General features: G+C 47.8%; 1 protein-coding gene, 2 long non-coding RNA genes and 1 pseudogene across 6 annotated transcripts; 1 reads left to right on the forward strand and 3 right to left on the reverse strand.

The window, feature by feature from the left end:
• The first annotated feature begins 16,357 nt into the window (after positions 1–16,357).
• PEX1 (peroxisome 1) lies at positions 16,358–26,201 on the forward strand. Of its 4 annotated transcripts, XM_048688009.2 has the most exons (18): positions 16,359–16,630; positions 17,160–17,333; positions 17,585–17,684; positions 19,183–19,629; positions 19,801–20,439; positions 20,561–20,652; positions 20,794–20,867; positions 20,968–21,190; positions 21,345–21,438; positions 21,516–21,670; positions 21,960–22,187; positions 22,921–23,121; positions 23,665–23,790; positions 23,913–23,974; positions 24,203–24,320; positions 25,025–25,309; positions 25,453–25,535; positions 25,637–26,201. In XM_048688009.2, exons 1-17 carry the CDS (start codon positions 16,415–16,417, stop codon positions 25,489–25,491), a joined length of 3,273 nt encoding a protein of 1,090 aa, XP_048543966.1. In that variant the 5' UTR covers positions 16,359–16,414; the 3' UTR covers positions 25,492–25,535; positions 25,637–26,201. The 4 variants fall into 4 exon arrangements, with proteins under 4 accessions (XP_087394227.1, XP_048543966.1, XP_048543965.1 ...); XM_048688008.2 differs by having other exon boundaries at positions 25,453–26,201; XM_048688010.2 differs by having other exon boundaries at positions 22,963–23,121; positions 25,453–26,201.
• Positions 26,202–32,306: 6,105 nt separating this feature from the next.
• On the reverse strand, positions 32,307–33,191 carry LOC147959407 (uncharacterized; annotated as a pseudogene).
• A 994-nt stretch (positions 33,192–34,185) lies between these two features.
• LOC125524590 (uncharacterized) lies at positions 34,186–35,569 on the reverse strand. Its single transcript, XR_007290850.2, has 2 exons — positions 35,225–35,569; positions 34,186–34,818 (listed from the first exon to the last, which is right to left on the reverse strand). It is a non-coding gene; the product is annotated as an uncharacterized LOC125524590 (long non-coding RNA).
• Positions 35,570–39,954: 4,385 nt separating this feature from the next.
• LOC147959408 (uncharacterized) lies at positions 39,955–51,554 on the reverse strand. The gene is made up of 2 exons (XR_015610524.1): positions 50,624–51,554; positions 39,955–49,837 (listed from the first exon to the last, which is right to left on the reverse strand). It is a non-coding gene; the product is annotated as an uncharacterized LOC147959408 (long non-coding RNA).
• Positions 51,555–71,705: the final 20,151 nt, after the last annotated feature.

Genomic DNA, 71,705 nt, shown 5'->3' on the forward strand with positions numbered 1-71,705 from the left:
GTGCAGTAGCCAGTGGCTTCGCCCATGATATTTTTGGTGCTGAGGCAGGCTTTGAAGCTTTAGGCTGCTTCAGTTTCTTTGGCTTCGGCGGTGCAGGCGCTTCATCAGATTCAGCGTCATCTGCAGGTTCATCCACAGCTGTCCCTTGAACCATGATATGAGTGATAAGACCTTCTAGGTTGTAGAAGGGCCCAACAAGATTGGGTTCAGCTTCGCGGGTGCCATCGGCACAGGGAGCAGAAGGGCCAGGGTTGAAGTCTAGTCCCAATGACTTCTTGTTTTGCTTAGACGAATTATTGGCAAACTGGAAGTTGCCTTTGAACAGATTGTCGTCACGACACCATAGCAATGACGATGGGTGTGCATCCGCAGGCTGTGGTCCACGGACCATGCAGGGATAGAAGCCTTGTTCAATGGCTTCATCTCTGGACCTAGGTTGAAGATTTCTGTATAGGATGTCTCGCCATGGTCGTTTGATGGCATTTTTCTCAACATATTCCTGGGTCACAAACCTGTACTTGAACCATTGTTCTGCCCAATATCTTTGAATCCATTGGATTCGGGTCTTGCGCTGATTGTAATCCTCTTCAGGATATGTCTTGTAAAGCTCTGAGAGGTCATCAGGCAAATCTTTTGACGTTCCCCCACGACGCTGTCTGCCACCCTTCCTTACTGATTTCTCTGCAGCCATGAACTTCAAACTGAATGGCTTCACTATGTTCAAAGGCTTCAAAGGCTTTCGCTTGCTGGACAAACATGAACTGGCTTCGGGAGAGTTAATGTGATGCTGTAAGAATTCTGCAAACGAATGCAGACTATGAGAACCAAGGGATTCTCCCACGGACATGTACCTGTGACAGCATTAGAGATGCGAGGGAAGGGGAAGAGATCATATGCATTCTCAAAAGATTTTGAAGATAAATCAGTTTAGGAGACATTGACCTCATCGTGCGAAGACATTCACTTATATGTTGAGAGTTGGTTCCAGATTTGTACGAATCCGCGAATAAGTACAAGTGAGGAATCTAACTAGATATGAAGCTTAAGTGAATATACTAGGCAGTATGAGATGCAGACAGGATAGATCTAACATTGTATAGGCAGAAACTTATTTTGGCAAACAGGATGAGTCTTTGAGGATCAAAAAGATGGTAAAAATAGAGTTATATTTACCACGCAAAGAACTGCTAGATGGGAAGAGTAGGAGACTGAGCAGTTCAATCCACCGTGCCCTATCTTGGCGACGGAGAACACCTACGGCGGCAGCGGAGAAGACGATGTCCGCGGCCGGCGTGAGGACGGCGTCAGAGAAGTCGCGGCAGCTAAGCACTTCGTCGCCAGCGTCGTCGAGAGCTAGCGGGGGCGCTAGGGTTTGACGAGGTGGAGAGGTGGAAGAAGGTTTTCTTGACCGCAGGGGACATGTATTTATAAGGAAGTGTGCGGCACAGCACAATTACGCAGGTGCCCCTGGCGGTTCACATCTGAGGAACACGTGGCAAACATGCAACATACTTGGAGTTGTCCCACGTTCCCACGCACACCGGGATTGTCGGGTGGTCGTTCCCACTTCTCCGGGTTTCAGGTGAAGGAATTAGCATTGAAAACAGACTTAATGTTTGTCTCTTTATCTTCTGCTGACAAGGACGCAGAGAGGATATTCGACAGTTTCAATAGAATGCATATGATTTGGAGAGATAGAGTTTGAGATAGAAAGCATAGAGAGGTTAGGGTCCAATCACATTCACTTAGTACAAAAGTTTCAACAAGAAGACATAGCTATAAGTGAATGTTGTAGAGGACAGAACACTAGTATATATATATATGTGAGAAAGACAATCAAACCAACATAGTGAAGATAATCATGAAGACAAGTTGAGAATGAAGACAAACAAAATGTGAAGACATAGCAGATGTAACGCATGGGTGAAACACTTCAAACAGAAGAATTTGGTGGTGGCGTTACCCACCGTATAGGAAGTATTAGACCCAGACACGATGCACAATTATCGTGGCGCTCCGAAGTCAAATTCCACATTGATGTATTCACACTTAGAATGTATGTCTTCATTGATTGAAGATATATTTTACTTCGTGTGTTGCACATCTAAGTCATCAATATGCATAAGTGTTAGGATGTGTGCCTGATCACAGGACATTTGAGGATTCCAAGATATTTAGCTCACACCGTAACTTGCAAAACATCTTCTCATCCAAGGGCTTGGTGAAGATATCTGCCAATTGCTCTTCAGTGTTGACGTGTATGATATCAATGTCTTCCTTCACAACATGATCTCTGAGAAAGTGATGACGAATTTCAATGTGCTTTGTCTTCGAGTGCTGAACTGGGTTGTTGGCAATCTTAATGGCACTTTCGTTGTCGCAATAGAGTGGCACTTGCTTCAGATGAATGCCATAGTCTTTGAGTGTTTGCTTCATCCATAGAAGCTGAGCACAACAAGATCCAGCAGCAATGTATTCAGATTCAGCAGTGGAGAGAGATACACAGTTCTGCTTCTTTGAAGACCAACATACAAGTGATCGTCCTAGAAAATGACATGTGCTTGAAGTAGACTTGCGATCCACCTTGTCACCAGCATAATCAGCATCCGAGAATCCAACCAGATCAAACTCTGAGCCCTTTGGATACCATAATCCTAATGTTGGGGTGTGAGCCAAATATCGAAGAATTCGCTTCACAGCTAAGTGATGCGATTCCTTTGGTGCCGCTTGGAATCGAGCACACATGCAAACACTAAGCATAATATCTGGCCTAGATGCACATAGATAAAGTAAAGAACCAATCATGGAGCGGTATACCTTTTGATCGAACTCTTTACCATTGTCGTCGGGACCCAGCTGATGTTTGGCTGGCATTGGAGTCGTGAAGCCTTTGCAGTCTTGCATCCCAAATTTCTTCAGGCAATCTTTGAGATACTTCTCTTGAGATATGAAGATGCCGTTGCGTTGCTGACGTATTTGAAGACCAAGGAAGAACTTTAGCTCACCCATCATGGACATCTGATATTGCTCTTGCATCATATATCCAAACTCGTTAGTGTATTTCTGATTGGTGCAGCCGAAGATAATGTCATCCACATATATTTGGCACACAAACAGTTCACCATCATATGTCTTTGTGAAGAGAGTGGGGTCGAGGGAACCAGGTTTGAAGCCTTTGCTTTTCAGGAAGTATTTGAGTGTGTCATACCAAGCCCGAGGGGCTTGTTTGAGGCCGTACAGTGCCTTGTTGAGCTTGTACACCATGTCAGGATGTTTTGGATCTTCAAAGCCAGGCGGTTGTGCAACATACACTTCTTCTTCAATCTTGCCATTGAGAAGGGCGCTCTTCACATCCATTTGATACAGAAGAATGTTATGATGATTTGCATAGGCCAGCAGTATGCGTATGGCTTCAAGTCTAGCCACAGGAGCAAATGTTTCATCGAAGTCAATCCCTTCAACTTGAGTGTACCCTTGAGCAACGAGACGAGCTTTGTTTCTGACAACTTGACCATGCTCATCTTGCTTGTTGCGATATATCCATTTGGTGCCTATTATATTGTGCTTGCGAGGATCAGGATGCTTAACCAGTTCCCATACATTATTCAGCTCAAACTGTTGAAGCTCTTCTTGCATAGCTTGAATCCATTCAGGTTCCAAGAAGGCTTCTTCAACTTTCTTGGGTTCAGATATTGAGACAAATGCGAAGTGCCCACAGAAATTTGCTAGCTGTGTTGCCCTTGAACGAGTGAGTGGACCTGGTGCATTAATGCTATCAATTATTCTCTCAATCTGTACTTCATTTGCAACACGAGAATGTACAGGACGAAGATTTTGCTCTTGCTGATCATTGTCATTGTTAGAGGGATTGCCTTCAGGCTGAGCATTGTCTTCAGGTTGATCAGGTGCGGAGATATAAGTTCCTCTTCAGGCTGAGCTTCAGACGGTATGATTTCTTCAGTTCCCATAAGTTTGATTGATTCACTGGATGGAACTTCATCTAGCACATTTGGCAGGTCCTCTCTTTGTGAGCCGTTTGTCTCATCAAACCGCACATCCACTGTTTCTACCACTTTATAGTGAAAAAGGTTGAAGACTCTATAGGAGTGCGAATCCTTTCCATATCCAAGCATAAAACCCTCATGTGCTTTTGGTGCAAATTTTGAAGTGTGATGTGGGTCCTTGATCCAGCACCTGGCGCCAAATACTCTGAAGTAACTGACATTTGGCTTCTTGCCAGTAAGGAGCTCATAGGATGTCTTGTTCAAAAGCTTGTGAAGATAAACACGGTTGATGATATGGCATGCAGTATCAATGGATTCCGGCCAAAATTTTCTTGGAGTCTTGTATTCATCAAGCATCGTCCGGGCCATCTCAATAAGTGTTCTGTTCTTGCGTTCGACGACGCCATTCTGCTATGGCGTGTACGGAGCTGAGAATTCATGTGTGATGCCTAATGTATCAAGATATGTATCTAGGCCAGTGTTCTTGAATTCAGTGCCATTGTCACCTTTGATGTGCTTTATCTTGGCGCCATAGTTGTTCATTGCTTGATTGGCGAAGCGTCTGAAGACATCCTGCACTTCAGTCTTGTAGAGGATTATATGCACCCAAGTATATCTTGAATAATCATCAACAATGACAAAGCCATAGAGACAAGCAGTAGTAGTAAGAGTTGAGTAATGAGTGGGACTGAAAAGATCCATGTGGAGCAGTTCGAAGGGTTGAGTTGTTGTCATGATTGTCTTCGAGGGATGCTTGGCCCTCGTCATCTTTCCTGCTTCACAGGCACCACATAAGTGATCCTTCTTGAACTTGATGCCCTTGATGCCTATGACATGCTTCTTCCTTGCAAGAGTGTGGAGGTTCCTCATGCCAACATGCCCTAGCCTCCGATGCCAGAGTCAGCATTCAGAAGCTTTTGCTAGAAGACATACGACAAGTTGTGGTCCTGCTGAGAAATCTACCACGTACAAATCATCTTTCCGATACCCTTCAAACACTAGAGACTTGTCAGATTCCATTAGAACAAGGCAATGATATTTTCCAAATACCACAATCATGTTTAAATCGCAAAGCATTGAGACAGACATTAAGTTGAAACCAAGGGATTCAACAAGCATGACTTTATCCATGTGTTGATCCTTTGAGATTGCAACTCTACCTAGACCCAATACCTTGCTTTTACCAGTGTCAGCAAATGTGATGTGACTTTTGTCAGATGGACGTAAGGTTGAGTCCATGAGAAGGCTTCGCTTGCCAGTCATGTGATTGGTACACCCACTATCAATAATCCATTCTGAAGCTACTGGTGTCGTACCCTACGTTGCAGTTAGGGGGATAGGCTTCACGAAGAGAATTGTGAAGCATAAACATTTGACGAGCAAGTGGATTATGAAAGCTTAGATCACGGTTAGGATTGATAGGGTAAGTAGCAAGTGACTGAGAAACAAAATACATAATAAGACCATTTGGGCATTTGATCTTGCGCCCTACAAGATGTTTAAGGTCCCCAGCAATAGCGTCAAACGATTTTGGTTTTCGGCTGGAGACCTTTCCCTGCAAAAGAGAGTTAAGCTTTCTTAGCCACCCACATCTTCAAGGGTGGCTTCGAAGCAATGAGTCTAAGTGCATCATCTGAGAACTTTGGCTTTGGAGCCCTAGCAAAGAGTCTTGCAGGTGGACAATAGTACTCATAAGAATAAGCAGAATAGTTCTTGGTCTTATGAACATGGCGGTTTGATGAAACACGCTCATATTCACAGGCGTGAGTATGGTTTCCCTGCAAAACATTTACGTTAGTGCGACTCAGGTGAGTCCTCTGTCTGTATGAAGCCTTTGGACTGTATGAAGCCTGTGGTCTGGGGTTTGTCTTCTTCACCTGTGGTGTCATGATGACATTCACAGGAAGATTCTCCAAACACCTTTTCGGCACCCAGATCTTCTTCATAGGCGGTCCATTCCTGTAGTTAGTACCAATATACCTGGCAAACACTTCACCATTCTGATTCTTAAACAGTTTATAGTTTGCATCAAAGGATTCATTAATAACAATGGGATTAGCACAAGTGAAGCCAGATAGGGTGGATGGATCCGCTGAAGGTTCCTTTGCAGCAACCCATGTGGTTTTAGGGTACTGCTCAGGTTTCCAGTAAGAGCCATCAGCATTCATTTTCCTTTTGAACCCAACACCCTCTTTCCTAGGGTTTTGGTTCAAGATCTGCCTTTTGAGGACATCACATAGTGTCTGATGCCCTTTGAGACTTTTGTACATCCCTGTTTCAAGCAGTGTCTTCAACCTAGCATTCTCATCAGCAATAGCAGTGGTATCCTCAGCAGAGGGGTTAGTTACCACATCAACAGTTGAAGATATAGTAATAGTAGCAGAGTAGAACATTCAGCAACAGAAGTAGCGTTATCACGCTCAATGCATTTAAGACATGGTGGTTCAAATCCTTCCTGAGCTGAATTGATCTGTTCGGCGCGAAGTGACTTGTTTTCCTTTTGAAGATCTTCATGAGCCGCTCTCAATTTCTCAAGATCTTGCTTCCTTTGAAGATAATCATAGGAAAGCCTTTCATGAGTTGTTGAGAGTGTTTCATGGCGACTTTCAAGTTCCTCATACTTAATGTGAAGATTTTTTATGTCTTCAATTAAGGACTGAGATCGAGTCATTTCAGCGTCTAACAGATCATCGCTTTTGTCTAACAGTTTTTGAATGTGTTCCATAGCTTTCTGTTGTTCAGTTGCAATTTTAGCAAGGGTTTTGTAGCTGGGTTTGGAACCACAATCAGAGTCATCGTCACTAGATGTTTGATAGTGAGTAGTGTGTGTGTTTACCTTGGCACCGCGTGCCATGAAGCAGTAGGAAGGAGCGGAGTAGTCCTTGTCATTTGCATCGGTGTCGGTGATGAAGTCATTGTCTTTAGTGTTGAAGATGGACTTGGCAACGTATGCTGTAGCCAGACTCGCAACGCCAGAATCGGACTCCTCCTCAGACTCCACCTCCGCCTCCTCATAAGCGGACTCCTCCTCAGAATCCATTTCCTTGCCAACAAACGCACGTGCCTTGCCAGATGAGCTCTTCTTGTGTGATGAAGACTTTGAGGAAGACTTGGAAGAAGACTTTGAGTATTTCTTCTTCTTGTCGTCAGAGTCATACTCCTTGCTCTTCTTCTTCTTCTTCTTGTTCTCATTGTCCCACTGTGGACACTCAGAGATGTAGTGGCCAGGTTTCTTGCACTTGTGACATGTTCTCTTCTTGTAGTCATGAGCAGAAGCTTCATCATTCCTTGAGCTTGATCGTGAAGACTTTCTGAAGCCTTTCTTCTTGGTGAATTTTTGGAACTTCTTCACAAGCATAGCAAGCTCCTTTCCAATGTCTTTAGGATCATCAGAACTGCTGTCAGATTCTTCTTCAGATGAGGAGACAGCTTTTGCCTTCAAGGCACGAGTTCGCCCATAGTTGGGACCGTAGATGTCTCTTTTCTCAGAAAGCTGAAACTCGTGTGTGTTGAGCCTCTCAAGTATGTCAGATGGATCGAGTGTCTTGAAATCAGGACGTTCTTGAATCATCAGGGCTAGGGTGTCAAACGAACTGTCAAGTGATCTCAGGAGTGTCTTGACGACTTCATGCTTGGTGATCTCAGTAGCGCCGAGGGCTTGAAGCTCATTTGTGATGTCAGTGAGTCGATCAAACGTGAGCTGGACATTCTCATTGTCATTTCTCTTGAAGCGGTTGAAGAGGTTGTGAAGGACACCGATTCTTTGATCTCTCTGGGTTGAGACGCCTTCGTTGACCTTGGAGAGCCAGTCCCATACTAGCTTAGATGTTTCCAAAGCACTCACGCGGCCATACTGTCCTTTGGTCAGATGACCACAGATGATATTCTTGGCAGTAGAGTCCAGTTGAATGAACTTCTTGACATCAGCAGCAGTGACACCTTCTCCAGCCTTGGGAACGCCGTTCTTGACGACATACCATAGGTCGACATCAATGGCTTCAAGATGCATGCACATCTTATTCTTCCAGTAGGGATATTCAGTTCCATCGAAGACGGGGCACGCAGCAGAGACTTTAATTATCCCTACAGTCGACATAGCTAAAACTCCAGGTGGTTAAACCGAATCACACAGAACAAGGGAGTACCTTGCTCTGATACCAATTGAAAGTGCTAGTGATCGACTAGAGGGGGGGGTGAATAGGCGATTTTTATGAAAGTCTTCAAAACATGGAAGTTTCGACGACAACCGATAGAAATAAACCTATTACCATGCAGCGGAAGGTAGACTACACTAGGCAAACCATAGTCAAGTATTCAATAAAGTGAAAGTGCAATGACAAATAGCAGCTAGGCAGTAAGGATCAGGTAAGAAGATATTGTGAAGCCAATCAGAACAAGCAGTCACTCAGTGAAGACAGAAGATAATGCAATCATACAATGACTTCACAAGGACCAACAGTAAATAGAGGGAAGGGAAGGATGAAACCAGTGACTCTTCGAAGACAATGATTTGTTGGACCAGTTTCAGTTGCTGTGACAACTGTACGTCTGGTTAGGGAGGCTAAGATTCAACTCAGAAGACCTCATCTTCACCTTATTCCCCTTGAGCTAAGGACACCCAGTCCTCGCCCAATCACTCTGGTAAGTCTTCAAGGTAGACTTCCAAACCTTCACGGACTTCGTTCACCGGCGATCCACAATGACTCTTGGATGCTCAGAACGCGACGCCTAACCGGCTGGAGGATTCACAGTCCTCAAGTGTAATAAGTCTTCAGATCACACAGACAGGAAAACTTAAGTGATGCCTAACACTCTTTGGCTCTGGGTGGTTAGGGCTTTATCCTCGCAAGGAATTCTCTCTCAAAGGCTTCGAGGTGGGTTGCTCTCAAACGACAAAAGCCGTACTCTAACTCTGAGCAGCCAACCGTTTATGGTTGTAGGGGGTGGGCTATTTATAGCCACTAGGCAACCCGACCTGATTTGTCCGAAATGACCCTGGGTCACTAAGGAACTGACACGTGTTCCAACGGTCAGATTTCAAACACACACGGCAACTTTACTTGGGCTACAAGCAAAGCTGACTTATCCAACTCTGGACAAGATTTGCTCTCATAGTCTTCACTCGAAGACATAGGATTTTGGTTAAGCATCACTTTAGTCATTCTGACTGGTTCTCTTGGACCCCACTTAACAGTACGGTGGTTCCTATGACTCAACAAAGAAAAACATAGAACAACGAAACTACTAAGTCTTCGCGCTCCATAGTCTTCACGCGATGTATTCTCTCGTCATAGTCTTCAATGTGAATGTCTTCACATACCACCTTTGACTTCAATGTCTTCATACATTTTTAGGGGTCATCTCTGGTAGGAAAACCGAATCAATGAGGGACTTCTACCTGTGTTATCCTGCAATTCTCACAAACACATTAGTCCCTCAACTAGGTTTGTCGTCAATACTCCAAAACCAACTAGGGGTGGCACTAGATGCACTTACATTGCAAGAGGGGTTAATCATAAGTGGGATGCTTGTCCAAGGAAGGGCAGTACCCAAGCACCGGTCCACCCACATATCAAATTATCAAAGTACCGAACGCGAATCATATCAACGTGATGAAAACTAGTTTGACGATAATTTCCATGTGTCCTCGGGAGCGTTTTCCTTCATATAAGAGTTTGTCCAGGCTTGTCCTTTGCTACAAAAAGGATTGGGCCATCTTGCTGCACCTTATTTACTTTTATTACTTGTTACCCGTTACAAATTACCTTATCGCAAAACTATCTGTTACCGATAATTTCAGTGCTTGCAGAGAATACCTTACTGAAAACTGCTTATCATTTCCTTCTGCTCCTCGTTGGGTTCGACACTCTTACTTATCGAAAGGACTAAGATAGATCCCCTATACTTGTGGGTCATCACGTTCCTCTTCATCCATGAACTTGGGGACTTGTCCGTCTTCACATGCATCTTTGGGAGGGCCTTCTTGGTACCTGATCATGCACAACATTCCGGACTTAGGTTGTAACCATGTCTCGAGTGGATCATATGGGATATCACTAAGGAAGGAAGTCACCTCGATCTCGAGAGCTCTAGCTCGTGCTCGTGTCATTGGTCCTCTTGGCACTTGATGAGACGATGGTAGGTCCATGGGGATGACCATAGGATGCTCTGCATCGGTTGATGTCTTTAGTTCTCTGCTTCAGGGCATCGTGACGAAGTTGTCATTCTTCCTTCACGATCTCCATCGTACTTACAAAAAAGATAAGGGGGGAAACTCGAGAAGGACGGAGCTCAACACATGTTAGGTACCTGGGGGCTATCTCCGTGAACAAGGCATAAAGTCATCTCTCGAGTTGAGATTCAAGAAAGTCATCGAGAGCAAAATAGGTACAATAAGAAGTTTCAATCGGATAGATAATTGTTCGATGTCTGAAACACAGTGTGAGAGGGGTCCAGAGCAACGAGAATAAGTATTGCGTCTGATAACATAATAGATCACTTGGAAGGTGGCCCGTGAATTACATACGAAGTCAAGCGCGAGGAATAACTTTGGCAATAGGGGTGTACAGGAGAGTCGAGTTTCGATCATGTGGAACTGTGGGTTATGGGCCCACCATGCTTGGAAGTGTCGGATAAAAAACTATGCTCAAAGGTACCAGTTCTTGTTGGGATGGACCCAAAGGAAACAAACCTTGGTGGTATCAGAGTGAAAAAAAGACGGTTCTGAACAGACAAAAGAACATGGTTCTCTTAGTAGGCTCACTCATTCTTCATAGGGTCGATATTGCCGAACAAAAAATAATCATAATTATCGAGGATAGGAAAAACGGGGGATTGAGTGGCAGAAGTCAAAAACCCAGGGATTTTAGTTGTGGATCTTCACTTGGAATTCAATCCTAGTTATTTTGCTTGTGCCCCTCTTTGATAAGATGATTGCCCTTAAAGTCGGTGTCAATCTTGGAAACCAAAGTCCTACATGCTATGAGCTCGAAGAAGACAACCACTTAGTAATAGAGAAACTAAGGATCACCAATGATGTTTCCACTCATCAATGAGGACCATTTTCCTTAAATGGACCTGAAAACATTAGTCGTCTTATTTTCCTTGCCGTCAATAACCAAAACCCAATAGGGCATAAGGTGCCCTTTCATGTGTCTCTACTTCCGGCGATGCTGCTCTTGCAGACGAACTTATGGAAGACAAAGATTTTCCAACCAAATGTGAGGGTCTTGATATCAATGATATTATCACCACCTCCCTGGCAAAGTTGGTAGGTTTCCTTGGAAAATATTCGGGCTCCCCTTTGCCTTTTAGGCACATGCACAAGTGGACTTTCAGAGACTCTAAGGATGAAGGTGAACGATTCCGACACATCGTGAGAGGGTAGTTCCCGTCGAATAAGCCATCATGGCATCTACAACTTACCACATGTCAACCATTCCCTATATCGATGTGGCCATGAAATATGCTTGGCAAAATAAATTGAGGGTTCATTTGAAATGGCACAGCAAGGAGTCTGTCAAATGTTGAGACCATGCCCCACCTTAGCAAAGACCGCGTTTTTTCTCAGGAGGTGTGAAAAACATTAAATATTGGGTTGGACATCCCACTACCATAGTTTGATGTATCAACTAAGAAAATAAATCAAAGTTGGTAGGCTTTCCTTGTGACTCCATCAAACGCCAAGGTTAGGATGCGAGCCATCACCTTGTCTAGTTAAGTGGTGGATAAACACATCACTAGGTTGCAGAAAAAGTAAGGGTAGATATTCGCCTGTGTGCATGTGCATCATATCTTGCGCGGGAAATTGATACGTCGCTTTTTACACGTGCATATACTAGACCATGATGGCGCGCATTGCCGCACCCGTCGATTTTTACAATAGATCAATAGGAATTTCCATAGATGTTAAATTTGCATAAATTAACCCAAAATTGGTAAGATGACAGAGGGAGAAAATTAACTGGTTTGCGGTGTAGTGCGAAAAGGAAGACCGGGCACACATTTCCACACCCATCTATCTTCATGGATGGATGCAAGTTTGTTCAAAGTCCTATGTACATTCATGATTTAGATCAGAGATTGAAAAAAATGTTTCACAAAAAGTATGATACACCTCTGCCAATCGAAAGGGTTTAACAACAATTCCACCACATCCCAAGACAAAGTTGTCATAAGTATTAGTTTTCTTAATCAATTGATAAGATATCGTCCGATTGTGGAGGGGAAAACTACTGCACTGGAAGAAATTATAGAAATTACAATGTGCAAGAATTTGAACAAACCATCTTCAACAAAGATGTTTGGATTTTGAACTTTTACTCCCGTTGAGGCGTTGATGTAGAAACAACCATGAAACTACAAAATTGTAAATTAGATTTCAGGATTGTGGCGTTGACGCAGAAAAAACCATGAAGACGCAAAATTGCAAATTAGATTTCTAGATACAGTGGATTGACTCTCAAAAATACGATGTTGATCATTGGACTTTCTAAAAGGTGCCAACTGCCAATGATAAGTTCTCAGAAAAACGCACCAATGATGATTTCTTTTGTATGTGCGCGTCTCTAGCTATCTTCCTTTTGCTGCTAGTGAATTCACGTAAGTTTCATTACTCATTACGTCCTCATCAATTTTGTGTTGGTTGGATATAGTTATATAATCTTTGCATGATGGAAGAGTAATGAAGAAAGAGCGAATTTGTTGTCTGCTAGAAAAAAGAGAAATACACAGCAAGTCATCATCACCCTAAATATGCAAAGAAAATATCAATGAAGTAGGCACTGAACTGCACATGCTACACTTGTTCCCAATATCAAGGAAAAGTAAATATGAAACCGAGACTAAGAGTTTCATCATCTGAAAAATGTAATTTTGCCACTTGGTGGCATCTTTCCTATCTCTAGAAAATAAAACTGCTAATGTGTTCATATACCAATCTGATTGGCACGTTGAATGTATTAGTTTTCCTCTTTGGAGCTGCTTACATATCCTAAAATTTTCAACCACAGGTGCAGTCAGGCCAGCAAATTCTCAAAAAACTAAAAGATGATCGGCAGCTGATGGAAGACACTGTACCATCAGCCAGATGAATGTCACTGCAACTGAACATTGCCTCAAGGTTCCTGCCAATTTTGTTATTGAAAAGTGTTTCATTAACCTTTGACATGGTTATGCTTCAAACTGGATACATGTGAAACATTAGCAATGCTTCAGTTCACATGGATATGCTCGGCTGCGAGGATATGTGAACTACAACGACGACGGGTCACAGAAAGCAGGACATGGATTGTCTAGTCTGCATTGCTGCTATGTGTGGCCATCAGGGGCGATTGAACAGACGGGCGATGGTGGTTGAGGGTAGCTAGACAGCGAATAATGTCGCCGGCGATCGCTAGAGAGAAGCAGAAGTTGCCGACCCACCGACCACCGCCACCCGCACTCCTCCTATCTCCATCTTGCATCCCCCGCTGCCAAAGATATTCGCTGCGCCATGCATCTCACCTCGCCCACCGTGGAGTGGTTGCCATCACCTCTCCTCAGCTCCGTCAAGCAATGTCGTATGCCACTATCGCTAGAGCAAATTCCCCACGCCGCCGCCGCCGCCGCAGGAGAATCCCCTCTACTGCCCACGCCGCCGTAGGCGTCATCGCTACCGTGCGATTGCTTCTGTGATGGGCTAATGACGCTGTCCCAGACACAACTGTTACCCACACAAACAAAGCCCAGTCAACGTCAGCTCTCCTAGGTCAGTCTTCGGAGCAGCGGCCCAAGAGACGATGGGCCTGCTGCAGCAATGACCGTGTGCTGAGACGCGAAGGAAAGATCTGCACCGCTTCTTAAATGATCCAACGGCTTACGTAGGAAAATGAACGTGGTGCCTCATAGCTCGCTACGTTATACTATTTCTCAATATTGTAAATGAAAATCTACTTGTCTTAATTGATTTTTTTTCTGCCGGTTTCTCGAGAAATAATATTATTTTGGCACCCTGTTGAAATTCATGTGTTCCAAATAGACCTGGGAATGGTTTGGACTCAAACTTCAGTTTTGGATCAGTTTTCCTATTGAACTCTTTTGGTTTGGATAAAACGGGCTGAGTTCCTAATGTAAGTTGGTTTGATTTGGGTTTTTCTAATTATTGGTTTGGTTTGGTTCGGTCTGGTCACAGACCAAACAATCCCAAACTATTTCAACCATGGACTGAGAACCAAATCGGCCACTAGCTTCTCCTCCTCACGGTTCGCACGTAATGGCAACGTCTTCTCGTCGTTACAGCTCAGACCGCGGATACGGCGGCGTGGTGGAACCCAAACCACCAGCCATGGGCTCGCGTGGTGCACCAGGAATATCAGAGAGGCGGGCTGAGGGCTGTGTGTAGACCACGTACCGGCTTAGAGAATATACAATCGTATATAACAAATATGAACCTTTAAACATCCGCGGACAGTGATCGGATGCTCTTCAAATTAGCACAAACGCATCCAGGTATCTCATACTAATTTCTTAAATCCACAAAAACATGGAAACACTACAACCTACTCCATCATCAGTCCAACATGGTTGACGAGTCCGAGCATCCCATATCCATTTCATATTTGGGCTGGATATGAGGAGTGTCGGTCAGCCCGGGCATACAAACGAAATCCTACGTACGATACAAATCACACTAGTTTATGCTTCGTTATCAGAGATGTCCACGACCTCCATGCCGGGCACTGGGTAGATGGGCTCCGGCTCTTCCTCCTCATTCATAAAGGCAAGCATCTCGTCGACGTCCGCTTCCTGCTCTGTCTGGATACGACAGTTGGCCTCCGCCTCCATCTCTGACAGAAATGAATCAACGATGGCCTGCTGCTTCGCCTACAGATCTGCGTCACTCGCGTCTGTCACGTCCCTCAGGTTTTATGGACCGGTCAGTGACCGGGTTGTCCGCCCGGGCATTTAAGGGGTTTAAGAGTAACTCCAATGGGGCGACTCATTTCGTCCGTCGCCGTCCGTTTGGGTCGGCGCGGACAAAAGAGGAGGCCCAACGCGCCGACTCAAACCCAAATCGAGTCCGCTTCACGTCCGCGCCGACGCATTTGCAGCCCAAATTTGTGCCCCAAATTCGTCGGCGCGGACGCGAAATGGACGCCACGCGCGCCTTCTGGGTGTCCGCCGCGTCCCCACCTGGCGGTCGTCCAACTACCCGCTGCCTACCTGGTCAGCTTAATTTATGACCTCGGGCCCACTCGTCAGCGACGGCGGTCGTCCTTCTTTAAGCCGACCGTGCGGCGGGGCCGTCCTCATCCGCTTCCAGCCAGCTCCCGTCTCCATCTAGCCACACTCGCTCCCCCGTCGCCGGCAAACCCTAGCCATCCCAGCCACCCCAGATGGGGCTCTTCTCTGGCGCCGGCAGCAGCAAGGCCAAGGAGGAGGCGCGCCAGGCCGCGGCAGCACAGCCCGCGCCCGCGGATCCCGCTCCAGCACAGCCCGCGCCGGCACAGCCCGCGCCCGACATGAACGCCCTCTGGAACACGACGTTCCCCTGGGCCGGCCCGGCGCCGACGCTCATCGACCTCACGGACCCCGAGGACCACGACGACGACGCCTAGGGCAGCGCGGCGCCTCGTAGTTTAGGTTGTTTTTATTTTTTCTTAAATACAAATGTGGGCGCGTGGACTCTCACCGGCCTTCGTGGCCGGCTTTAATGTTTACTTAATGTTGTTTTCATTTTAAATATGCATCCAATCTTTTTTTTCTAGCGCCGTCAAAACGGGGCGGGCCAGCGTTGGATGCACGCGTCGACCCAAACGTAGAAGCAGACATTCATATCCGTCTGGCCGACCCAAACGGACAAAATTGCCGTCCGTTTGGGTCAGCCCGTTGAAGTTGCTCTAAGGCTTCCGGTTACGCATTTGTGAGCATGGTGAATCCATTTGTTGCAGGTATGGTGCATCCGTTTGTGAGTGCGTGGCTAGCTTTATAGAATCCACATGCAAGCATGGATGTTTCGTTGGTCGCGCATTTTAAGGACGACAGCAATGGAAATTAGTAGGCATGCAGCAGCAGCTAACCACCCGCCCGACGCCTCTCTTATGGCAGTAATTAGACACTGGACACGCCCATGGTTTGAAACTTCGGGTACAAACTGTATATAGAGAATGGTCTGGATGGGTTTGGATTGAAAATATGTACAGTTTGGATTGGTTTGGATTGCACCCCTTGCTGTTTGGTCTAATCTGGTTTGGTTGCTGGACGTATACACGTATGGATTGGGCTGGGTTTAGTCTGGATTACAAACTATTCCCAGGTTTAGTTCCAAACTACTGTAGTTCCCTCCTCGGAAATAATAAAAGAACGGTTGACTTTTGTTTGACCATCCAAACAGAAGAAGAGTCCAGGTCCAAAAGAGGGCAAGGCGAGCCATGGTGAGTGGTGGTGGGATGGAGGTGGAGGTGCGCGTCGTGGGCGGTGCCCGGAGCTGCTTCGTCGCGCTCCCGCTCCACCTCATCGAGGCCCTCTCCCGCACTTCCGCCTCAGGCGACCTCCCGCCCGTCCTCGCGCTCGACCTCCGCGCGGCCGCCGGCGCACGGTGGTCCCTAGCCTGGTCCGGCGCCGCGTCCCGATCCCGCGCCATCGAGGCGAGTGACTCCTTCATCCCTAGTATGAATGGATAGCCATGGCATCTGGTTGGTTAGTTAGAGCCTCTAGGAGTCGGAATTTACTGCTACGTTTCACTGAACTGATGCTTGCTTCAGAGGTTTTGGGGATCAAATTTATTGAGATTCCGTTAAGTCGTTTCAATTTCCTTAATATTGTAAATTCTGTTCCTCGTGGATCAGAGGCCTCCGTCTTAGTATGTCAGTATACTATAAGAACAAGAAAAGTCATGAAAACAAGATCCCTGCGTGGAGAAAATTATGGAATTTTACTTAATTGTTTGATGGGTCGCTGTTGGGGTTGCATGGAATCAGAATCATCGAGATTTTTCTACTTGTTGTCAATCCAATCCAGTACTTGTTGTAAAATCGCGATCCCTTGTGCATAATTGTAGCGATCATCTATGATTTGCCCTTGATTGGTTTACCTTAAACACGTTTCTATACAATATATAAAAGAAAAAATGCTCCAGATATTTGCAGTATGACATCAAATGGTAGAGCCTTGCAGGTTGCACAGGAGTTGGCAGAGTGCATTTCATTGCCTGATGGAACGATAGCTCAACTCAGTGTAGCTCGCTCTCTGACCAGAGCTGACTCGGTCAGTATAGAGCCCTTTAGTGAGGATGATTGGGAGATACTAGAGAGCCGTGCTGATTTGGCTGAAGAAACGATTTTGCAGCAGGTATTATATGTCCTCTTTAGTAGTTGGTTTGTTTGCTGTGCTTGCTGATTTCATCTGCCATTAAAACCTAGTGATGTTATAAGTTCTGCAGCAAATTATTTCTCTTCATCACATGCTATACCAACTGTTAATTCAGGTCTTACAATAAATTAAATCATCTGTACAATGCACTTCAGTGTTTCTGTATTACTTATTTACAAATCCATTTTCAGATCTAATCCGTAAAATTTCAATGTTGTTCTTCAAACTAGGTCGGTATTGTTTATGAGGGCATGAAATTTCCGCTGTGGTTGGATGGCCATAATATTGTAAAGTTTGTTGTGGTTTCATCTAGTCCCAAGAAGTCAGTTGGTATGCTCCCCCCCCCCCCCCCCCCCTTCCGTTCACTTGCACGATACTGTTACATCCTTTGGACGTATGCGGCTTTCAATGCCCATCTAAAATCATATGTTGTAATTTCATCTTCCTATTTTTTTCTATATTAAGTCATATAATGTACATCTTTAGGGAGGCTTGTGTGCACTTGGTAAGAAAGTAGTCACTTCTTATAAATTACTTTATACTGAAAGGATATTTTTTTCATGAATTTTCTTGTATCAAGTGTGTTCTTGAAGAAAGCAAATTGAGCATGTCAGTATCTTCTGTCCATCCCCAAGTATGTTAATGGTTTGTGTGGTTTCATGTTATCTGGAACCAAGCATTAGCCCAAAACTTAAATTGCACAAAATCTTATTGCAGTATTTTGATGCTCCTTAGAGCATCTACAATGCTAGATGCTTGTATAGATGCTTATAGAGAAAAAAAAAATCATAAATTAAAATAGCATCTAAGCACTCCAGCTTTCATGTTGGATGCTTATTACATGTGCTAACTAAACAACCTAGGTGCTTGGTGCGGGAGGAAAAAGGACCAAGCAACTGATGCATAGTTTTGTGCCGGTGCACGATCTGACACCGGGATTTAACTGGGCAACTACTAATCTGGCAGGAATCTGAACCTGGGGCCCGGGCCAAGTCTCCCCTGTTGGGCATGGCCTTAAAAGGTTTGCAAACTAGTAGTGTCAAGATTATGTATACGTCAGTGAAATATCAAAATATTCCAATTATCATCTCATCTCTTATAAACAAAATGTATTATGCTAGTTCATTAAAAACGAAATGACTCTTTTGCGGCCGCGCGTGCCAACACTCGAACCAATACAGGCCATTGTCAGCTTTCCAACAAGTAGTAGCATGTGCAGGATCCACTTCCTTTTGCATGGGAGCAGCCTACACCAAGTACTACATACGCAAGCGCTCCGCGCATGCCGCGGTAAACGTGTAGGTTATTATGGTAAGCAGGCCCACCTAATCTACATTAACACCCCCCCCCCCCCCCCCCCCCCCGCCCGCGTGAATTTCAGGGGGTGGGCATTCTAAATTAATCCTTCAACTAATCCTAAGGCAATCAAGAATGCACTGCACACTTTCCATTTTGGGAGAAGGTGTCCTGTCGGAAACCGAGTATGTGGACGCTCGCGCGCGAGGTAGCAATGCCCTCATTCAAATGGTATCAGAATAAGCAGGCTATGATGTATAATTTCTGAGCACTCTTATTGTGTTCAAATTTAGTCTCTATAACTAGGTAAACTATTGCAATTATCTTTTTTCTACAGACAACGCTTTGTAGCTTCTCTAGTGCACTAGTACTGCACATGACTGTAGCTAATGTAATATCCTCTCAAGAGATCCTATATATAGTTCTAGCCTCTAGGGCATCATATGGCTTGAAGTTTCTTTGCTGCACTGCACTGTATACTGTAATTACTGCTACTCCTTATTTCAAGTTATCTATTGTGCCCATTTTTCAGTTCAACTTGTGCCGGGAACTGAAGTTGCCGTGGCACCCAAAAAACGTAAAGAGAAATTTCAAGACGTGCAAAAGCAAGGTTCATTGAAGGAACAGGTCGAAACAAAGGCACTCTTGCGTGTTCAAGCAGCAGATAGAAAGTATGCACATAAATTTAAATCTAAGGGCATCGAGCTGGGGGTGGTTCTGAGCTATGCTGTGCTGATACATCCAGATACAGCTGCAAGGACTTCATTTGGTAATCTGCAGTTGGTCACTATTTCATCTAAATCATTGTCTAAGGGGCTTACTGAACAAGGCAAAGAAGCTGCACAAAAGAAGGGTGTTTCAGTACCCAAAAGGACCCGAGAAGTAGTTGTCTATGTCTTATTCTCAGACTCTGTTGCTAAAGGACATGTTATGCTTCCCTACTCTATTCGTCACTTTATAAGTGCAGACACACATTCATGTGAGTTCACAGACCAGATTTTTCTTCCGTATACCAAGAGTTATCCAGTTTTAATCTATGAATTATGGTTACAAATTGAAGCATTTTTCAATAGCCATTTTGCCAGTCTATTATTGCATCTTCTCTGCTGCTTACTTTGCAATTATCTGAAATGGTGTTTGTCTGTTCCAGGGGTTTATGTGACGAAATACACTGCTAATGTCAAGAAGGATGAGCCTATAATGAAAATGTGTCCTTTACATTTCAGTATGCACGAAAAATATGTGCATGATAACAGCGATTTAGGCGGTCATGAAAAGGACACTTGGAGGAACACCAGTATTCCTTCAGAAAATAGCAATTTCTTTCAGAAAGCTCCTAACAATGAGCATCTTCTGAGTGCAGATGCTGATAGTATTTCTGAATCCATGTCAGAACAGAAGGCACTTATTAAGCATTGGCTTATTGGGCAACTTAAAGAAATGGCCTTTCATGCTGAAAATTCTGAGATAATTTCAGTAGTTTTACCAGCCAAAGTTTTGATCCATTTTGAAGTGGTAGATGGGAAACTAAGAAAAGGAGATGATTTTCTCTACCTGTTAACAACTACTTTTGAAAACCCTGGTTACAACAATTCACAAGGCAATGTTGAGATTACTTGGAAAGCCCCAACTGATGATTTAGAAAACTTGGAATTGAATTTCGGGAGGTTGGAGCTGGGTGAAGCTTTATCATTTGATTCTGTAGTGGACGATGGCTTCGACAATGATTTTAAGCTGACTCGATCTTCGTTAGGTTGGATGGAGAATGCAATGTCGGATGTGACAAAAAGTATATTCTTTCTCCACTGAACGTGCAAATGTTTACTTTTTTGAATTTTATTTTTTAGATACTTAGAAATATCGCTAATCTTGTTCTTTACTTCATGATTTGCATGCTTTCCTCTTTGTAGGACTATCCGTGCTCGTGTCTTCAACTGCTCTGAGGTTATTTAACAGGCTAAAGCTTCCCTTTCCTGGACATGTTCTTGTCCATGGGCCTCGAGTACGTAATGATACCCAGTTTCTCTTGTGAAATTTTACATCTGTATTGACATAACTTGTCTGTGATTTCGAAATTAATTTGAACTAGGGGTTATGTTCTTTTTTCCTTTTCCAATTTGTTTAACTCCACGTTCTGTTTCAGGGTTCTGGGAAAACTGCTTTGACACGGGCTGCTGCAAAATACTTTGAAGACCATCAAGAGATACTAGCACACATGTAAGCCACTCTTTACAAGAAACTGAGTTTTTCTTTTAAAATAATGATCATTGCACCTAAAAATATATCAATGAAAGGTGGATTTTGTTGTCAAGAGCAGAATATATATGGATTGTTCCAAACTTGCAATTGGCAAGGCTAAGGAGACAAGGCAAACAGTTGAAGAGAGCATTTCTGAAGCTTTGCTTCATTCACCTTCTATCATCATATTTGATGATCTAGACAATGTAATTTCAGTGTCTTCAGATCCTCAAGTATCCCAATCGTCCAGTTCTTCTGATTCGCTAGTAAGATACTTGACTGACATCCTGGACGAGTACAAGGTAAGCAGGTGTTATCATATTTTTCCTTATTTGCGTTGTTATGATATGTAAAAATTAAGTTGTATAACGGCCATCTTGATATGGTAGGCTGCTCTTGTTTTACAAGAGTACTTGTATGCCTTACTTGCTTAGCTTTACCCTGTATTCTCGGTAGGATAAAAGTCGTAATGCATGTGGATATGGACCTATTGCACTGATGGCTTCAGTTCAATCACTTCAGAGTCTTCCTCAAGAGCTGACATCATCTGGTTATTTTCTTCCACACTTCTCTTCTAGTCTGGAGTTGCATCAACAACTTCTGACGAACTAATAAGAAATTCCACAGGGAGATTTGATTTCCACGTTGAACTCCGTGCTCTTGCCATCCCTGAGCGTGAAGCACTATTGAAACATCAAGTTGAGGAGCATAAGTTACAGTGTTCTGAGGAAATTATTTCAGAGATAGCGTCGAAATGTGATGGCTATGATGCATATGACTTGGTAATGTTTCCTTTTATCATGCAACTGCTCTTTATTGACTATCTGGTATTGACAAGCATGTCCAAAAATAGAATTTGTAATTTCTCTTATAATCAGAGTATACTTGTAGCTCAATCATGTATGTAACCTGCTTGTCATAGAGCACCTTATCATATTATTATTTGTAATATTGCTGCAATTTTGGGGGACATAAATTTTATTTGGATAGGAGTAGGTCTACCAGCTAAATTGTGATGTGTTTTGTGAACAATCTGCGGCTTATGCATATATATATACCACTGTATTGCAGGGAATTCTGGTTGATAGGGCTGTGCACGCTGCTGCCTCTCGCTTTGTCCTTCCTTCTGCCTGTTTGAACTCTGTAAACCCAACGCTGGTGAAGGAAGACTTCTTGAAAGCGCTGCATGACTTCCTTCCTGTTGCCATGCGTGATCTTAGGAAATATGCTCCTGATGGTAATAATGGTGGTTGGGAAGATGTTGGAGGGCTTAATGAAGCAGTAACTATTATTAAAGAGGTGCACATTTCTTGACTTCTTCAAATTATTTCCATCAGCGTATGTTAAACATGATGCCACCCTGAGGAGCTCACAACACCGAATCTTCCTGGCTGTAAAAGTTTTACTAATTTCTACTCCCTCCGTCCCAAAATAAGTGCCTCAACTTTGTACAAGCTAGTACAAAGTTGAGACACTTATTTTGGGACGGAGGGAGTATATTGTAGTAACCTGAGCTTTAAGATATGATGACTGGTACTAATTCCATTAGGGTATCAATGGCCATTGTTAAGGGGATGAATACGCATAGCTAACGGAACATACAAATTATCCGTGCGCCAAGGTCTGAAACTAAACTGTTGAGGACCTTAGCGGTAATATAAAAGTCGCCTTTTCTTCTGACTTCTGGGGACGTTGAAGTGTACTGACTGTTAGATACTCCCTCCGTTCCAAATTACTCGTCGTGGTTTTAGTTCTCCGTTCCAAATTACTCGTCGTGGTTTTAGTTCAAATTTTGAACTAAAACCACGACGAGTAATTTGGAACGGAGGGAGTACATTACAGTGAACATTGTTGTTGTATTCAAAGGGATTGTGCAAGACATTGATAAGCCAGTTTAGAACAATTTTTTAATGAACATTGACATTGGTTTGTAAGTTATATGCTCATGGTCAACTAACTATCTTCTACACTCCTTCATTTTGCTATCTGTATAATAAGATGGTCCTACTTGCATTTATTTTTCTCCTTATAGACTCTTGAATTGCCATCAAAATACCCAAACGTCTTTACTAAGGCACCTGTACGGATGCGGTCGAACATCCTCCTCTATGGACCACCTGGATGCGGTAAAACACATATTGTGAGGGTTGCAGCTGCAGCTTGTTCTCTGCGGTTCATTTCAGTCAAGGGTCCAGAGCTGTTGAATAAGTACATTGGTTCTTCTGAGCAATCTGTAAGGAACTTCTCTTTTTTAATACTCCCACCGTTTTTATTTAGTCCGCATATTAGCTTTGGTCAAAGTCAAGCTTTCTAAACTTTGACAAAGTTTATAAACAAAAATATTAACATATACAGTAACAAATCAATACCATTAGATTTATTTTTAAATGTACTTTCACATCAAATAGATTTGTTATGGTAAATGTTTATATATTTTTAAAAAAACTTGGTCAAACTTTAGGAGGTTTGACTTTAGTCAAACCTAATATGCAGAGTAAATAAAAACGGAGGGAGTACTGTGATCTGATTCTGGTCTTTGCCCTTTTCTAGTTTCATGCACATATATAAAGGATACTTGGGATTTTTTTTTCCTTATTTTTCTAGAATACGCTTCTAAAAGCACATCTTTTTGTATTAGAAGAAATTGCCATGAAAGCACGATATTTCGCTGCGCCTTGTATTGCCCAAACCTGTCTTACTGTTGAATATAGTTACTCTTTGTGTTACAAAAGACCACTGAGATCACCATGTTCTGATATTAATGAGTTGATTCCAGGTTCGTGACTTTTTTGCAAAGGCTGCTGCGGCAGCACCATGCTTACTATTTTTTGATGAATTTGACTCCATTGCACCCCAACGAGGAACACATAGTGCAGGAGTTTCTGATCGTGTTGTCAATCAGGTTAGTAACTGCCTTTGCTGCTACTCAACTTCAGTAGGTGGGTCTTCAGTAACAAAAAAGGCAGAACATTATCTAGTTATTTTCTTGCCGTGATCTGTGTTGTTCTAATGGTATTTATGCAGTTCTTAACTGAACTAGATGGTGTGGAAACCTTGACTGGAGTATTTGTATTTGCTGCTACAAGGTTAGTTCTCAAACGCTCAAAGCAAAACAGATTGCAGTCTCTACTTTTGGATTGTAATCTCTGTCAGTCTATCCTTTTGTCCTATGTTTCTTTCTGTGGTTGAGTCTTCATAATTTCAGTGAGCATAGGATGAAATGCTGTGGTTTTTACCAATGAGGATTTGTTTATTCAAATGCTTACTTTATTGCATTCCGTTTTCTGATGGGTTGCTAATTTTGTTATGTGCAGCAAACCACAATTAATTGATGCGGCACTCTTGCGCCCTGGAAGATTCGATCGTCTTGTCTTTTGTGATTTTCCTCGATGGGATGAGCGTGTAGAAATTCTGAAAGTGCACTCTAGGACGGTGAGATTTCATTTAAAATGCATTGTTAGTTTTGTTGTTTGTTCTGTCATGTTGTCCTTTTCTGTATGATCTTTTACGGTGAAATTTAGCACTCCCTCCGTTCCATATTAATTGTCGCAGCTTTAGTGCAACTTTAGTACAATGTTGTACTAAAGCTGTGACAATTAATTTGGATCGGAGGGAGTGTCATATTGATTATTCACCAGTTATTGGAACATCAGCAATTTTCTATCTAGTTTTTCAGGTGTACTGTTCATGAGTTTGTTTTTGCTCCGAGATTAGAAAAAAAAACATTTCTCAATAGACTAGAGTGGATGTACCCTCAGTTTCTCTATGTAAATCTTGTACCCCTAAAAATATACCTCGTAATTGCTCCCTCCGTTCACAAATATAAGATGTTTTGAATATTTCAATATGGACTACGTACGGACTGAAATGAGTGAATAAACATACTAAAACGTGTCTATATGCATCCAATTCAGAAAAAAAGTTAGAACGCCTTATATTTGTGAACGGAGGGGGTACTTTCTATTTCAGTATTTGGTCAGTTATGTAGTTTCTCTCGTTTTATGACCAATTTCAGCAGAGAATACTACGTTCACTTATATGATCAGGAATATATGTGCATTCATGACAGTTTATTTTCTCTGCATCTACATTCTTCTTAATTTTGGCTTCGTGCTTATGTCTTCTGTTGGTCTCAGGTTTCACTGGCAAGTGATGCCAGTTTGGAAGACGTTGCTTCCTTGACTGAAGGATTTACTGGTGCTGATCTCGCGGCTATTCTAACAGATGCTGGGTTGGCAGCGGTTCATGAAGTTCTGGACAGCAGGCAGGACAGTATCCCGGAAAGAGAACCATGTATCAGCAAAGAACTTCTCATGTCTGTTGCTATGAAGGCTAGACCTTCTACACCAGCTGATGACAAGTCGGGGTACGATAAGGAGTTTGGTGAATTTGTGTCGTCCAGGAAGTCCCTTTCCACGAAGGTGCTAGTTGTTACCCAATTTCACAGTATCCATACTACATATTTCCGGATTGAATATTTGAATTATCCCCATATGATTCACCTGCAATAACCATCTTTTTAGCGCGATATTTCTTGCACAATTACTGAAAGAATGTTATGCAGGCTAGAGAGTCGAAAGGCAAGAAGGTGACGCTGGCTTGACTACCTCCTTCAAGATTGACAACTAACTACATGGGACAAATAAGGTCACCTGCATGCTTTGATCTGCATTGCTCCTAAAAGAAAATCCATGCTAATATGAAATCCCCGAACATTTGGATGGACATTGGGTTTCCTCTGAATGCAGATGTTTGGTCTAGTTTCTCTGATGTCCAGATGGCGCGGAACAAAAGAACCCGGCTAAGGCTAGCTTATTTTGTACTACCACAAAAGAGGAAGGGATCTGCACAAAATTCTGAATCGAGAGTGAAGGTGTTGCCATCTACCGTGGATATGCGACACTGTACCTACCAGTGTGTCCTAGTTTTTCTAATCGAATTAAGAGCGTCCCCGCGTAGGGAAGACACGTGCCAACGGGGAGGTCCTGGTTTTGGTGGTTTGACTCTTGGCTATGTTTGTTTTGAGGAGGTACCGATCCGCTTCCCTTGTGAATAAAGACAATAAGTGGGATTTTGTGTTGCTACTGCTGAATAAGCGCCACAGCAAGGGATACTATGGCCTGCAGATTGATTTCAGCATAAGATAGGTTTACACAAATTCCAAACTAGTTGCATAATATATAGACAATGCAAAAGAAAAACTGTTGTATAAACATCAATTTTCTGAGATGTTTCCCCACAACAATTTTATGTGATAGATAACTAGGAAGCATTCTTTGTTCAATGGGAATTTGGCATAACATTGTTTCTCAATGAATTGCGTTTCGTTTCATATAATTTCTTGTCAAAGAACGAACGTTTAGGGCAAAAGTGGGCGAAGTGGCGCTAGTCCACTCTGCATAATGGGTTTGCCTTCATTTTTAAATTGTCAGTTTCTTGTATTAAATTGTCTTTCTAGTAGTTCCTCTGATGAGAGCGCCCAAACTCTCCTAGCCATGAAACAAAACAATGGAGCAAAGCATGACGCCAAGTGTTGTCTTGTCCACACTGGATGCACACGGGGGTATTGGCCATATTTCGGTGGTGAAGAATCAGGCTCGCCCGTAGGGATAGACTGTTGTGCTAACCGCCACACAAACACTTTAAGCTTTGATGGGACACTGATTTTCCAAAACAAGGCCCAATTTTTACCTTGTGCCCAAGTACTAGAGGATCCACCATTATGCTCCAACCAATCCTTCCTGCTAGTTTTTGTTTAAACAATGTAAGTAGACCGCACAGAAGAAAAAAAAAAACCCGACTCTCTTCACTCCACACCCAGAAGTCATCAACTCTTCCGGTGCACACGGGGGTCTTCAATATCTCGTCAGCATCAAAGGGAATGAACACCGTGCACATCAGTTCCTCGTGCCAAAAAGAAGAGGTGGGATCTATGAGCTTGGCCACAAACTGTGGTGGGTTTTGACCCCGCAAAAAAAAATTGTGATGTTTTTTTTTGAAACGAGGCAAAAGATTTGCCATTTTCGTTGATTAAGAGAGAAGGTTTAGGGTTGGAGGCCATAGGCCAGAATACAACACATTATTCTCGCGGCATAATGTTACTCAAATATTTTGCTCCCGCGAAGCTCCAAAGCGAGCACTCCTCTTTGACCTTGGCGACCAACACTCCCATCGGAACTGCAGTTTTGCGAAAAACTCTCGTGTTACGTTCCTTTCAAATTTCCCAAGAGATGAGCATCATCAATGAGACAAGCAGCCTTCTCGACGGAGTCTGCTTTGTGGCATTCCGACTCCACCAATCCTTAACTGAGTCCAGAACAACCCACTCGTCGGGCTGTAAATCATGAAGAGCAAGCCAGGATTTGATCATGCCCCAAACTCGAATGGTGTACCGACATTGGAAAAGGAGATGTGTCGCCGATTCCTGGACTTGTTGGCAAAGCGGGCAGAGATTGCAACTCGGCCACCCACGGCGGTGTAGTCTGTCAACCGTCCAAATTCTATTGTTGATAACAAGCCAAGCGAAAAATTTAAACTTGGGGGAGCCCAGTTCTTCCACACATTTTGATTCATATCCGTCTCCACCAAGCCAAGAAACTGAGCCCTGTATCCGAGGCTGTGGAGTAATGGCCATTAGTGGTGAGTTTCCAAGTGATGGAGTCTGGCCTGTCCAGGTTTAGCTGGATGTGGGCGAGTCTTTCCCAAAGCGCAACAAACTGGACGATGTGCTCAGAGGAGATGCCCGAGGCAACATTCACCTGGGAGATCCAGTAACCATTGAGCAATGCCTTGTGAACAGAAGAATTCTTCTTTTTGGAGATGTCGAAAATTTTGGGAGCAATATCTTTGGGCCTGATGCCATCTAGCCAAGCTGACTCCCAGAAAGTGGCCCGAAGACCATCGCCCACCTGCACCTTGGAGGCCGATGCGAAGATGTTCCGATCATTCTTGTCGCAAGGGGAGCCCAAGCATGACCAAGGCTTGATCGGGTCCTGCCAATCAAACCACAACCAACAAAGACAAAGTGCAGCCGCAAACTTTTGAAGATTTAGGATCCCAAGACCACCATGCAGCTTTGACTTGCAAACATGATCCCAGTTAATCTTACATTTCCCACCCGTGACCTTGTCACAACCAGCCCAGAAATAAGCACGCCGGAGGGCATCAATCTTTTTCATAACTTCAACCGGAAGATTTAGAGTCGTCATGTAATAGATGGCGATGGCCGTGATGACAGACTTAACAAGAACCATCCTTCCAGGGGCTGCAACATGCTTTCCCACCCAAGGTGTGAGCTGGGCCGCAATCTTGTCCTCTAGAGGCTGATAGTGAATTCTCTTTAGACGCCTCACAGAAATGGTAAACCAAGATACTTCATCAAGAAGGTGATTTGTTGAGCCGGAAAAGATTGAACGATATCCGGAAGGTCCACATTGTCACAGCTAATTGGGGCCACCAAGCTTTTGGAGCAATTTGTCATCAGACCAAAAATATCTCCAAAGCTCCTAAGGGTATCAGCGAAGAAACTGACGTCCTCCTTGAGGGGGGCAATAAAGGCAGCAACATCATCCGCGTAAAGTGAAGATCGGATCGGCATAGCCTGCCCGCCAATGGGATGAAGGTGACCTTGCGATGTGGCCTTCTCCAGTATGTGATGCAACGGATCGATGACCAACACGAAGAGGAGTGGGGACAGAGGGTCCCCTTGTCTGAGTCCATGTCCAAGTATGAAGGGATTGCCCAGTACACCATTGAGCAGAACGCGCGATGAGGCTGTAGACAAGAGGGCAGATACCCAGCCACGAAACTGTGGTGGGAAGCCTAGATGGTTCAGCAAGTCCAGGAGATAGTCCCAACACACTGAATCAAACGCTTTCTTGATGTCAAGCTTGAACAAAAGAGTCGGGGTCTTATTGCGGTGGAAGCGTCTCGCCAGGTTGTACACGTACATGAAATTGTCATGAATACACCTCCTCTTGATGAATGCACTTTGAGCTTGAGAGGACCAGATCATTCATATGGGGAGCCAGCCTTTTGGACATCATCTTAGCAATGAGCTTTTGCGATGGCATGGATTAGGCTTATAGGGCGGAAGTCGGAAATATCCTCGGCCCCATCCTTCTTCGGGATGAGATCTACATCAGCCGAGTTCAACCAGTGAAGGTGAGCAGTCTGAAGGTTGGAGAAACGATTAACTGCCAACATGATGTCAGTCTTGATTGTGTTCCAACACGCTTTGAAGAAAGTGCCCGTGAAGCCATCCGGTCCGGGCGCCTTGTCACCCGGTAATTCAAACACCGCAGCTTTGATCCCCTCCTCAGTGAATGCCTCGTCCAAGCCCTAAAGATCGCAATTAGGAGTTGGCAATAGACCCCAATTGACATCGATGGTACGTGTAGGGACTTTTTGGCCTATGTTCTTGAAGTGGCTGTGAATAATCTTCTCTTTGTCTTCATGAGAGATGACTCAACCCTGATTGTGTTTGGGGCAATGAATAAATTTTTTTCTCCTTCGGTGATTGACGCGAACGTGGAAATAGCGGGTGTTGGCGTCTCCTTCTTTAAGATTTGTGATCCGTGAGTTTTGTCTTTTTCTAGACTTTTCGAGCACCGCTAAGCCAATGATCCTTCTTTTTAATCTTTTCCGAAGGTCCCTTTCCTCCGGGCTTAGCTCTCTTTGTTCTTGAGCGAGGTCAAGACGAAGAATAACCTCAAGAGCCATGTGGAGCTAGACCTTGGCGTTTGAGAAAAGGGTCTTGCTCCAGGAATGCAGTTTTTGGCCTGTTCTCTTTAGCTTGTGGAATAGCCGCTGATATGGCTCGACATGACAAGAAATCTCATTACATGCCTCGAAAATGACACGTTGAAACCCTGGCATTTTTGTCCAGTAATTTTCAAAGCGGAAGGATTTAGGCTTCTTTGGTCCAACATCATTAGCAAGGAGGGGGCAGTGGTCCGAAAGTGATGAGGAGCGGGCATGCAGAATGTGCGTGGCAAACTCGATATCCCAATCTTCATTGCAAAAAAAGCTATCCAGCTTGCTCATCGTCGGGTTACTTTGTTCATTGCTCCAAGTAAATTTCCTGTTTTGCATGTGAATCTCCTTGAGCTCACAGGTGTTGAGGGCGTTGCGGAAACGCACAAGACGGCTTCGATCCACATTGGCTCGGTTTTTATCACTGGCATGATAGATTTGGTTGAAATCACCATTTACTAGCCATTTGGTCCCAGGCGGAGGCTTTTCTGAAGTCAGCTCAAGATAGAAAGCATCCTTGTTAATGCTACGGGTTGGTCCATACATTGTGGTTAGCTTAAAGATTTGTCGCCGTCGTAGTTGTTAATGGCCACAGTCGCGGAGAGGAAGTAGACTCCAATATGCACATTTGTCACCGTGACCACGGAGTCATCCCAAAGCAGCAAGATGCCGCCTTTTGTGCCATCATCCGGCCTTTGGGCAAAACTCTTTAGGCGTTGTCCACCTAGATATGCAGCCAAGAAGGGGTCAACAGATTGAAGCTTTGACTCTTGGATGCAGACGAGTTGACAGTAGGAAGAAGCGAGTGGTTTCATGGACGGTCGTGCGATGATCTGGGCAGTTTAACCCACGTACATTCCAGGATAGGATTGAAAGATTTGTGTCTAACATAGCAACATAGGGGGCACCTCTGGGCAAACACATCCATCATCAGGACAATCACAGTAGACATGACAAACTAGACACGTACAAATTATCTTTGGTCTCGCCAGGACAAACATCAACAGCGCACAGGTGCCACTGCAAGCAGGCGTACAAACAAGACTTGATCTATCTAACATGGGAAACTAGACTACAACTTGGTCAGAGCAGCAGAGCTCAGGCTTCACCGGCAGTGGCCGCGCTCACGTCAGGGCCTCCCTCTCCACCATGCAGCACAAGGGAATCTTCTACAGCCGTGGCAAGATCATAGTCCAGCATGAAAAGAGCACGCAAAGCAGCAACAGTGATGTTAGGCAAGCGCCCTTGGAACATGTCAGCAAACTTGTTGATGGCATCTTCTGTGACTTGCCCCTTGAGGGAGTCCTGGATTAGGGGGTCTCCGAACAGCCGGACTATATCCTTTGGTCGGACTGTTGGACTATGAAGATACGAGATTGAAAACTTCGTCCCGTGTCCGGATGGGACTCTACTTGAGGTGGAAGGCAAGCTAGGCAATACGGATATGCATATCTCCTCCTTTGTAACCGACCTTGTGTAACCCTAGCCTCCTCTGGTGTCTATATAAACCGGAGGGTTTTAGTCCGTAGGACAACATACAATCATACCATAGGCTAGCTTTTAGGGTTTAGCCTCTCCGATCTCGTGGTAGATCAACTCTTGTACTACTCATATTATCAAGAATAATCAAGCAGGACATAGGGTTTTACCTTCATCAAGAGGGCCCGAACCTAGGTAAAACATTGTGTCCCCTGCCTCCTGTTACCATCCGCCTTAGACGCATAGTTCGGGACCCCCCTACCCGAGATCCGCCGGTTTTGACACCGACACCCCTCTTCAGAAACGATGCCCATGCGATGGCAAAGCAGTTGTTCAGCAAGCTTGGCGATGGGTATGTCTCTCTTCTTTGCCTAAATGCGAGGGCTGTGCCGGGTGAGCTGGAAACCAGAGATCCCAGCCAAAGTTTTGCGTCTTGCTGTTGGCCTTCTGGGTGGCATTGATCGCGGAGATGGGGAGGGTAGCAGCGCTGGCTTGCGCGGGGTGAACAATGGGGTTGCTTCTCCTTCTTCAGTTGCCTCTCCGGACGGCTATTCCAGCGTGGCATCTGCATGTTGAGTCTCTTCATAGTCAGCTCCATAGGCAGTAGCCAGCACCGGAGAGGCCCCAAGCCTGACCAAGGACGAACATGGGGATGGAGTGATCTGCCTCACATCTGAGGGCAGGTCAGCAGGAGCTGGAGGGGTCAAGATCACAGGAGCAGAGGCCTTGGGCGCTTCATGCGCCTACAGAGTGAGAGATGGCTGCACCTTGGAGCCCAGACAGGTAGTGCGACACAACCAAGACAGAACTGGGGAGTCCGGGGCGATCTCGACGATGTCTGGAAGTTGTACGCGGAGACGACGGAGGAGAGCGGCCGCGCGACTCCTCCAAGACGACGGCAACAGCGAGTCTTGGAGAGCAGTCTTGAGGGCGATGGCGAGCGCGGGGACCCGAAGCCGGGATCACCTCACCGGATGCCAGCCGCTGGACGCGGCAGAGGTCGATCTTGCGACCATCCGAGGGGTCCATGCCAACACGGCGGCGATGCCCGTCCCTGCGGTCTTCATGCCGGCCATCTCTTCCATCACGGTCACCGCGGCGGGAGTCGCCGCGGCGGGAGTCGCCACGACCATCTTCTGGCCGACGCGTCGGGGCACGGGACCAGCTGCGGAAGAAGCGGTCTCTCTAGGAGGAAGCCTGCCTGTCCTCGCCCCGACCACGCCGGTCCTCCCTGTCACGGTCGTCTTCATCATCACGGCGGTGACAGTCGTCATCCTGGCGCCGCGGAGCCAGCTCCGGCCTGTCGCGGAGACGCGACTCGCCATCAACCACACCCAGCCGGATAGTGAAGGGCTGCATATGTGGCCGATGGGGAATCCGCCCTGAGGCGTCAGGCGTGTAATCCTCAAGGAGGTCCATATGGACCAACACCCGCTTCTTGATGCCAGCGTGGCCGATAGATGTTGATGGAGCGCCTCCAACACTAGTGGCGACATGGGAGGTGAAGGTGACTTGCTGGACCTTGGGAATGGCCGAAGGGTTCGCTGACCACGCCCACAGCTTGAGGCATGTGGCGTCCTCCTAACGCAGAGTGGCAATGTCGAAGTAGTGGACGAAAGTGTTCGGGCCTAGCACCTCCGTCGCCACGGAGTCTCTCCATGCACTCAGCGGGATGCTTTCGGTGCATAGATGGACATGGAAGTTGCCCTGCACCACATCTGCCTGGGCGTCGAACCTCTAGTTTGCCGCATGGATGTCGAGGCCGGCATGACGGAAGCGACCGGGGGACGCCGTGACTTTGTCGCGGTGATGCTGGTAATCGAACAGAGCGAAGAAATCTTCCGCGTAGTGAGGGACGACCTTGACTCGCTCGATGCCGAACTGCACTTGAAGAGCCTTGCGGATCTCAGCCGCGTTGACGGCTGGCCGGTTTCCACCCAGCCATATGAAGGCGCCCAGGCTTGTGAGTCTTGCAGCATTGGCCTCCATCTCTGGGGTAGAGATGACGACGACGTGGCCCTCCTCTGGGCATAGCGATGGGTCGCCGATGCGCACTGGTTGTCGCGACATGACGATAGAGGCTGGGGGAGACGGGGACCGCGGCGACGGCCTCCAAACTGCTGCAGGTGCTGGAGAAGATGCAATAGACGACGCCTGGCAACGCGCAGCAGCCACGGATGGAGATGGAGAGGCGGCAGACGGGTTGGAGCAGAAACGCGCCCGGTGGCCAATCTGCCGGCAGCGGAGGCAGGTGAAGGGATTTTGGCAGTCAACTTTGCTGTGGCCCTTGAGGAGGCAGCGATGACATGCTCTGTCTCTGTGCTTGACGAAGGTGCGCTGCACAGGAGGGGAACAAGGGGATACTGCACGCCATCTTGAATGCTGGTGGATGGGGAGCTCTCTCCACCAGTACGTGGGCCAAACAAGCTGCCACTCCACCTCGCGGCCAGCGGCAGCGGCAAAGTCGCGCCTTGACTCCACAGTGGAGAGCGCAGGACGCCTTGACTCCTCAGTAGCGGGCGTAGGGCTCGAAGCACCGGCTCGCGCAAAGAGCGACTTGAAGCAGGCCGACGGCGATTTAAGACATGGCCAGTGAGCACCATGAATAGGGGGTGGAGGAGTGGCTTCCAGCAGGACTGCATTAACAACAAAGCTTACCGATCGAGCAGGACCCGTCCCATCCCGGGCAGCCGCAGCAGGGGCAAGCGGCGGGGCGCTGGCTTGGGCAGGCGGATCTGACACAAGACCCGCCGGCTGAGGGAAGAGGACCGCGACCAGTATAGATCTGGCATACCGTGGCGAGGGGAACCCGGGGGGGGAGCGCGACGAGGACGAGGGGGCAGTAGCCGGCGAGAAGGAGGCCGGGATCTGGACAACGGTGGCTGCGGGCGTCGGAGCGACGTGTCGCAGGAGCGTGGGAGCGGGTGAACGAGTGAAGTAATCGGCCTTTTGTAGCTGCTCCGCGGGATCCAATTATGCGCCAAATATTTTTGCTCTCTCTTGTGCCAATCTTTCTAATAATTCCCTGAGCCATAATATCACGTCCATCAAGAATAGCGTGTCAAATCTGTGATGGATGTGGCCCTAGTTCAGCTTCGAAAATAAAGCATGCTGGATAGTATATCGACTTGAGGATTTTTGCACCAAGGGAAGTTGGTCCGTGCAGCAACTTAAGGATTGCCTGGAGGCGAGTACTAGGCGCTGGTCGACCAGCCCAATTTGCGCCGGTCAACGCGCAACCGTCCAATTTCAACTATTACACCCGTCCGATTTGGCGTCCTCGTTTCGTCCACCTCGTCCCGTACGGGATTGACCCTGTCCTGGCTCTGCCTCCTCCTCCCCGTGAGCCCTCTCGCCTGTGCCTTCGCCTCGCCTCCGTCCACCTCATGCCTGCCCGCTTGCGGCTCCGGTGGGTACTCCCGCCGTCGACGCCGTTGTGCTCGGGCGCCGGCCCGCTGTAACAGTTCCAGCTCTGCTTCGGCTGTTTGTAGAAAAAGTGATTGCTAGTTCCAGCAAAAATCAAATATGGTTCCAGCAAAGATCAAAATTGTAGCAAAAAAATCATGATGGCGATAACAACATCTTCTCGATTTGTAGCAAAATATAAAAGGGGATCCAACAAAAATCTGAAGTGGTTCCAGCAATAAATAAAACATGGCGCCACCGTTTGTCGCCGCCCGAGCGTCATCTTCACCTACTGCAGCAAAATCAAATGTTGGTTCCAGCAAAAATCAAATATAGTTGCAGCAAAAAACAAAAAATTGTAGCAAAAATCATGATGGCGACGATTACATCCTCTCGATTTGTAGCAAAATATAAAAGGGGTTCCAGCAAAAATCTTAAGTGGTTCCAGCAAGAAAAACACATGGCGGGCACCGCCGTCGCAGCCCACCACCATCTTCGCCTAGTGCAGCAAAGTCAAGAGTTGGTTCCAGCAAAAATCAGATGTGGTTCCAGCAAAAAAATTGATGTAGAAAAAAATCATGGAGGCGACGACACCTCCAACCTCTCAATTGCAGCAAAATCAAAAGAAGGTTCCAGCAAAAAATGAAGTGGTTCCAGCAAAAAAAACGATGCAGCAAGCAAATCCCCTAGCACCGCACCTCGTCGGTTCGCCGGTCATGTCCGGTCACCTAGCACCGCATCCTGTCGATGTCACCGGCCATGTCCTCCCCTCTCGCCGTGCGCAGTGGTGGGTGCCTCCCAAAGTAGCGCCCATTTGCAGGGGAGGATGCGTGGAGGGAGGCCGTCAGGTTGGCGCGGGATCGACGACGCTCGTTGCTGGCGAGATTTAGTTGAGAGCCTGGGGAAAGAAAGTTGGGGATAAGACGAGACTCAGGCACTCAGCGGTGGAAAAAATGAATGGATGGGGAGTGCATGTGGACGGGATAAGGAAAGCTGAAGCGGTGTGTCAGTGGACTCGTTGACGTGACCGACAGAGTTTCGACCGGTCAACCGGCTCTCAACGTTTCCCTTGCTTGGAAAGCAAAGCCAAGTTAAAGATTTTCAAATCTCGAAAGCCCGGACCTCCTAGCTGTTTTGATCTTGTCATAACATCTCAAGACACCCTTCTTTTTTTACAATCTCTCAAGACACCCTTCTTTTTTTTGCAGTCTCTCAAGACACCTAACATGATGACGGTAGAAAATCCTTTGTTGGGTGACTTTTTTTAGGGGTTGCTTTTTTTGAGGGGATGCTGGTTTTTTTGAGAATTCTCGCCAGCTTTATTCATTCAAAGTGTAGGTCATAGGTACAAGGTTGGATCATGGGGATTGCCCAACCACACATGTCTACCTATGCCTAGGTTACAAGCAAACTTGGCGAGATTATGAGCCTCAAAATTAAAGTTCCTACGCTCATGAATGAAAGAACATGAAATAAAACTATTACAATGGTTCGTTATCTCATGTATGATCGCTGCATTTGGTCCTCCAGTCCCCCTGTTTATGTCATCCACCACTCCTTGGCAATCGGACATGACACATATGGCTCTCACAGCTAGGTCATCTGCTAGTGCGAGTGCTTCCCGACACGCATATGTCTCCAGGATTTGAGGGTCATTGGTTCCTTGAAAAAACACTGCCGAGGACCCTAGGTATAAGCCCGTTTGGTCCCGACAAATCACAGCCACTACTCCCCCATTACGCCTTCTAGCGATTGCTCCGTCTACATTGGTTTTCACACTTCCAGCTGGAGGCGGAAGCCAGCGCTGAGGCTGTGCTGTAGCCGTAGCAGTTGGTCCTCTACTGTCTTGTTTCACCAAAGACTGCCCCAAATCTGAGAGAAAATTGTCAACAAAAGATGTAGTCTATTGTGGACTCTGGAAGATGGATTCATAGATTGCTTTTGGCCTAGCATACCATATGGACCATAGCGTGACGACCATCCTCATGAAGCTCGTGTGATCCACCGAGTCGCTCAACTCGAACAGCCACAACCTGGCATTGGGCTCCATATTACCTGTCATCTATGCGACCAAGTCATCGCCCGACAGAGCCCAAATACACCTGGACATGGTGCATGAAATAAGGGCATGTCGCCATGAGTCCTGACATCCACAAAGAGGGCACACGTCTTGGACAGACATATTATGTTTCTTCAAAACATTAGTGGTAGGGAGGGAATGGTGAGCCAACCGCCACAGAAAGATTCTGATTTTCGATGGTACCTTGAGTTTCCATAGAGAGAACCATGATTTCTCATCTCGCTGAACATTGGATGATCCACTTGTACCTTGCAGCCATTCCTCACACTGAAACTTTGTCTGTTGCAAAAACCTATAGGCCGATGACACTGAAAACCTACCCTTCTTGTCCGGATACCAAGCCCAGAAATCTACTGTGTTGCTATTGCATGTAGGTATCTTCAGAATTGCATTTGCATCTAGCAGAAAGACGGTTCTTACCAGTTCCTCATTCCATGATCCTGTCACTGGAGATAGAAGCTCAGCGACCAGCCTCGGTGGGTCAGCCACTAAAGATGTTATGGGCTGTAACGCCCCGAGATCGTTGCGCCAGGTGTCTTCCAGTTATTCGCTGTTGTTGCCTTGCCATTTGTTTGCGTGTCATGCATTTCATATCATGTCATCATGTGCATCGCATTTGCATACGTGTTCGTCTCATGCATCCGAGCATTTTCCCCGTTGTCCGTTTTGTGATCCAACACTTCTACGTTCTCCGACGCCCCCTTTTGCCTCTTTTTGTGAGCGGGTGTTAAACATTCTCGGATTGGACCGAGATTTGCCAAGTGGCCTTGGTTCACCACCGGTAGACCGCCTATCAAGTTTTGTGCCATTTGGAGTCCGTTTGATACTCCAATGGTTAACCGGGGAACCGTAAAGGCCTCGTGTGTGTTGCAGCCCAACACCCCTCCAAAGTGGCCCAATAACCCATCCAAACCCCCTCCTTCCTCTCGGTCGTTCGATCATGATCGCGTGGCCAAAAACCGCACCTCATTTGGACTCTCCTAGCTCCCTCTACCTATATATATGTCCTCTCCCCCGAAAAATTCGCGGTTGAACCCTAACCTCCTCCTCCTCCGTGCGTCCAGACGTGTCCGCGCCGCGCCGGACATGTCCGCCGCGCCGCGCCGGACATGTCCGCCGCGCCCGTCCACCTCACTCCGACCAATCGGGTCGTGCCACATCAGCCTCACCGCCGCCCGCGTCCAACCGCGCCTCACCACCTGTCCCGCCGTCCTCCCGTCGCCGCACCGGCCCGCCACGGCCCATTGCGGGCCCGCCCGGCCCGGATCTCCCCCGCCGCCTCCCGCGGGCTCCAGCGCCCCGCGGAACCGTGCGCCGCCCGCTGCCGGCGTGCTCCGCCGCCGCAGTGCGCCGCCCACCGCCTCCTGCCTCCGCGCCCCGCGCCGCCAACCTCGCCGGAGCTCCTGCTCGCGCCACCGGAGTCGAGCCGCCTGTAGAAGCTTCGCCGGAGCGCGCCCCTAGGTCCGGCCGGATCTGGCCCGCGCTGTCCCCGACCTCCTCCGTCATCCCGCGCCCCTCGCCGGCCTCCCCCTCGCCGGAGAGCTCGCCGGAGCTCTCACCGGTGCCGGATCTGGAGGTGGACCAGATCCACCAGGCCACCGAACCAAATGTCGCGCCCACATCCTGGATCTCCTCGTCCCGCATGTCTCCATCCCGAGTTGACTTTTCCGGAGGTTGATTTTCTCTAAGTCCCCAGATCTGTGATGTTTTCAGGCCATGTTCATCGCATCATAACTTCATCATCGTAGCTCCGTTTCATGCGCATGATATATCAAAATGTTCATGTGTATGTGCTCTTCATTTTGTTCCATTGTGCCATGCTTGTTTGAGTCCATCTTGATGCCCTAATAGTTGATGCAAGACTGCTATAAAATGTTAGGTGCCAATTCTTAGCAGATCTTGAGCATGTCATTTTTGCCATGATTATTGTGTGCTGCATATGGGCTTGAGCCCAACATGTGTTTTGGGCTATGCCATGCCATATTTACAGGAGTGTATGCCATGTATTTTTGTGATTAATGTGGTGACTAGCACAAGCATGCAAAGTAGCTCTCGTGATATTGCTGATTTTAGGGACTTAGAATTTCACTAATTCTTTGCTCTGCCGTTATTTTTATGCCATGTATTCATGTTGCTACAGAGAGATCCATGCTTCTTTTGAGTATGTTCAGTAAGGATGATTTGGACATATGGTTATTCTCTATCCATCCATGTCCCTGTTTGCATTTATGGAGTGCCCTAGTATGACTCAATCTTGCTCTACTTTTGCTACAAAATGTTCCTGGCAGATTGTTTACGTGTTAATCAATTTTGCCAAGGTTGTTGTAGTTGATCCATGCATGCTATGAGATTGTTCTTGCCATGGTTAGCTTCTTGATCATGTCTTCTTGCTGGTAGTATGTTTAGTTTGTCATGCAATGCCTTGTGTTGAGTGCATCGAGCTCACAAACATGCCTTCATAATTCTGTTTATGCCATGTCCAATTTTCTGCGAAGTCTGAATCTGTTAACAAAACTTGCTATGTTTACATGGGTGCCATCATATATTCTGATCCTTTTTGGCTTATGGTCAGTAAGGGACTTTTGTTATATTCTTTGAGTAGATTCATGCCATGCCTTTGTTTGCTATGTTCTTTTCCTGTAGCATGTTGTTATCTTGCTCTAAACATTGCTTCCTGATATTAATTCCTGACATGTTAGTATTTTCACTAAGTCTGTAATGCTGGTATCTTTTGCACTTTTGCCATGCTTGTTTGAGCCTGCTCTTGTGTGATTTAGCCGTAGCTCAGTGTTCATCTTTTGTCAAGAGATCACTGCCGTGTGCTTTGTTGCTATGTTGGGGTGCAGTAGCTTAGTTTCTTGTTGCATTCTAGATGCATTGTGCTATTTATCGCAGAATTGTGCCATTCTTGTTTTGCTTGCCATTTGCAAACCGTGCATCCGTTTCCGGCGATCTTTATATCAATTTCGACCGAAATCAACTCTTCTGTCCAGCGGCACTCTTGGTTTGCCAAGTTGAGGCCTGGTTCAATCTTTTCCTTCCGGAGCACGCATATGCATTGCATATCACATCCCGCATATCATGGCATGTTTTGCATCTTGTTGCTTGCGCATTGCACCGTGATTGATTGTTGGTCCTTTTGCTTGTGTTCTTGCTTTGGGAAGAGACGGGAGACGAGTACGTGTTCGAGGAACCCATTGAGTATGCTTACGAGGATCAAGCTTTCGTCAACTCGGAGAACTTTGCAGGCAAGATGACCATTGTAACACCCACGATGCGGCTATATCTCCCACGTGTCGGAGCACGACTTAGAGGCATAACCGCATAGTAGGCATGTCGCAAGAGGGGTAATCTTTACACATCCCATGTACTGAATAAGAAAGGGATAAAGAGTTGGTTTACAATCGCCACTTCACACAATACATAAATATAGCATTACATCATCTAGAATACAATCAAGGTCCAACTACGGAACCAAAATAAAGAAAGACCACCCCTATTGCTAGATCCCCGATCGCCCCGACTGGGATCCACTACTGATCAAAAGGAAACAAAACAAAACAACGATAAAGATCTTCATCGAGTTCCCACCTGAGCTCAGTTGCGTCACCTGCACTGGTATCATCGGCACCTGCAACTGTTTGGAAGTATCTGTGAGCCACGAGGACTCAGCAATCTCACACCCGCAAGATCAAGACTATTTAAGCTTATGGGTAGGAAAGGGGTAATGAGGTGGAGCTGAAGAAAGCACTAAGCATATATGGTGGCTAACTTACGCAAATAAGAGCGAGAAGAGAAGCAAAGCAACGGTCGTGGACTAGAAGTGATCAAGAAATGATCCTGACTCTACTTATGTTCAAGCATAACCCAAGAACGGTGTTCAATTCCCGGACTCTGCCGGAAAGAGACCATCACGGCTACACACGCGGATGATGCATTTTAAGTAAGTCAAGTGTCAAGTTCTCTACAACCAGATATTAACAAATTCCCATCTGCCCATAACCGCGGGAACAAATTTCGAAAGTTCAAAACCCTGCAGGGGTGTCCCAACTTAGCCCATCACAAGCTCGCACGGTCAACGAAGGATATTCCTTCTCCCAGGAAGACCCGATCAGACTCGGAATCCCGGTTAAAAGACATTTCGACAATGGTAAAAAAAGACCAGCAAAGCCGCCCGATGTGCCAACAAATCCCGATAGGAGTCGCAAGTATCTTGTTCTCAGGGCACACCAGATAGGTCAAGTTACGAGTAAAACCAACCCTCGAGTTGCCCCGAGGTGGCCCCGCAGGCTGCCCGTTTCGGACCAACACTTAGACAAGCACTGGCCCCGGGGGGGGGGGGTTAAAATAAATATGACCCTCGGGAGCATGACTCCCAAGGGAAAAGTAGGTGGTGGTGAGGCAAATGGTAAAACCAAGCTTGGGCCTTGCTGGAGGAGTTTTATTCAAAGCGAATTGTCAAGGGGTCCCCACAACACCCAACCGTGTAAGGAACGCAAAATCAAGGAACATAACACCGGTGCGATGGAAACTAGGGCGGCAAGAGTGGAACAAAACACCAGGCATAAGGCCGAGCCTTCCACCCTTTACCAAGTATATAGATGCATTAATTAAACAAAATATATATAGTGATATCCCAGCAATATCCATGTTCCAAACATGGAACAAACTTTATCTTCACCTGCAACTAACAACACTATAAGAGGGGCTGAGCAAAAGCGGTAACATAGCCAAACAATGGTTTGCTAGGAAAGGTGGGTTAGAGGCTTGACATGGCAATATGGGAGGCATGATATAGCAAGTGGTAGGTATCGCGGCATAATAATAGAACGAGCAACTAGCAAGCAAAGATAGAAGTGATTTCGAGGGTATGGTCATCTTGCCTGAGATACCGCAAGGAAGAAGAACGAGTCCATGAAGAAGACAAACAGACGTAGATGAACGGATCCTCACAACTCCGGAACGAAACCGAAGCTAACGCGAGAAGTAACCCGGAAAGAAGCAAACAACATAGTAAACAACCATCACATAATCATGGCATGATGCACAACCAAGTATGATGCATGTCCGGTTTAATGATACATGGCATGGCATGGAAAATTGCACAAGCAAACCTACAAATTAAGTGGAGCTCAATATGCAACGAGTTGCATATTGACGAAACACCACATGACTTATTTAGTTCTCTCTCATTTATGTACTCAACAATATTAAATGTTGATTATCATGGCAAGAGGTGGAGCAAATGAAAACTACCTATCTAGGCAAGTTTAAATGAGGCCGGAACAACAAACAACAAGTCCGGAAAAACCTCATGTGCAATAATTTAGGTTTGGTACTGTTTTGCACTAAAGCATATTTTAGATTTGTTAAGCATGCAAAGTAAAACCACCATGTTAAACTAGGCATTTTTCTACCCCATTTACATATAAAGTTTATTGAAAACCGAGCTACGGTTAAATAGTTATGAAATAAATCATTTTACCATGGCATAAGAGCAAATTAATGCAAACAGGAGTTTAAACATTTTAAACATGGTTGAAAGTTGCATATTATGAAACTAGATGAAAAACTAAGCATTTTGCATATATAAATTATTTTAAACCGATGCATGGTTGAGAAGTTATTAAATGCATGAAGTTCAGGACCAAACTGTAAAACTGGCGCTCTCTGGATAATTGCTAAAATCGCAGATCTGAAAAAAACCATCACGAGCCAAAACTGGCTGGCCCAAACAGTACAGAGAAAGAGAAAAAAAGGAGGCGTTGGGGGTGCAACTCACCATGGGCTTTGGCCCAGCTGGTGCAGGCGCTGGGCCTTGGAGGGAAGCTGTCGATGCTGGGCCTGGAAGATCGGGACGAGGCCGACTAGAGCCTCAGGACGAGAAGTCAACGCGGGCGCGGTTTCCTGGCCTCGCTCGATGCAGAGGAAGCAGATAGAGGAGGCGAGACGCGGGGCGGCTTGCAGGCGATGCAGGGCGCGGCGGCGGATAGAGCTCGATGGACTCCGTTGACGCGGGAAGCAGAGGAGGCCAAGGCGACATGGCAGGGGCGCGTGCTTGGTCTTGTCGTTCCATTCGACGAGTCAGCTCATGGCGGCGGCAGCGTAGCCGTTCCTTCGCAGCGGCGTGGAGAAGGAACTCCGGTGAGGGGACTTGGCGGGACGAACGCCAGCGACCTTGAGGACGAGCGGGCGCCGCAGCTCCAGGCGCAAGGCGAGGCGGCGACCGGGGCGACTCCGGCGGGCGATGCGGGACTTGGCGAAGAGGGAACCCGGGCGGAGGCGAGGGGAGCAGGACTCGGCGACGCGGGAAGCAGAGGAGGCGCTCGGCTGGGTCACTCCGGCGCGAGGTAGAGCTCTTGGAGCAGACAGATCCATGGCGACGAGGCTCGGGCGGCCGGTGGCTTGACTCCGGTGACGCGGGGCTGAAGAAGAGCTCGTGCGCGAGGGCGCCATGTGAGGGGCTCGGTCAGGTTCGCCATGGGCTCCTGAGGGAGGGAGAACGAGAGGTAACAGAGAGATGTGAGGCACGGGTAGAAGAAGAAAAGAAGAGAAAGGGCATGGGCGCAAGGGAGGAGGAAGGGCCGCGGTCCAATCGGGATTGGACTCTGGCTGGCTGCGGGTTGGTCCGGTGTTGACAACGAGTTGGAGCGGTGGTTGGTCGATGGGGATCTGGGAGGATTCCGATGGAGATGGTGAGTGGGTGGCGGCAAGCAGGAGGATGGATGGGACAAGTAGCCTAAAAACTAGGGTTGCCTCCTTATATACACTGGTGGATTAGGTTAGGGGCTAACGGATCCCTCCGATCGTAATCGGACGACCGAGAATAAAAGGTTATAGGAGTCCAAATAAGAAAACGGTGATGTTTTGTAGATGTTTGGGGATGATCCGAATCCAACGGTGACGACTCCCCGGGTCGGGTTCGGGACAACTTCCGGACGCGCGCGAGGGGTTCGATGCACTGTGAAGGGAGGGTTTTCAGACCGTGCAATCGCATCGGACGGCTCCGGACGTGAAGAGGGGTAGGTGGATGGACTAGGTGGGCTGTGTAGACGGGCTTGGACTGAGAGGAGAGAAGAGAAAGCGGTCCGGCAACAGTTTTCGGAGACCGAAAACGTCCGACGATTTGACCGACTATATTGCCGCTATAGCTAACCGTTGGGGCGTCAAACGGACTCCGAATGCGATGAAATTTGGCAAGCGGTCTACCGGCAACATAACAACACCGCATGCCAACTTTCATCTCATTCCGAGAACATTTTCCAGCCATATATAAAATAATATTTCGGACATGCCGCGGGCGCGGGCAAGTGTGTCTGGGCTCAGAACGGACAACAGAGAGAACGAGGAGACCGGGACGGATGCAAGTTTTGAAAACATGATGATGCAATGCACATTATGACATGACAAGATGCAACACGCAAGCGAATGACATGGCAACAACAACGAATAACTGGAAGACACCTGGCGCGATGGACTCGGGGCGTCACAACACTCCACCACTACGAGAGGATCTCGTCCCGAGATCTAGAATGGAACCGGAGAGAAGCGAAAGATGAAGAGGTAAAACAAAGTTGCTTCTTGGACAAACGAGTGAAACCACGAACCTTGAGAGGTTGAACAAATTGAAAGAAAGAATACAACGAAGACGAACAAAGTTGAAAACACTCCGTTAGGAAAAGAGGAACAAGGAACATTACTAGAACCTTGTAGGTTGAAAGACATAAGAAAAGGGTTGCAATGGACAAGAAGTACATGCAAGCACTCCGGATGAAACAAGATGTACAAGGAATGATAAGGATCAATTCCAACAACACTCCGGATGGAAAAAAAGAAGGTAAAGCATATGAACTTGGCAAAAGAAAGCACTTGGATGAGACTCCGGTTAGAAGAGGAATGATAGACACAACACTCCGGTTAAACAAGGTAGAGAAGGAATTAGAATGATATAATTTGGCTAGCACTCCAACTGTAAATGGAAGGAATTGAACATGAATTTGAGGAGATGGGATGATACTTGACGAAAACAATGACACATTGCCTCCGGAACTATTGCAAAAAATGGCACAAGGGGTAAGAAAGATTTCACACAGCACTCCAGTTGAGAAGGGAGGCAAAACTTGATAAGATGAGAGAACTTGAATGAAGGACACGACACTCCGGAATGAATGGATAAGCAAAGGAAAGAACATGGTCCTGACAAAACGAAATGATGGGACGAAAAGAGCAACGTCACCATGCCTCCGGAACGAATGAATGGAAAACTAGATGGTTGGAAAGAAAAAGAATAGAGAAGATGAATGACAACTCTCACAAATAAAATTGAAAGAGCATGCTTACGAAGAAAAGGTTGAACGGAGTTGTTGGAAAACCAACAATGAAAAGAGTAAGCTTGTTGTGGGCTTATGGAAAACATCTCGAAATCTTGAGGTGAAATTTTGCCACTAATGAGAACAATAGATTGGATTGATATGAACAAGAAGACGAGAAGCTTATCTCACCGGGAGGATAAATGAAGAACTTGGGTCATTTATAAGCACCCTAAATAGCAGCAACCCTTAGGGAAAGCTTTAGGTGAAATATAACCCAAGATAACTCCAATGAAGAGATTGATTGGTTGCAAAGGATCTCAAGAACGAATTGAAAATGATGGGTTTAAAATATGTCATTCCGGACAACTTGTGAATCATGAAACACAAAGGGAAATTGTCAACAATGACATAACACCACCTCAAAAGATGAGATATGAAAGAATTGCACCTCGGAATGCAAGATGAAGAATGCTTGAACTCCTCAAAACAAAACATGTGTTTTGCACCACGTTTAATTTTGAGTATATAGCTTGGCAGATCTTAGCTCCAAGAGAAATCTTGAAGAACAATTGAAGAATGGAAAGGAATCCTTGATGAACCACCATGTAGAGCCTCCATGAAAGAACTCTGGTAACAAAATGATGATAAAAGAAAGAGAAGTTGAGAACATAAGGTGAAGCCTTGCGATGATTTAGAAGAAGCTTCGCGAGGAGAAAAAAGCGGAAAAACTTGGAACTCCGGAAAAGAAAGATGAACAAAAGAAATCAAGAATTTTGATGAACCTCCGGAATAAGGAATTGAATTTACTCGAAGAAACAAGAATAAGAATTACATTATGCTTACCCTTCACCAATTAAATTGATGACAAGCACGGATTTTTGCGTACTACTTATTCTCGTAGAAAGGATTAATATAGATATAGCGCCAACTCGAAGAGGACTTCAACGAACCACCGGTAGGATTGGAAAGAATGAATGAATTGATATGATAATGAAGGAAGAGAAATCTCGAACCGAACCACCGTAAGAATTGAAAATGAACGAAGAAAAGATAAAGAACCACCGGGAAGAATTGGAAAACGAATGAAGATACTTGCTAGGATTCAGATACATGAGAATGCAAAGAACATGAACTGATTAGAGGATATTTGAATGATGCAACGGTATGATTTGGAGGATGAGAGATGAAAGCTGGAAATGAATAATTCTGATATGATGACCTTCGGAGAATCAAACTGAAAAGAATCTTGAATTGCTTCGGATGGGTGAAAAGAATTCCCACAATCGAAAATCATTGTGAGGATGGCATCAAGCAAGAATCACAAATCTTTGAAGGAATGGATAAGATTTGGAGGAAAACTCTTCTTCGGTCTTCAAATACAGAGAAAGACGATGAGAAAGACCACCATGAATTGTTGAGATACTCCAGGATGAAAATTAGAAAGGTTGAACCAACGATGAAAAGGAATTTGAAAGATCTTGGGGAAAGACATTTGACTGATGATGATCCATTCTTACGTCAAACTTCGAAAAGAATTTAGGATAGCTCCGGGAAAATTAGAAGAGTCAGGTAAGATCCTGGGAAAAGACCTGTGAGTTAGGGCCCACTCAAAGGAAAACACCGTTCAACGATTACTAGAAAGGGAGATTGCACTGGTTGAATTAAATGGCTTGAATGAGATAACAACCTCAAAATAATTTGAACAACTCGAGAATGGAAACGTGAATCTTCTGGGATATCTTCAGCACTCCAGAACAATTGAATAGCGAGAAGTGAAAGATTAAGAGGTGCAACAGCATGGGAAAAGCATTTGAACCGAGGAAAAGATATGATCGACAAAGCTTGAATTGAATCCACCGAGAAAGAAAATAGAACGAAGGATTATAACTTGAAACTCCGTTAGAATCTTCATGAGAATCACCGGATAAGAGCATTGACGGAAAAGAATGAAGAGGCTTCCCATCAATAACATGATACTTGATTAAGACATCTGATTCCTTGAAGGAAAAGGGTGGGAGGGCGGGAAAACAAAGACAACTTGGGACGGATGAAACCAACACCGTTGAGAAGAACTGATAATTGATCTTATGGATGGGGAGAATGATGGGATCCACTTGAAGAGAAACACACCGGTTCAAAAGGATTGACATGACAATCTCGATTATCATGAAGGATTAGTATTCCCATAGAAATATGAGAACACCGCTTAGGAAAGGTATGGAATCAACACTTGACATTGAAGCAACTCAAATACCACAAACAAAAACAAAAACAAAGGATTGGCTTGCAAAATAAGCCAGAACAAACATATGATAGAGATTTGGTCCGAAGTTTTCGTGGTGGGGCTCACACGGGCTCGATCGTACATCACCATCATGTACAAGGCAGTGCACATGACATACGAAGCGTCCCCGAGACAGCATAGCCAAGGACTCTTTAAGACACAACGAGACCACTATAAAACCAACCATGGATGGGTGGACCACTAGACGTCGAACCCCAATCTCATATCATGCATCTGACGGAAAGATATCCTAGGAGCTACTTGAATTCCCACTTATAAACTCCTAAAACTTTCTAGTTATGCAATCAGGTGTTGGGGATACAGGGGAAGCATAATATCTCACCCAAAACTAGCGAATCCTACATCCAGCTGTATCCATCCTTCAACACATAACCAAGAAACCTTCGGAAATCGTTTACCTCAACCTTCGAAAAGCATCCGTTATACGAGTTATGGCAATACTCCCGAACTCCCGCCCTAGTACTGGGTGGCGTCGAGGTTATCTCACCAACAACTGCATAAAGGAGATTTTCAATGTCGGCGAAACTCAGGTATTCCAGAACTGCAACGATAAAATTGTGACGACAACACCTCGGGGCTCAACTCCCCGGGACATTGCCACAACCCCGAAATGTCAGGAGGCACCAAGAACAATGTTCTCATCACAAAACCATCGGAACGATTCCAAGATACCCGCGTGATCCTATTTTTTTGTGAAATTTGAGAAGAGAAGAGTCAAAACTCTACGCCAGGATGCCTCACCAGAGCGACGAAGGGACTGAGGAGTAAAAAGAATCCTACTCTCCGGTATATATAATCCTATAAGACTCAAAACATTTTTCTAGACTCAACAACGCCAACGATTCGATCAAGCAGGGGGCTCCTAAGTCGGGGAAGGCTCTGATTACCAACTTGTAACACCCACGATGCGGCTATATCTCCCACGTGTTGGAGCATGACTTAGAGGCATAACCACATAGTAGGCATGTCGCAAGAGGGGTAATCTTTACACATACCATGTACTGAATAAGAAAGGGATAAAGAGTTGGCTTACAATCGCCACTTCACACAATACATAAATATAGCATTACATCATCCAGAATACAATCAAGGTCCGACTACGGAACCAAAATAACGAAAGACCACCCCTATTGCTAGATCCCTGATCGCCCCGACTGGGCTCCACTACCGATCAAAAGGAAACGGAACAAAACAACAATCAAGATCTTCATCGAGCTCCCACCTGAGCTTGGTTGCGTCACCTGCACTGGTATCATCGGCACCTGTAACTATTTGGAAGTATCTGTGAGCCACGAGGACTCAACAGTCTCACACCCGCGAGATTAAGACTATTTATGCTTATGGGTAGGAAAGGGGTAATGAGGTGGAGCTATAGCAAGCACTAAGCATATATGGTGGCTAACTTATGCAAATAAGAGCGAGAAGAGAAGCAAAGCAATGGTCGTGGACTAGAAGTGATCAAGAAGTGATCCTGACTCTACTTACGTTCAAGCATAACCCAAGAACCGTATTCACTTCCCGGACTCCGCCGGAAAGAGACCATCACAGCTACACACGTGGTTGATGCATTTTAATTAAGTCAAGTGTCAAGTTCTCTACAACCGGATATTAACAAATTCCCATCTGCCCATAACCGTGGGCATGACTTTCGAAAGTTCAAAATCCTGCAGGGGTGTCCCAGCTTAGCCCATCACAAGCTCTCACGGCCAATGAAGGATATTCCTTCTCCCAGGAAGACCCGATCAAACTCGGAATCCCGGTTACAAGACATTTCGACAATGGTAAAACAAGGCTAGCAAAGCCACCCGATGTGCCGACAAATCCCGATAGGAGTCGCACATATCTCGTTCTCAGGGCACACCGGATAGGTCAAGCTACGAGTAAAACCAACCCTCGAGTTGCCCCGAGGTGGCCCCGCAGGCTGCCCGTTTCGGACCAACACTTAGACAAGCACTGGCCTGGGGGGGTTAAAATAAAGATGATGCTCGGGAGCGCGACTCCCAAGGGAAAGGTAGGTGGTGCTGAGGCAAATGGTAAAACCAAGGTTGGGCCTTGCTAGAGGAGTTTTATTCAAAGCGAACTGTCAAGGGGTCCCCATAACACCCAACCGTGTAAGGAACGAAAAATCAAGAAACATAACACCGGTATGACGGAAACTAGGGCGGCAAGAGTGGAACAAAACACCAGGCATAAGGCCGAGCCTTCCACCCTTTACCAAGTATATAGATGCATTAATTAAACAAAATATATATAGTGATATCCCAACAATATCCATGTTCCAAACATGGAACAAACTTCATCTTCACCTGCAACTAACAACGCTATAAGAGGGGCTGACAAAAGCGGTAACATAGCCAAACAACGGTTTGTTTGGAAAGGTGGGTTAGAGGCTTGACATGGCAATATGGGAGGCATGATATATCAAGTGGTAGGTATCGCGGCATAGCAATAGAGCGAGCAACTAGCAAGCAAAGATAGAAGTGATTTTGAGGGTATGGTCATCTTGCCTGAGACCCCGCAAGAGGAAGAACGAGTCCATGAAGAAGACAAACGGATGTAGATGAACGGATCCTCACAACTCCGGAACAAAACCGAAGTTAACGCGAGAAGTAACCTGCAAAGAAGCAAACAACATAGTAAACAACCATCACATAATCATGGCATGATGCACAACCAAGTATGATGCATGTCCGGTTTAATGATACATGGCATGGCATGGAAAAGTGCACAAGCAAACCTACAAATTAAGTGGAGCTCAATATGCAACGAGATTGACGAAACACCACATGAATTATTTAGTTCTCTCCCGTTTATGTACTCAACAATATTAAATGTTGATTATCATGGCAAGAGGTGGAGAAAATGAAAACTACCTATCTAGGCAAGTTTAAATGAGGCCAGAACAACAAACAACAAGTCCGGAAAAACCTCATGTGCAATATTTTAGGTTTAGTACTGTTCTGCCCTGAAGTATATTTTAGAGTTGTTAAGCATTCAAAGTAAAACCACCATGTTAAACTAGGCATTTTCTACCCCATTTACATATAAAGTTTATTTAAAACCGAGCTATGGTTAAATAGTTATGAAATAAATCATTTTACCATGGCATAAGAGCAAATTAATGCAAAAAGAAGTTTAAACATTTTAAACATGGTTGAAAGTTGCATATTATGAAACTAGATGAAAAACTAAGCATTTTTCATATATAAATTTTTTTAAACCGATGCACGGTTGAGAAGTTATTAAATGCATGAAGTTTAGGGACCAAACTGTAAAACTAGCGCTCTCTGGATAATTGCTAAAATCGCAGATCTGAAAAAAAAACCATCACGGGCCGAAACTGGCTGGCCCAAACAGTACAGAGAAAGAGAAAAAAGGAGGCGCTGGGGGTGCAGCTCACCATGGGCTTCGGCCCAGCTGGTGCAGGCGCTGGGCCTTGGAGGGAAGCTGGCGATGCTGGGCCTGGAAGATCGGGACGAGGCCGACTGGAGCCTCAGGACGAGAAGTCAACGCGGGCACGGTTTCCTGGCCTCGCTCGATGTAGAGGAAGCAGATAGAGGAGGCGAGACGCGGGGCGGCTTGTAGGCGATGCAGGGCACGACGGCGGATAGAGCTCGATGGACTCCGGCGATGCAGGAAGCAGAGGAGGCCAAGGCGACATGGCAGGGGTGTGTGCAGGGTCTTGTCGTTCCATTCGACGAGTCAGATCACGGCGGCGGCAGCGTAGCCGTTCCTTTGCAGCGGCATGGTGAAGGAACTCCGGTGAGGGGTATTGGTGGGACGAACGCCGGCGACCTTGAGGACGAGCGGGCGCCGCGGCTCCAGGCGCAAGGCGAGGCGGCGACCGGGGCGACTCTAGCGGGTGATGCAGGACTTGGCGGAGAGGGAACCTGGGCGGAGGTGAGGGGAGCAGGACTCGGCGACGCGGAAAGCAGAGGAGGCGCTCGGCTGGGTCACTCCGGCGCGAGGCAGAGCTCTTGGAGCAGACGGATTCATGGCGATGAGGCTCGGGCGGCCGGTGGCTTGACTCTGGTGACGCGGGGCTGAAGAAGAGCTCGGGCGCGAGGGCGCCATGTGAGGGGCTCGGTCAGGTTCGCCATGGGCTCCTGCGGGAGGGAGAACGAGAGGTAACAGAGAGATGTGAGGCATGGGAAGAAGAAGAAAGGAAGAGAAAGGGCATGTGTGCGAGGGAGGAGGAAGGGCCTCGATCCAATCGGGATTGGACTCTGGCTGGCTAGGGGTTGGTCCGGTGTTGACAACGAGCTGGAGCGGTGGTTGGTCGATGGGGATCTGGGAGGATCCCGATGGAGATGGTGAGTGGGTGGCGGCGGGCAGGAGGATGGATGGGACAAGTAGCCTAAAAAATAGGGTTGCCTCCTTATATACGTTGGTGGATTAGGTTAGGGGCTAACGGATCCCTCCGATCGTAATCGGACGATCGAGAATAAAAGGTTAGAGGAGTCCAAATAATAAAATGGTGATGTTTTGTAGATGTTTGGGGATGATCCAAATCCAATGGTGACGACTCCCGGGGTCGGGTTCGGGACAACTTCCGGACGTGCGCGAGGGGTTCGATGCACTGTGAAGAGAGAGTTTTCAGACCGTGCAATCGCATTGGACGGCTCCGGACGCGAAGAGGGGTAGGTGGATGGACTAGGTGGGCTGTGTAGACGGGCTTGGACTGAGAGGATAGAAGAGAAAGCGGTCCGGCAACAGTTTTCGGAGACCGAAAACGTCTGACGATTTGACCGACTATATTGCCGCTATAGTTAACCGTTGGGGCGTCAAACGGACTCCGAATGCGATGAAATTTGGCAAGCGGTCTACCAGCAACATAACAACACCGCATGCCAACTTTCATCCCATTCCGAGAACATTTTCCGGCCACATATAAAATAATATTTCGGACGTGCCGCGGGCGCGTGCAAGTGTGTCTGGGCTCAGAACGGACAAATGAGAGAACGAGGAGACCGGGATCGATGCAAGTTTTGAAAACATGATGATGCAATGCAGATTATGACATGACAAGATGCAACACGCAAGCGAATGACATGGCAACAACAACGAATAACTGGAAGACACCTAGCGCGACGGACTCGGGGCGTCACAACCATACCCTCGAAATCACTTCTATCTTTGCTTGCTAGTTGCTCGCTCTATTGCTATGCCGTGATACCTACCACATGCTTTATTATGCCTCCCATATTGCCATGTCAAACCTCTAACCCACCTTGTCCTAGCAAACCGTTGTTTGGCTATGTTACCGCTTTGCTCAGCCCCTCTTATAGCGTTGTTAGTTGCAGGTGAAGATGAAGTTTGTTCTATGTTTTTGGAACATGGATATGTTGGGATATCACAAAATCTCTTATTTTAATTAATGCATCTATATACTTGGTAAAGGGTGGAAGGCTCGGCCTTATGCCTGGTGTTTTGTTCCACTCTTGCCGCCCTAGTTTCCATCATACCGTTTTTATGTTCCTTGATTTTGCGTTCCTTACGCGGTTGGGTGTTATGGGAACCCCTTGATAGTTCACTTTGAATAAAACTCCTCCAGCAAGGCCCAACCTTGGTTTTACATTTGCCTAACAACCTATTACCCTTCCCTTGGGTCGGCCAACCCAAGGGTCATCTTTATTTTAACCCCCCGGGCCAGTGCTTGTATAAGTGTTGGTCCGAACCGGGCAGCCTATGGGGCCTCCTTGGGGCAACTCGAGGGTTGGTTTTACTCATAGCTTGACCTATCCGATGTGCCCTGAGAACGAGATACGTGCGACTCCTATCGGGATTTGTCGGCACATCGGGCGGCTTTGCTGGTCTTGTTTTACCATTGTTGAGATGTCTTGTAACCGGGATTCCGAGACTGACCGGGTCTTCCTGGGAGAAGGAATATCCTTTGTTGACCGTGAGAGCTTGTGATGGGCTAAGTTGGGACACCCGTGCAGGGTTTGAACTTTCGAAAGCCGTGCCCGCGGTTATGTGGCAGATGTGAATTTGTTAATGTCCGATTGTAGAGAAGTTGACACTTAACTTAATTAAAATGCATCAACCACGTGTGTAGCCATGATGGTCTCTTTTCGGCGGTGTCCGGGAAGTGAACACGGTTTTTGTGTTATGCTTGAACGTAAGTAGTTTCAGGATCACTTCTTGATCACTTCTAGTTCACGACCGTTGCGTTGCTTCTCTTCTCGCTCTTATTTGCATAAGTTAGCCACCATATATGCTTAGTGCTTGCTGCATGCTCCACCTCACTACCTTCTCCTACCCATAAGCTTAGATAGTCTTGATCTCGCGGGTGTGAGATTGCTGAGTCCTCGTGGCTCACATATACTTCCAAACAGTTGCAGGTGCCAATGATACCAGTGCAGGTGTCGCAACCAAGCTCAAGTGGGAGCTCGATGAAGATCTTGTTCGTTGTGTGGTTTCGTTTCCCGTTGATCAGTAGTGGAGCCCAGTTGGGGCGACCGGGGATCTAGCATTAGGGGTTGTCTTCTTTTATTTTGGCTCCATAGTCGGACCTTGGTTGTATTCTGGATGATGTAATGTTGTATTTATGTATTGTGTGAAGTGGCGATTGTAAGCCAACTCTTTATCTCTTTCTTATTCAGTACATGGGATGAGTAAAGATTACCCCTCTTGCGGCATGCCTACAATGCGGTTATGCCTCTAAGTCGTGCTCCGACACGTGGGAGATATAGCCGCATCGTGGGTGTTACAAGTTGGTAATCAGAGCCTTCTCCGACTTAGGAGCCCCCTGCTTGATCGAATCGCGGACGTTGTTGAGTCTAGAACAAAATGTTTTGAGTCTTAGGATTATATATATTGGAGAGTAGGATTCTTTTTACTCCTCAGTCCCTTCGTCGCTCTGGTGAGGCCTCCTGACGTAGAAGTTTTGACTCTCCTCTCCTCAAATTTCACGAATTTTTTTAGGATCACGCGGGTATCTTGGAATCGTTTCGATGGTTTTGTGACGAGAACATTGTTCTTGGTGCCTCCTGACATTTAGGGGTTGTGGCAGTGTCCCGGGGAGTTGAGCTCCGAGGTGTTGTCGTCACAATTTTATCGTTGCAGTTCTGGAATACCTGAGTTCGCCGACATCGAAAATCTCTTTTATGCAGTTGTTGGTGAGATAACCTCGACGCCACCCAGTACTGGGGCGGGAGTTCGGGAGTATTGCCATAACTCGTATAACGGATGCTTTTCGAAGGTTGAGGTACACAATTTCCGAAGGTTTCTTGGTTATGTGTTGAAGGATGGATACAACTGGATGTAGGTATTGTTAGTTTGGGTGAGATATTATGCTTCCCCTGTATCCCCAACACCTGATTGCATAACCAGAAAGTTTCGGGAGTTTATAAGTGGAAATTCAAGTATCACGTAGGATATCTTTCCAACAAACACATGATACGATATGGGATCTATCATATGTTTGTTTCCAGCTTATTCTGCAAGCCAATCTTTGTTTTGTTTTGAGTTGTGGTATTCGAGTTGCTTCAATGTCAAGTGTTGATTCCATACCTTCCCTAAGTGGTGTTATCATACTTCTATGTGAATACCAATCCTTCCTGATCATCGAGGTTGTCATGTCAATTCTTTCCAACCGGTGTGATTCTCTTCAAGATGATCCTATCTTTTTTCCCATTTGCAAGATCCAATCTCAGTTTTCTCAACGGTGTTTGTTTCATTCGTCCCAAGTTGCCTTTGTTTTCCCCGCCCTCCCACCATTTTATTCAAGGACTCATACATCTTAATCAAGTATCCATCTTATTGATGGGAAGCCTCCTCATTCTTTTCCGTCAATGTCCTTATCCGGTGATTCTCAGGAAGATACTAAGGACTAAGGGAGCTTCAAGTTTATTATTATTCGTTCTGTTTTCTTCTCCGGTGGATTACATTCAAGCTTTGTCGATCATATACTTTCCTCGTTTTAAATGTTTTCTCATGCCGGTGCAGTTCTTAATCGCTCACCTCTCGCTATTCATATCCGAAGTGCTGAAGATATCTCAGAAGATTCAAGTTTCCATTCTCAATTCGCCCAAGTTCTTTTGAGGATGTTATCTCATTCAAGCCATTTAAATCAACCGGTGCATTCTCCCTTTCAAGTAATCGTTCAACGGTGTATCTTTTGAGTGGGCCCTAACCCACAGGTCTTTTCCCAGGATCTTACCCGACTCTTCTAATTTTCCCAGAGCTATCCTCAGTTCTTTCAAAGTTCACGTAAGAATGAATTTTCATCAGTCATATGTCTTTCTCCAAGATCTTTCAAATTCTTTTCATCATTGGTTCAACCTTTCTAATTTCCATTTCGGAGTGCCTCAACAATTCATGGTGGTGTTTCTCATTGTCATTCTCAGCTTTTGGAGACCGAAGAAGAGTTTCTCTTAAATCTTGCTCCATTCTCTTCAAGATTCATGGCTCTAGCTTGATGCCATCCTCTCATAATTGTTTTTTGATTGTGAGAATTCTTTTCACCCATCCGGAGCATTTCAGGAGTCTTTTCAGTTTGATTCTCTGGAGGCCATCATTTCAGAAGGTTTATTCATTCTCAGCTTTCAGCTCTCGTTCTTGAATTTTTCCGACGCATCATTCAAGTATTCTCTAATCAGCTCGGGATCTCTTCGTTCACTTGTATCTAAATTCTCTCAAGCATCTTCGTTCATTTGCTAATTCTTCCCGGTGTTTCTTTATCTTTTCTTTGTTCATTTTCAATTCTTACGATGGTTTGTTCAAGATTCCTCTTCCTATGTTCTCATATCAATTCATTCGTTGTTTCCGAATCCCACCAGTGGTTCCATCAAGACCTTATTCAAGTTTACGATATATCTCTCCTTAATCCTTTCCAATGAGAATAAGTAGTATGCCAAATCCGTTGCTTGTCATCAATTGGATTGGTGAAGGATACGCATAACATAATTCTTATTCTTGCTTCATCCAAGTGATGGATTCATTCTTCCGGTGTGTGTTATCAATGAGTAATTCTCGGTTCAAGTTCTTCATACTTTCCCGGAGTTCCAGGATCTCTCAATTATATTACCGGAGTTCTTCATGGAGGCTCTACATGGTGGTTTGTCAAGGATTCCTTTCATTGTTCAATTGCCCTTAAGATTTTCTCTTGAAGTTAAGATCCGCCAAGCTATACTCTCAAATAAACATGGTGTTCAATGCATGTCTTGTTTTGAGGAGTTCAAACATTCTTCATCTTGCATTCTGAAGTGCAATTCTTTCTACCTTATCTTTTGAGGTGGTGTTATGTCATTCTTGATAATTTCCCTTCGTGTTTCATGATTCACAAGTTATCAAGAATGGGGTATTTTAAATCCATCAATCTCTTCGTTGGAGTTAGCTTGAGTTATATTTCACCTAAAGCTTTCCCTAAGGATTGTTGCTATTTATGGTGCTTATAAATGACCCAAGTTCTTCATTGATCCTCTCGATGAAATAAGTTTCTCGTCTCCTTGTTGATATCAATCCAATCTTTTGTTTCTGTAGTGGCAGAATTTCACCTCATAGTTTTGAGATGTTCTCCATAAGTCCACTACAAGCTTACTCTTTTCGTGGTTGGTTTTCCAACAACTCCGTTCGACCCTTCTCCTAAAGATGCTTTTTCAAGCTCATTTGAGGTAGAAGATGTTGTTTTCTCCTCTGTTCTTTTGATTCCATTCTTACATTTGTTCCAGAGGCAGTGTGTTGTTGATTTCATCAAGTATTCTCTCATCTTGTCAAGATCATATTCTTTGCCTTCCATTTCCAATCGAAGTGTTGTCGTAATTGATCTTTATCGTTCCTTGTACATCTCATTTCATTCAGAGTGCTTGCATGTACTTCCTGGCCATTGGAACCCCTTTTCTTATGTCTTTCAACCTACAAGGTTCTAGTAATGTTCCTTGTTCCTCTTTTCTAACAAAGTGTTTTCAACTTCGTTCATCTCAGTTGTACTCTTTTCTCGAAATTGTTTAACCTCTCAAGGTTCATTGGTTTCACTCATTTGTCGAAGGACCAACTTAGATTACCTTGTATCTTCCCTCTTCCGTTTCCCTCTAGTGCCATCATAGATCTCGGGACGAGATCCTTTCGTAGTGGAGGAGTGTTGTAACGCCCCGAGACCGTTGCGCCAGGTGTCTTCCAGTTATTTGCTGTTGTTGCCTTGCCATTTGTTTGTGTGTCATGCATTTCATATCATGTCATCATGTGCATCGCATTTGCATACGTGTTCATCTCATGCATCCGAGCATTTTCCCCGTTGTCCGTTTTGCGATCCGACACTTCTACATTCTCCGGCGCCCCCTTTTGCCTTTTTTTGTGAGCGGGTGTTAAACATTCTCGGATTGGACCGAGATTTGCCAAGTGGCCTTGGTTCACCACCGGTAGACCGCTTGTCAAGTTTTGTGCCATTTGGAGTCCGTTTGATACTCCAACGGTTAACCGGGGAACCGTAAAGGCCTCGTGTGTGTTGCAGCCCAACACCCCTCCAAAGTGGCCCAATAACCCATCCAAACCCCCTCCTTCCTCTCGGCCATTCGATCACGGTCGCGTGGCCGAAAACCGCACCTCATTTGGACTATCCTAGCTCCCTCTACCTATATATATCCTCTCCCCCGAAAAATTCGCGGTTGAACACTAACCTCCTCCTCCTCCGCGCGTCCGGACGCGTCCGCGCCGCGCCGGACATGTCCGCCGCGCCCGTCCACCTCACTCCGACCAATCGGGTCATGCCACATCAGCCTCACCGCCGCCCGCGTCCAACCGCACCTCGCCACCTGTCCCGCCGTCCTCCCGCCGCCGCACCGGCCCGCCGTGGGCCCGCCCGGCCCGGATCTCCCCCGCCACCTCCCGCAGGCTCCAGCGCCCCGTGGAGCCGCGCGCCGCCCGCCGCCGGTGTGCTCCGCCGTCGCAGGGCGCCGCCCACCGCCGCCTGCCTCCGCGCCCCGCGCCGCCAACCTCGCCGGAGCTCCTGCTCGCGCCACCGGAGTCGAGCCGCCTGCAGAAGTTTCGCCGGAGTGTGCCCCTCGGTCCGGCCGGATCCGGCCCGCGTCGTCCCGGACTTCCTCCGTCATCCCGCGCCCCTCGCCGGAGAGCTCGCCGGAGCTCTCACCGGCGCCGGATCTGGAGGTGGACCAGATCCACCAGGCCACCGAACCAAACATCGCGCCTGAGGGAGTCCTGGATTAGGGGGTCTCCGGACAGCCGGACTATCTCCATTGGCCGGACTGTTAGACTATGAAGATACAAGATTGAAGACTTCGTCTCGTGTCTGGATAGGACTCTACTTGGCGTGGAAGGCAAGCTAGGCAATACGGATATGGATATCTCCTCCTTTGTAACCGACCTTGTGTAACCCTAAACCTCTCCGGTGTCTATATAAACCAAAGGGTTTTAGTCCGTAGGACAACAACCAGAAGATACAATCATACCATAGGCTAGCTTCTAGGGTTTAGCCTCTCTGATCTCGTGGTAGATCTACTCTTTTACTACCCATATCATCAATATTAATCAGCAGGATGTAGGGTTTTACCTCCATCAAGAGGGCCCGTACTTGGGTAAAACATTGTGTCCCCTGCCTCCTATTACCATCCGGCCTAGACGCACAGTTCGGGACCCCCTACCCGAGATCCGCCGGTTTTGACACCGACATTGGTGCTTTCATTGAGAGTTCCTCTATGTCGTCGCCGCTAGGCTTGATGGCTCCTACTATCATCGATAGCGATGCGGTCCAGGGTGAGACTTTTCTCCCCGGACAGATCTTCGTGCTCAGCGGCTTTGCACTGCAGGCCAATTCGCTTGGCCATCTGGACCAGATGGAAGGTTATGCCCCTGGCCACCTGGTCAGGTTTGGAAGCTTAAACTACACGGCCGATATCCGTGGAGACTTGATCTTTGACGGATTTGAGCCTCTGCCTTGTGCGCCACACGGTCACAATGAGCATGACTTAGCTCTCCCATCGGACAGTGTTAAGGAGATCTCACCGGCAGCCGCTCCGACCCTCAATTCGGAGCAAGTCGCGCCTTCCGCGGACGGCTGGATGGACCCCGCCACGGAGGCCTTACCCTCAACGGCGATCGAGTCGAACATCGACCTTGCCTTGCATGACAGCCGTGTTGTTAAACTACCGGATCCTTCTCCGGCCACGGACTCCGAACCGCCTGCGCCCGTTCCTATCGAATCCGATTGGGCGCTGATCATGGAGTTTACCTCCGTGGATATTTTTCAGCACCCGCCCTTTGGCGACATACTGAACTCATTAAGGTTTCTCTCCTTGTCAGGAGAATCCTGGCCGAACTATGTCCGGCAGGACTGGGATGCAGACGACGAAGAAATTCGAGTCCCACCCACCACCCACCTGGTAGCCACTGTCGATGACTCAACCGACATGCTCGACTTTGACTCCGAAAACATCGACGGTATGGACGACGATGCGGGAGGTGAAGAGGAACCACCGCCCACAGGGCGCTGGACGTCCACCTCATCATATGACGTATACATGGTGGACACACCAAAAGAAGACGACGACAAGGAACGGAAGGATGCAACTAAGGCTTGTCCCCTCGAGAAGCAGTCAAAGCGGCGGCGTAAGCGCCGCCCCAAATCCCGCCTCGGCAGAAATAATGATCATACAGACCCAGCGTTGGAGCAGGGTGAACCACTGCCGGACCACGGCAATACAGAGAATCAAACCGAACAAACCAATTCTGTCAAAAATAATAGTCCGGATGACATAATGCCGGACAGGCACCCGGAGCAGCAGAATGCCCGTCAAAGGCTTGTTGCCACCACGAGGAGTCTGAAAAAGCAGAAGCAAAGACTCAAGGCTGCGCAGGACACACTCCAAATTAGATGGAGTAAAGTACTCAACACATCAGCGAAGTATGGTGGTAATCGCCCCACCAAGAGCTACCCGAAGCGGAAGTTGCTACCCGAATTCGATGAGGAGGCCCTAGATCCCCCACAACCAAAAATCAAAACGGCCACCTGGCCGGATAGACGACCTCACGGCCAACATGGAGCGGCAAACAACTCCACTCACAAGCCAATAAGCGATCCACACGAGGGCTCGCACCAACAGGACGGCGCAACCAGATCCATCTATGGACCATGCAAGCGCACCCCAGCATATGATGTAACACAACAAACATCAGAACAATGCGGTACACCCAGATACAGGGGTGCCGCACATCCCCTATGTTTCACCGATGAGGTGCTGGGCCATGAATTTCCAGAGGGATTCAAACCCGTAAACATAGAAGCATACGATGGAACAACAGACCCTAGGGTCTGGATTGAGGACTACATCCTCCATATCCATATGGCTCGAGGAGATGATCTCCACGCCATCGAGTACTTACCCCTGAAGCTCAAAGGGCCAGCTCAGCATTGGCTTAAAAGCCTCCCCGAAAACTCCATTGGAAGCTGGGAAGAGCTCGAAGACGCTTTTCGGGCAAATTTTCAAGGGACTTATGTCCGACCCCCGGATGGGGACGATCTGAGTCATATAACTCAACAGCCCGAAGAGTCAGCCTGAAAGCTTTGGAACATGTTTCTTATTAAGAAGAACTAAATAGTTGACTGCCCGGACGCTGAAGCCTTGGCAGCTTTTAAGCATAGCGTCCGCGACGAATGGCTTGCCAGACACCTCGGCCAAGAAAAGCCAAGAACAATGGCATCATTAACAAGCCTCATGACCCGCTTTTGCGCGGGTGAGGACAGCTGGCTAGCCAGATGCAGCACCAACGACCCAAGCACATCCGAAGTTAGAGATGAAAACGGGAAATCCCGACGCAGCAAAAATAATAAGCGTCGGAATAAAGAAGACAGCCCGAAGAGCACGGCGGTACACGCTGAATTCTGAACTCTCGGCCAGGTCAGCAAAAGCCGCCCTTTAAAGGCGCTAGAGATGAACTGTCCAGCCTGAACAAAATTCTGGACCAAGTATGTCAGATCCATAGCACCCCTGGTAAACCCGCTAATCATACCCACAGAGAATGTTGGGTCTTCAAGCAGTCCGGCAAGCTCAATGCCGTACACAAGGGGGAGGATACACCAAGCAAAGATGAGGATGAGCCTCTCAAGTAAGACACTGGGGAACAAAAGAAGTTTCCATCAGAAGTCAAAACAGTCAACGTATTACACGTGACCAAGGGAAGCAAAGCGGCCCTCCCAGATAAATATGCCCAAGGGCCTATCACCGCGAAACCCTACCACTGGTCGTCTCAACCGATCACTTTCGACCATCGTGATTACTCAGCAAGTATCCGGCGGGCAGGATGGGCTCCCCTGGTATTAGACCCAATAATTGACGGATACCACTTTGCACGAGTCCTGATGGACGGTGGTAGCAGTTTGAACCTGATATACGAGGATACAATCCGCGAAATGGGGATAGACCCAACGAAAATTTGCCACAGCAACACTACCTTTAAAGGAGTAATGCCAGGCCCAGGGGCTCACTGCGCGGGCTCCCTGCTACTAAAGGTTATATTTGGCTTCCCCAATAACTCCCGTAGCGAACATTTAACCTTCCACATTGCTCCGTTCCAATGCGGTTATCAAGAACTACTTGGACGTGAAGCTTTTGCTCGCTTTAATGCAATACCGCATTACGCTTCCCTCACGCTCAAGATGCCCGGTCCACGTGGCATCATTACAGTGAACGGAAGTATTAAGCGATCTTTGCGCGCCGAAGAGAATGCGACTGCCTTGGCAGCCGCACACTAAAAACGGCCTCACCAACTAAAGCAATTGATAGGTCGTCAAGACCACAGACGCGGTTAGACGAGTCCGGCGCTGCTATATGTAATTTGTACCGGATTGATGGCCACACCCCTATTACAAATACAAGGGGCTCAATGCGCGCAGACAAGTGGCAGTTTCTACTCATTTCTAGTTATACATGGTTTCTTTAAAAAACCAACTTTTTGCACGACAACTTTTTCACCTAAGTTCCTCTCTTTTACAGATGACCACCGTGCTACACCCATCCAAGATACGGCACAACGGAGACACGGGCGCAGACGTGCAGCAGGGACCCGCTCTAAGGATTCTTTTTAGATTAAGACCCTGCGTAAACCTTTTTTACTGTCTCTTGTTGATACACATCCACCGAATTCTCAGCACAATTGAGAAGGATGCTGACGTCTTGGAATGTGGCCACGTCAGAATAATGCACGTACCTGGACACAAGGGGCTTCTTACAAAGGGCACTATTTAGGCCCGGTTTATACCATAAAGACCAAATACCTTAGGGAGTGTTTGGCATCGCGAGTTTGGCCTTATATGCATCAGCTCCAAATCATTGTCTTTGGTCAAATGTTGGGTTTGCCCGGCTCCTGTGTTTTGGTGCCTTACGTTCCGCTTTATCGGCTAAGGCAGCACCAGGAGAACTACTGCGATTGTGCCCTGGTTCATTCGGACGAGCACCTCAGTAGAGAAAGCCGAAAACTGACTGTCATGATATAGCGTGAGACTGGTCAACCACTCGATGACCTGTCGGAATTTTAGAATTCCTCTGCCTTAACGAAGGTACGCACCCCGAGATCGGGAGAGTGCGGAGCCACCAGGGGCTATCTAGTAGCCCCACTGTCAAACTCCTATGGCTAAGTGAAAGTGTTAAAGCATTATAGTCCGGTTGCCTCATTCGCTGCGTTATCACCTCCTTAATAGGACCAAGACGTTGGGTTAAGTTGAACACGCGTTTTTTTCGAGCACCTCCGCATTATATGCGTGGGGGCTGAAGCCGACGACTGCAATCTTTCAGGTTATCCACATGTATACATAAACGGACGCACAAGAGGCATCATATTACTTTCAGGCAAAAGTATAAACACAGCCTTATAAAATTTCGTAAAAACATTGTGTTTACAATGGGAACACATATCACTCAAACATAATATTCTTCGAGCACTGGGCCTCTATCAAACGAGCACCCTCGAGAACCTCCTCGAAATAGTGCTCAGTAGCCACTCGGCCTATGGCCGAACCCTGCGCCGCAACAGTGGTAGCGTCCATCTCCGCCCAGTATGCTTTAACACGGGCAAGGGTCATCCGCGAGCCTTCTATGCACGCCAACCTCTTCATCGCATTAATGCGCGGCACTGCACCAAGGAACTGTTGCACTAAGCTGAAATAGTTGTTCGGCTTTGGCTTTTCCGGCCATAGTTGATCCACGACAGACCTCATGGCGAGTCCGGACAACCTATTTAGTTCGGCCCATTCGGCTAGCTGATCAGTCAATGGAAGCGGACGCTCTGGAACGTTGAATTGCGACCAGAACAGCTTTTCCACCTCATGATCTGTTTGACCTTGGAAGTATTTGGCCGCATCGGCAGCACTCGCTGCCAAGTCCATATATGCATCTGCCGAACTCCACAATCGATCCAGAGGGGCATACCGTGGATCTCCGAACTTCCTCCGTAGGATGAAGGGCTTCCCAGCCGCAATATCCACGGCTTCCCGCAGCTCCTCCTTCTTCGCTCTCATAGCAGAGCGGGTGTCTTTGTCTGCCATCGTGGCCTTCTCAAGGTCCGTTTCCTTTGCTCGATTTTCTTTCTCAAGGAGCCGGCAACGGTCGGCAGTGTCTTTTAACTATATGGCCATCTTGGCCATCTTCTCTTTGCTCTCGCAATGTGCGGCCTTCTCGGCTTTCAACTCTTCGGCCGCCTTCAAAGCAGCCGCATTACTAATCCTCGCTTGTTCCTTGGCTCGGGCAAGTTCTGCCCACAAGGTTTCCACGGTGGCAGCTCCATCTGCATTCACAACATATTAAAGATACTGGCATCATACTGCTCTTACTACGTGGCATTCACCAGGAAAAAACACTTACCCTGTGCCTCGTCAAGCCTCTTGTTAACAAGCTCGATGTCGGCGTCTGCCGCATCCAGTTGCCGTTTTAATTCGGCAAACTCACTAGTCCGGCTAGCCACCGAAGCTTCCACCACCTGCACATAAAGGCAGTCTGGTTATTGCCTGGGACTATGATCCTCTGTTCGCCGCCGTTCTCGACGACAACCAGAGTCTCAGGGGCTACTATCTACATAGGGCACACCTAACATGTGCGATACTATCACATATTATCTCACGTACCTCAAAGCCTGTCAGTAGACTCATAAAGGCTTCATGTAATCCGCTTTCAGCGGACGAAATTCTCTCCATCACCGTACCCATCAGCGTACGGTGTTCTTCTGAGATGGCCGCTCGCCCCACCAGCTCCCTCAGAACGTCCGACCACATACCAGACGGTGCCTGTCTCTTTTGTTTTCTCTCTTCGAGAGCCGGACGCTGGGGACTTCGGGGGTCTATGGGATTATCTTCTGGCCTCACCGGATCCGGAGAGGCCCTCCGTGACGACACTTCAGGGTCGCCCGCTTCTTGAGCGGAGGAGTCCGAGGGAGGCGTTTCACTCTCCATCATCTCCGGAAGAAGATCCCCCGAAGACGAGCTCAGTTGAGAGGGGCCAAGGCCCGAACTGCAAGATATATGCGGCGGTCATTTTCTCAGAAGAAAGACAGTATACCTTCACTATTAAAGTATTTTTTGGGTCACTTACGACTCGTTGGAGGGCTGATCCCCCCACGGACTTTGTGCGACAAAAGCACCCCCCGAGGCAGGACCCTCTGTTGGAGACTTCTTCTCCCGTTTGGAGGCCTCGGCTTCCGGATCCTCGGAAGCAATCCTTTTCCTCCCCCAGTTATCCTCCTTCATGGAGGCACTCATTCCCTCGGTTGGAACTGGCAGCAATGGGGGCCCGCGTCTGCCCGTATTATTTCCCCCTGTATCTTCCTTCGAGGTCTCCGGGCAAGGTGCGAGCTCGAGCATCTTTTCCAATACCGGATTTTCCAAACCCTCAGGGAGGGGGCCAAACACCGAATCATCTTCGCCTTTGTTAGCCAGTCCTGGTCAAAGAGCAAACTCTCAGAAATAACTTCATGATGAATAAAAGACGGTGTGTTCGGCTAGAGGATTTCTTACTTGTTCGGCGGCGCGGTTACTGCTCAGGCCCATGTCCTCGGTAGTATCCGGACACTCTATTTGAGGTCCAAAGAATGACTTGTACATCTCCTCATGCGTCAGGCCGAGGAAAATTTGAATGGCACGCGATCCTTCTGGGTTGAACTCCCACAAGCGAAGGGGCCGGCGTTTGCAAGGCTGGACTTGACGAACCGGCATAACTTGCATTACCATAACCAAATAAAAATCTCCCTCGAAGAGATCTTGAATACGGCTTTGCAGTATAGGAACATCCTTGGCTGGACCCCAGCTCAGACCTTTGCTAATCCATGACATCAGTTATGGTGGGGGGCCCGAGCGGAAGGCAGGGGCAGCCGCCCACTTGGCACTTCTGGGAGCCGTGACGTAAAACCACTCCCGTTGCCATAATTCGGACACCTCTGGAAAGGAACCTTTCGGCCATGGAGCTCCTGCCATCTTGCCTATTGATGTGCCTCCGCACGCTGCATGTTGCCCCTCGATCATCTTCGGCTTCACTTCAAAGGTCTTGAGCCATAGGCCGAAGTGAGGGGTAATGCGGAGGAAGGCCTCACACACGACAATAAATGTCGAGATGTGGAGAAAGGAGTCCGGAGCTAGATCATGGAAATCTAGCCCGTAATAGAACATCAAACCCCTGATGAAGGGATCCAGAGTGAGGCCTAGGCCTCGTAGGAAGTGGGAGACGAACACAACGTTCTCGTTGGGTTCGGGAGTAGGGACGACCTGCCCTCGAGCAGGCAGCCGATGCGAAACCTCGGCGGTCAGGTATCTGGCCTCCCTCAACTTCTTGATATCCTCTTCCATAACGGAGGAGGGCATCCATCGGCCTTGAAGGCTGGATCCAGAGATGATTGAAGATCCGGAGCACTTGACCTGGGCTTTGGGTGTTAGAACTCGAGGCGGGGGAGGGGTTCGATTGAGCACGAGAGGGAAAAAGCGAAAACCTTGTCCCTTTATAAAGAGGATGAATATCAAGCGTCCTCTCCGTAGCCGTTTGGGACTTACCTATAATCTAGGAGTCCTAGACACGGTTGGGTTACCCACGACCGTATTAATGAGAATCTCGTAATTGGGGGAACACGATCTCTGCTTTGACAAGACGTGTCAAGAAACCACCTCGCGTTATGTGTGGAGCTGGTTGAAGAAGAACGGTTCGAATAATCACCGGGCCATGACATAACGTCATGCTGCCAAAACAAGCCAGCAAATTAGATTTGCGAAAGTATTATTCTCTCTATAGTGGTATGTGGAACTTATTTTGCAGGGTCAGACACTATCCTCGTATTGAAATTATTTTGTGATGTATTCGGAGAAGGAACCCGCCTTGCAATGCCGAAGACAATACTGCGCGCCGAACTCATCATCATTGAAGCCTGGTTCAGGGGCTACTGAGGGAGTCCTGGATTAGGGGGTCTTCGGACAGCCAGACTATCTCCATTGGCCGGACTGTTAGACTATGAAGATACAAGATTGAAGACTTCGTCTCGTGTCTGGATAGTACTCTACTTGGCGTGGAAGGCAAGCTAGGCAATATGGATATGGATATCTCCTCCTTTGTAACCGACCTTGTGTAACCCTAACCCTCTCCGGTGTCTATATAAACCGAAGGGTTTTAGTCTGTAGGACAACAACCAGAAGATACAATCATACCATAGGCTAGCTTCTAGGGTTTAGCCTCTCTGATCTCGTGGTAGATCTACTCTTGTACTACCCACATCATCAATATTAATCAAGCAGGACGTAGGGTTTTACCTCCATCAAGAGGGCCCGAACCTGGGTAAAACATTGTGTCCCCTGCCTCCTGTTACCATCCGGCCTAGACGCACAGTTCGGGACCCCCTACCCGAGATCCACCGGTTTTGACACTGACAGCACCCACGTCCTGGATCTCCTCGTCCCGCACGTGTCCGTCCCGAGTTGACTTTTCCGGAGGTTGATTTTCTCTAAGTCCCGAGATCTGTGATGTTTCCAGGCCATGTTCATCGCATCATAACTTCATCGCCGTAGCTCCGTTTCATGCGCATGATATATCAAAATGTTCATGTGGATGTGCTCTTCATTTTGTTCCATTGTGCCATGCTTGTTTGAGTCCATCTTGATGCCCTAATAGTTGATTCAAGAGTGCTATAAAATGTTAGGTGCTGATTCTTAGCAGATCTTGAGCATTTGTCATTTTTGCCATGATTATTGTGTGCTGCATATGGGCTTGAGCCCTACATGTGTTTTGGGCTATGCCATGCCATCTTTACAGGGGTGTATGCCATGTATTTTTGTGATCAATGTGGTGACTAGCACAAGCAAGCAAAGTAGCTCTCGTGATATTGCTGATTTCAGGGACTTAGAATTTCACTAAGTCTTTGTCGGCGTTCTGGGAACGGGGGTCCCCAGACTTGCCTGCCTGCGGCCTGCGACGTGGCTCAAAGGGGGGCCCAGCACGGCCCATCTTCATCAACACAGACCCAAGACCCTCGCGAGGGGCCAAGCCTCGCGGGGCGGACGACACGGAGCTTCCTCAGGCACGGCCTCATCAGGCTGGCCCGCGAGGAGGCGGAGAGATCAAGGCGGGGTACCTCACGAGGTGCCCGTGACGCAAGCCATGACGACCAAGGGCGCCAGGCGGGCGCCAGCCCGCGCAGTGTCCTCCTTTCCCCTTTGGTGCAAAGGGGGCAAGCACAGCCGCGGGGTACCGAGGCATCAGGCAAAGGTTGCCATTTCGGTGCAACAAGACCAAGACCAGGAGGACTGCAAGATGGAGGTCATCGTGGAGCCCAAGACGGCGTCACCAGCAGAGCTTTGTGCAGGCGAGGACCAACTTTAGTCAGGACAAGTGTACCAGATGTTCCTCTTCAAAATGGCCAATTGTTGGCGCCCTTCCCGCTCAATATTTGGGAAGAGGCCCAGGGCCATTGCCTATAAATAGGACCAGCCACCCACAGAGAGGTTAGAGGTTAGAGGTTAGAGGTTAGAGGTTAAGGGATCAAGATCAGGTTCGAGATCGAGCATCGAGGATCAAGGATCAGATCGAAATCAGAGAGAGAGAAGGGTGACGGAACTCCTCCTAGCAGTTCGTCCCCCCAGCAAAGAACAGACCCTCGCGAGGCTGTTCTTCCTTGTATTGTTCATCATCATCAGCCCAAGAGGCAATCCACCACACCACACACTGCAGTAGGGTATTACACCACAATGGTGGCCCGAACCAGTATAAACCCCGTGTCTCTTGTGTTGTTCTTTCCACAGCTTAGATCTTAGCGAGGCGGAGGGGTGCAGGTAGGTAGGAGGCGAAATCTCCGCGCGCACCCCAGTGTTCGAACCTCAAGGGTCTGCCGAAACCTGAAATCCGACATTTGGCGCGCCAGGTGGGGGTGCGCCGGAATTCGTCTTCCACCACCCCGTTCTCCTCTGACCATCGCGCCCATGTCTGACCCTCGTCGGGCCCGCGCCGAGCGCCGGGCCGCTCTCGCTTCCCGCGTCGCATAGACGGCTCCTGTCGGCGGGCATCCTCGCCGTTCCCCGTCACCTGCCGTCAACGCCGCCACCGGCCTGGCGGGGGACGAGTAGCAAGCATCGTCTCAGCATCCGTCCGTGCGGCAAGACGGCCGCACCGCTACTCCCTCGCTCACCCCAGCTGGTTCTTCGTCCCGCGCGCTCCACACCCATGGAGGCTCGAGCTGCGCTCATCGCGGCAAACGAGCTCCTGCGCTACCGTCCCGTCGACGACGTCTACGAAGAATGGCTCGACCGCGTCGCCAAGCTCGTCCGCGCCGCGGGGGGCTCTCGTGCGTCATCCGTTCCGCTGCACCGCACCCCGCCCCGCGTGGGCGACGAGGCTCCGGCGGCGCCCCGGCTGCCTCCTCCTCAAGAAGGCGCCATGGCTCCAAGGCGCGTGGCCCCTGGGCAGAACCCGCTCTGTCAGGTGCCAGCGCGGCAAGAGCAGAGCTGCCAAGAAGTCCCTCGCCCGCAAGAAGCTACCCGGGCGCTCCCTGCTCCAGCACGTCGTGACCATGCTCCTGCTCCCGCACGCCAAGACCCCGCGCTGCTCCCAACTGCAGCGTGTGGGGACATGCAAGACCAAGCTCTCCGTCACCCAAGGCCTCCCGTGGCCACAACAGGCTGTCGTGCCTTCACCACCGAGCTGCGCAGCGTCGCGTGGCCCGGCAAGTTCAAGCCAGACCCGCCTCCTCATTACGACGGCACGGCCGACCCTGCGGAGTTCCTCCAGCTCTATGAGCCGGGCATCGAAGCTGCCAACGGAGACGAGAAGGTCATGGCGAACTGGTTTCCCATGGCGCTCAAGGACGGGGCCCGCACCTAGCTCCTGAACCTGGCTCCAGGCACGATCTCCTCCTGGGACAAGATGCGCACCCGCTTCATCGCCAACTTCCAAGGTACTCGCGACTGGCCACCCGCCGTGAGCGACATGCGCCGCATCAAGCAACAACCCGGGGAGACCCTGCAGAAGTACATCCAGCGCTTCAACAACGCACGCCTCAAGATTCCCAAGGTGACTGAGGAGGCCATCATCTCAGCCTTCTCTGACGGCGTGCGTGATGTCAAGATGAAGGAGGAGCTGGCGATGCATGAAGATCTGTGCACTTCCTTGGAGCTGTTCAACTTGGCAACCAAGTGCGCCAGGGCTGAGGAAGGGCGTCTCTCCCTCCTCGAGCTGCCCGCCGCAGACCCAGAAGAGAAGAAGCCCAAGGCCAAGGATGTGAAGCGCAAGGGGGCTACCATGCTCGCGGCAGAACCAGACACCAAGCGGGGCAGAGATCAGCCCGAACCTTCCAAGGGCAGTCGATACTGTGTGTACCACGACCTCCACACCCACAACACCAACGAATGTCAAGAGCTCTGAGCCGTGCGAGAAGGAAGGATCGGCCATCGCCCCGACCGCGGTGACCGGGGCTACGGTCGAGGAGGAGGAAGGAACGCAGGACGCTGGGAAGACCGCGGCCCGCGCCAAGGGTGGCGCGATCAACCTCGCGAGGATCGCTGGCAAGATCTGCCTCGCGAGGGAGACTGGAGGGATCAGCCTCGCGAGGATCGCCCGCAAGGCAACGCAGGCCTCCCTCCGCTGCCGCCGCAGCCAAGGAGAAACGAGGACCGCCACCAGGACGAGGGGGCTGGGGGCTTCCAGGAGCCGCGCGCGATCGCCTGCATCCTGGGCGGGGCTCAAGCCCCAGCTTCTCAACGCATCTTCAAGCAGTTCGCCCGCGAAGTGAATGCAGTCCTCCCCAAGCTCGAAGCCACGCGCCCTCTCAGGTGGTCGGCGTGCGCCATCATGTTCAGCTCAGCAGATCAGCTCAAGTGTGCGGCTACAGCCGGAGTCCTCCCGATGCTTTGTTCCCCAATCATTAGCAACGTGGTGGTCACCAGGACCCTCATCGATGGCGGGGCAGGGCTCAACGTCCTGTCCGTGGAAACATTCAACAATCTCCAAGTGCCCTACAGCCAGCTTCAGCCAACCAGGCCTTTCTCCGGAGTCACCGACGGCTCCACGGTCCCGATTGGGCAGGTCCGCCTCCCTGTCACCTTCGGGGCACGCGACAACTACCGCACCGAGCTCATCGACTTCGACGTCGCTCACATTCGCCTGCCGTACAATGCCATCCTTGGGTACCCAGCGCTGCCCAAGTTCATGGCCGTAACTCACCACGGCTACAACGTCCTCAAGATGCCAGGAAGTGGCGGAGTCATCACGGTGCCCTGTGAAGAGAAGGACGTGGTGTGTTCCCTGGAACGAGCCTTTCAGGCCACATCACTAGAAGACCCGGATCGCGGAAGCAGGAGGCTTCCCGAGACCGCCCCCAAGAAGAAGAAGACATCGTCTAGCCCGGCCCCTCAGGAGGCAGGCCCCTCAGGGCCCGCGCCTGCCCAGGGGGAACCTCCTTCCATCGCATAGGAAAGCGCACCCGGCGCCCTCCTCAGGCAGGGCTCGGGGGCTCTCCCCTGGAGGGCCACCGACCTGGCTAGGGTCATGAGGGAGGCGCTTGGGCACCACATGGAGGCGTGTTTCGAAGCACGTTTCCCTCAAGAAGGAGTAAGGCAAGGAGAGCCAGACCCTCAGGAGTTCGTCAGCAAGGCCATTCAGGAGCTACAGGAGTCAAGAGTCATGAAAGGCGGCCGCCGCCTCCATCCAGGCGAGGATGGTGGGCTGCGCGTCTGCATCGACATACCAGGGCTCAATCGAGTCGCCTCTCTGGAGCGCCTCTGGCCCTTGCGAGTGGGGCGCTGCGGAGGTGCACCCCACAGCTACGTTCGCATGCCTTATGGCTTGCCGAACGCGGCTGCCACGTACCAGCGCCTCATGAGGGGCATCATGGAGGCACAAGAGGCCAGGCATTCTGCAGCCCTGGCGGAGATGGAGATGGTCCGCGAGGAGCCACCAGCGCCTCCGGAGCCTCCCGAGGCCCCTGGGCCTGGGGGCTCATGAGGATCGGCTTCCGCAGCCCACCGAGTCTGCTACACCAACACTCCTTCGTCCTCAACATCATCAGGTGACATCTTT

The sequence above is a fragment of the Triticum urartu genome, chromosome 7A (assembly GCF_056163025.1).
Source record: "Triticum urartu cultivar PI428250 chromosome 7A, HENAU_Tu73, whole genome shotgun sequence".
Classification (NCBI taxonomy): domain Eukaryota; kingdom Viridiplantae; phylum Streptophyta; class Magnoliopsida; order Poales; family Poaceae; genus Triticum; species Triticum urartu.

Bases quoted from the DNA above. Each gene is read 5' to 3' on its own strand.
- PEX1 (XM_087538101.1), top strand. From the start codon at position 16,415: ATGGTGAGTGGTGGTGGGATGGAGGTGGAGGTGCGCGTCGTGGGCGGT. The intron at 17,334-17,584 runs GTATTATATGTC...TCTTCAAACTAG, and splicing joins AAGAAACGATTTTGCAGCAG to GTCGGTATTGTTTATGAGGG. The intron at 24,321-25,024 runs GTGAGATTTCAT...TGTTGGTCTCAG, and splicing joins TGAAAGTGCACTCTAGGACG to GTTTCACTGGCAAGTGATGC.